Source organism: Nicotiana attenuata, unplaced genomic scaffold (assembly GCF_001879085.1).
Source record: "Nicotiana attenuata strain UT unplaced genomic scaffold, NIATTr2, whole genome shotgun sequence".
Taxonomy (NCBI): Eukaryota; Viridiplantae; Streptophyta; class Magnoliopsida; order Solanales; family Solanaceae; genus Nicotiana; species Nicotiana attenuata.
The window spans coordinates 157893-221631 of NW_017670460.1; the positions used below are offsets into that span (position 1 = coordinate 157893).

A 63739-nucleotide genomic window follows, 5' to 3' on the forward strand; every position below is an offset into this window, starting at 1 on the left:
GGCTATGAGGAGTCTGATTGCCTCTAGTCTTGCAACTGGAGCAAAAGTCTCATCATAATCTATGCCCTCCTCTTGGCTGTAACCTTGGACCACCAGTCTTGCCTTGTTTCTTGTAACTGTTCCATCTTCATCAAGTTTGTTTCTAAAGCCCATTTTGTACCAATAACTGATCTATCCTTGGGTCTTGGAACTAGATGCCAAACTTGACTTCTCTCAAACTGATTGAGTTCATCTTGCATTACTTTGACCCAGTCTGCATCTTGCAAAGCTTCAACAACATTTTAGGTTCAATAAAAGATAAAAAGGCATCAAAGGCACACAAATTCTTTAGTTGTGATCTAGTTTTTACTCTAGATGTTGGATCAGTGATAATGTTCTCAATAGATGAGAACTTTGATACTTATGAGGTTTCACAACCAGCTGGTTTCTACTAGATGTTTCTCCCATGTTCTGTTGCTCAGGAACAGGGTCATGAACAGGTTCTTTTAGGGAATTTATTTCAATTCCTCTTTGATAAGTTCCCCCTGTCAGGTTGCCCTGGATGGAAGAACCTGTTCCATCACCTGTTCCTTCTTTTGGTGCCACTTTGACTTGTGCTGAGGCTTCAGTCAAATCCTTTACCAATCCAATGGCTTCATCTTCATGTTCCTTTCTCTCAGAAAGAATGTTAGTTTCATCAAATACTACATGTACACTTTTTTCTACACACAAAGTTCTTTTATTAAACACTTTATATGCTTTGCTATGTGAAGAATATCCCAAGAATACTCCCTCATCACTTCTAGGATCAAACTTACCTAGGGAGTCTTTCCATTATTGTGCACAAAGCACTTACATCCAAATACCCTAAGATGGGATATATTTGGTTTCTCCTTAACTAACTCATAGGGAGTCTTCTCTACAAGAGGTCTAGTCATGCATCTATTGATAATGTAACATGCAGTGTTTACAGCCTCTGCCCAGAAGCTATGGGGCAGCTTACTAGAAAGAAGCATAGTCCTAGCCATGTCTTCAAGAGTCCTGTTCTTTCTTTCAACTACTCCATTTTTTTTAGGAGTCCTAGGGGCAGAGAAGTTATGATCTATACCATTTTCATTAACATAGTCCTAGCCATGTCTTCAAGAGTCCTGTTCTTTCTTTCAACTACTCCATTTTGGTTTAGGAGTCCTAGGGGAGAATTTAGCAAACTTAGCATTTTCAAATTCAGTTCCATGATCAGACCTAATGGATGCAAGTTGATTTCCTAATTGTTTCTGAGTTTTTCTAACAAAGGCAGTAAACATGTCAAATGCTTCATCTTTAGATGTTAGAAATAGTACCCAGGTAAATCTAGAATAATCATCAACAAGTACCATTACATATTTCTTTCCACCTCTGCTCATGGTTCTCATTGGACCACAGAGATCCATATGGACCAGTTCCAACGACTTGGTTGTGCTTACCATTTTCTTGCTTTTGAAGGATGATCTTACCTGCTTCCCCCTTGCACAGGCCTCACAAACTTTGTCTTCCTTGAACTTGATGTTAGGTAACCCTATCACCAAGTCCTTAGAGACTAATTTGTTTAGCTGATTCAGACTGGCATGACCAAGTCTTTTGTGCCACAGGAGGGGATCATTATCCAACACACTTAGGCATGTTAGTTCATTTTCTGAGAGAGTAGACAAATCTACAATGTAAATATTGTTAACTCTTCTTCCCTGCAAATTAATCTTGTCAGTGGTAAGGTTAATCACAAAGCATTTAGTAGAGGTGAATGCTACAAGGTTACCTCTGTGGCACAGTTGTGACACACTAATCAGGCTATATTTCAAGCCATCTATCAAGTAGACATTCTCAATGGAGTGAGAGTCTGTCTTACCTACCTTTCCAACCCCAATAATCTCACCTTTCTTCCCATTTCCAAAGGAGACATTACCTCCCTTTAAGTCCTCAAGTGAAAGGAACTGGTTCTTGCTTCCAGTCATATGTTTTGAGCAGCCACTATCCATGTACCATATTTGGCTACTTCCCTTCACTTGGACCTGCAAAAGGAATCAGGGGTTAGTCTTAGGAGCCCAAACTAGTTTGGCTCCCTTTCTATAGGCAAAGGGATAAATCAGATTCCTTCTAGCCCACCCAGACAACATATTTTTTTCTTGAACAGAAGCTTTGTTCTTTTGACTGGCCTTTTCTTTTGCATTGCATTCATTTTGTAATGGCCAGTCTTGCCATAGTGTGTGCAGATTTTGTTCTCAGGAAGAGTGAGGTACTTGCTTTTAGGATCCCACTTAGGTGCTTGAGTCCCCTAACCAAGTCCTCTTTTGTTGCTACTGTGATGTTCTTGTAGCCAGGAGAGTGCATCAGAAGCCTTGTTCCATTTGCAAGTTCTGTCTAGTTCATGTTTTACCTTCCCTAGATCTTCTTTTAATACTCTTATCTGCTCATCCTTCCTGTACAGCTCATCCTTCATTTTTCCTAAGTTTTCTTCCAGGGTGAGATGTGTGTGATCAGCTTTCTTCTTTCCTGTTCCTAATTTCAGTTTTAAGTTCTCAAACCTAAGTTCTAGGACACTAGTGTCAAGATCAAGAACCTGGTTGTTTAACTCAACATTGTTACTTTCACTCTCATTATCCCTAGAGTCTAGATTTTTGCACTTGGCTTTTAGGATCACACATTCCCTAGACAGTTCTTCCTTTTCATTGTTAACTATCTCAGACTCATCAATGAAGTCTAGCAGTAGCTCAGACAACCTTTCTTTAGACAGGAATTTAATCTTGTCTTTGAGATGAAGAATACTTACCTCTTGTTCATCGTCTGATTCTCCGATGGCCATAAGTGCTTGTTCATCTCCAGCTTCATCTTCTGAGTCCTCATCTGATGTTTCTCCCTAGGCAGCAACCATAGCCTTTGTTGATCCTTTGTTCCTTTTTGGTTGAACCTGTTCCTTCTTCCTGTTCCTCCGTTCAGCCCTTTCCTTCTTCCACTCAATTTCCCATTGAGGACAATTCTTGATCATGTGATCAGTCTTACCACATTTGTAGCAACCCTCATTGGTCTGTTTCTCAGGAGCCCTTGATTTGTTGAAGGTTGTACCTCTTGAAGAGCCCTTTCCTCTCATTAGGTACTTTTTTAAATCTCTTGTGATCATAGCCATTTCATCATCCTCCAGATCTGAACCTTAAGTAATTCCGAGAGCCAGACTCCTTTCCTTCTTGGGTACATCCATTTTCATGGTTTGTCTTCTCAGTTCATAGGCAGTAAGGTTTCCAATTAGTTCATCCATCTTAAGAGTAGCAATGTTCTTTGATTCCTGAATAGCAGTGATTTTGCTTTCCCAAGAGACTGGCAGAACCCTTGTTAAAATCTTCTCAACTTTGTCTTCTTCAAGGATAATCCTTCCAAGAGACTTAAGTTCATTTGTCAGTGTGGTGAACCTTGTATACATCTCTTGGATGGTTTCTCCTTCCTTCATGGTGAAATTCTCATATTTAGAATACAGCAGTGTTCCTATGGACCTCTTCACTTGAGGTGTTCCTTCATGAGCCACTTGCAAAGTGTCCCAGATTTCCTTAGCAGTGGTACATCTTTGAATTGTACTGTACTCATCTGGACCTAGTCCACACACAAGCCATTTCTTGGCCTTGGCATTTTTCTCCCATTTCTTCAAATCTTCAGCAGTGCAGTCAGCTCTTGTCTTTGGCACATCCACTCCTTCCTCATTCTTCTTTGTAGTTGCCAAAGGACCATCAGTGACTATGTCCCAGAGTTTATAGTCCTCTTCTATGATATGATCTCTCATCCTGTTCTTCCAGCAGGAATAGTACTGACCATTGAAGAGTGGAGGCCTACCAGTGGATTGCCCTTCCAGTTCCTAGGTGGTGCACTCATGTTGATCTTTTCCTAAGGTGTTAGCCTCTTCAAGGATAACCTGCTCTGATACCAATACACAAGGGGGGGGGGTGATTTGTGTGGTACCCAATTTTCGCTCTAGAAGAACTTGGTTCTTCTAGGTATACTAACTACTACTATTTGCGGAATAATAAGTACATAAAATAAAGAACACAGAGATTTTTACGTGGAAAACACCTGGCTCAGAAGGTGAAAAAACCACGACCTACTACTCAGTAGGATTTTCCCAAACTTCCACTAAAATCACTGAGCAAAAATAGCATTTACAAAACTCTTTGTAAACCTAAGGATTAACTCTAATCCCGTTGTAGCAACCAGCCTCTAACTGCTGCGACAACTTCAAGTTAACTCTAACTTGAATACTTAAATTACCTATTACAGTTGCTTCTAGATAAAGCTGAAAGGTACAATCTTAAACCACCTACTACAATTGAACTAGAATAAAAGAAAGACACAATGGAACTGATTCTTCTATCTCGTTCAAGTAGCTTCAGGAGTGCACACTCAAATCTCACATAAATTGCTTGCAAAATTGCCTTGCTCTTTTGCTCTCAATTTAGTTTAACTTCTGCGTATGTGCAATACCTGTAAAAGAGAACAATCACTATCTTTTAATAGGTTAGTAATCAGAGTTTGATTGGGACTCAATTGCTGATGTTCTATCGTAGTTGAGTCCTTGAAGATCTCAAACTCCAACACTATCTTTATCCGGATTATGTTCTCTTCATATAAGGAGACTTTCTCCCCTTATCCACTATGCAACCTTTTCGATCAGATCAGGAGATATTGCTGCTTGAGCAGTAGGACTTATCTCCTTCACGTGCATCTCATATGTATAGGTTGATATCATGACTGTGCTTCACACGATGGACCTGGTCCATGACTAAGTTCATTTGTCATTCTTCAAAACGTCACCTGTTCTTGGCCAACCCAAAGGCCGCTTCTGTAGCGGAAAGAGTAAAGGCCGATGCGGAGGCGGTCGTGGCCGTCTATCCAGACGATGTTGAAGCTGCTCATGCTCGGGCAAAAGAGATTTCTCATGCTGCTCATGCTCGAGTACTTCATGTTTCCGAGCACGCCAAATGCCAATCTCGGGGAGAGACTCTCGAGGACATCCATGCCCGCGGCTTAGACCTCGCTGCTGAGATCGAGAACGCGAAGGAGCTAGAGCCCGAAGCTGAAGCTTTGCTCTATGATGATGTTGGCTCCGGGAGTGCAAGTGGATCCGGGAGTGGATAAGATGAAGATGAAGCTCTCGGGGAAGATTAGGCACTTAGAACTTTTTTTCTTCTTTTTGGTTTTTTGTGTAAGACCCTGAGTGGTCTTTGTAAATACTCTCGTATATATGAAAGATCCTTTTTCTTTCTGATTTGTCTCTGATCTTTAATTTGAATACTTTGTTTTGTTTTCATTTTATGATAATTCCAATATACTTTAGGCTTTGTGAGGAATTTAACTCACTTTGTTGCCTCGTGAAGATTTCGTTGAAATCGGATTGTTTACAATTTCTATAATCGAGTGAGTACCTGCTCGAACTCGGAGTGGGAAAAACCCTTGGGTTTTGGTTAAGCGAGGGCGATCCCTCGAGCTTAATAATGTAGTGGCCCTTAGGCTCTTTAATCGGGCCAATACAGCCTCAAAATAGTGGCTTTTTCCCTTTTTCGGCTTAAAAGTTTAATTTCTTATGCCTTAGCACAAGTTCGCTCGAGAGTTCAAACAGTTTAGTACCCCTTAAGGTTTTCGAGGGTTAATGTTACCCTTTTATAATTTTGTCGAGGGTAGCCTTGTTTAACCGGTTTTGTAAAAATGTTTGAAGGCATGTTTAATTACGGAATTTGGACGTCTCCTAACCGTGATAGTTTGGTCGTAGCCTTTAACTTGATATTTTCCCGCTGGGCTTGTTTCTCGATTATACTTCAAACTTGTTCGAAGTATCAGTCCCCGAGTGGGGGTGGCCGTGGCCTATAAATCGAGGATTGCCTTTTTAAGATCTTAAGATTAACAGTTTGAGCATGTCGATTTTTGGACGACAGTCCCCAAGTACGGGGTTAATTGCTCGAGCTTTAGTTGCGATTGGCTCTTGAGCCGGTTTCTGTGAAATGTCGTAAGTACGAGATTGTAAAGTAGAATTTCACTAAGGCATGGAACATCTGATAAGGAAAAGTTCTTCTTTCAATATATCGTTCATGCGTACATGTTTTGTCATTAGGGCTCGGGAAATCTACATGGGCACGGTTCGTTTGACCGTTTGACCCTTTACAAAATTTTCCATCGAGACCCTGTTGATACGAAGCATCTTCTTTGAAAATATAACATCCGAGGGTGATGCCCCAAGTATTCGAGGTTGATTGTAAAGAAGCCTCGGTACTGTTGAATTGTCCCCAAGTAGCACATATTATTGTTGCCTCGTTACAAACCTCGCCGGAAAAACCCATTTGGTATAAAAACCTATCTAAGGGGAAAAAAGTGCAATGCGTGCTTTAAAACCTAAGGTCTTCGTGTTAAAGAGCTTCTCGATGTCTTCGATCGAAAACCTGCAATAAATTAGCAGCAGATAGAAATAAAAAGGGTGAAGGTCATACCTTAGCAATAATATCGTTTGAGCAGTGATATGTTCCAATTGTTGGCAATTGTTTGCCCTCCATTGTGCCAAGTTTGTAAGATCCCTTTCCGATGACACCGAGGACTTGATATGGCCCTTCCCAATTTGGACCGAGTTTCCCTTCATTCGGATCTTGAGTATTGAGGGTGACTTTCCTCAGAACTAAGTCCCCTATTTTGAAGTGTCGAAGATTGGTTCTTCGATTATAATATCTTTCGATTCGTTGTTTTTGGGCGGCCATGCGAACGATGACGGCTTCCCATTTTTCGTTTAACAACTCGAGGCTTGTGCTCTCAGCCTCGTGGCTTGATTCGTCCGTTGTGTATTGAAACCTGACGCTTGGTTCTCCAACTTTGACCAGGATCAGAGCTTCGGCGCCATATACTAAGGAGAACGGCATTGCCCCCGTACTGGATTTTGTCGTTGTCCGATGTGCCCAGGTTCAACCTCTTTTTTAGGTTTCGAATGATGGTCTTGTACGTCGATTCGGCCTGTCCGTTCACACTAGGATGATGCGGTGTTGATAATATTCTTTTTATTTTGTTATCCTCGAGGAGCTTTGTTACTTTGCTGCGGATAAATTATTTTCCATTATCGCACACTATCTCGGCGGGTATCCCGAATCGGCATACGATGTGATCCCAGATGAGGTCTATAACTTCTTTCTCTCTGACTTTCTCGAAGGCCTATGCCTCAACCCATTTAGAGAAATAGTCAGTCATAAATAAAATGAGCTTACCTTTACCTGGGGCCGATGACAGAGGTACGATGTCCACCCCCTATTTCATGAATGTCCACGTGGATAGGACAGAATGAAGTTGCTCTCCGGGTTGGTGGATCATCGGCGCATGCCTTTGGAATTTGTCACATTTTCGAACGAACTCCTAGTATCTTTTTCCATATTGTCCCAATAATATCCTGCTCTGATGAATTTGTGAACCAGTGATTCGGCACCGGAATGGTTCCCGCAGGTGCCTTCATAGACTTCTCGTAGAACATAATAGGTGTCCCTTGGTCCCAAACATACCACCAATGGTCTGTCGAACGTCCTTCTGTATAGTGTTCCATCTTCGGCCAATGTGAATCGAGCAACTTTTGTTCGTAGGGCCCTCGATTCTTTAGGGTCCGATGGGAGCTTTCCATTTTTCAAGTACTCGATATATTTTTTCCTCCAATCCCAAGTTAAGCTTGTGGAGTTTATCTCGGCGTGGCCTTCTTCGACCACCGACTTTGAAAGCTGTACGACAGTCCCCGAGCTAATTTCATCATCATCGACTGATGACCCTAAGTTTTCAAGGGCGTCGGCCTCACCATTCTATTATCGAGGTATATGTTGTGGGGTCCATTATTTGAACGGTGTAAGGTTACCAGCAATTTATCCAAGTACCTTTGCATTCGATCTTCTCGGACTTCGAAGGTTTTGTTGACCTGGTTAAACACGAGCTGGGAATCATACTTAGCCTCGATGACCTTAGCTCCCATACTTTTAGCCAGCTCGAGACCTGCAATCATGGCCTCATACTTGGCCTCATTGTTAGTCAACTTAGGGGTTTTGATAGATTGTCTAATCGTATTGCCTGTGGGTGGATTCAGAACGATGCCTAGCCCAGACCCCTTCACATCTGAAGCACCATCTGTGAAAAGGGTCCACACTCCCGAGTATGTGCTCGATTTTAGCAATAGCTCCTTTTCGACCTCGGGCATGAGGGCTGGTGTGAAGTCGGCCACGAAGTCTGCTAAAATTTGAGACTTGATGGCCGTTCGAGGTAGATATTCGATATTGTACCCACTGAGTTCGACGGCCCATTTGGCCAGTCGGCCCGACAGTTTGGGCTTATGCAAAATATTTTGAAGCGGGTAAGTGATTAATACACATATGCGGTGACATTGAAATATAATTTTAGCTTCCTAGAGGTGCTTATCAGTGCAAATGCCAATTTCTCTAAGTGTGGATATATAGTTTCTGCTTCTCCTAGAGTTCGACTTATATAATAAACGGGGAATTGCGTACCTTGTTCTTCTTGAACCAGGACACCACTTACCGCGATCTCTGAGACTGCCAAGTATAAGTAGAGTTTTTCATTTGCCTTTGGAGTATGAAGAAATGGTAGGCGCGAGAGGTATCGCTTCAATTCTTCTAATGCCTGTTGGCATTCCGGGGTCCAGGCGAAATCGTTCTTCTTTTTGACTAGAGAGAAGAATCTATGACTCCGATCCGACAATCTCGATATGAATCAGCCTAAAGCAGCTATCCGTCCTGTCAGCCTTTGCACGACTTTAACGATGTCCATGACGGTGATGTCTTCGATAGCCTTGATTTTATCGGGGTTGGTCTCGATTCCCCGATTCGACACCATGAAACCAAGTAACTTCCTAAATTGACTCCGAAAATGCATTTCTCGGGATTGAGCTTCATGTTATATTTTCTAAGTATCTCGAATGTTTCCTGCAAATGTGTCAAATGGTCCTCTGTACGCAGGGATTTAACTAGCATGTTATCAATATATACTTCCATTGTCTTACCTATCTTTTATTCGAACATTTTATTTACTAGGCGTTGGTAGGTAGCTCCTGCATTTTTTCACCCGAAGGGCATTACATTATAACAATATGTTCCATACTTGGTGATAAATGAAGTCTTTTCTTGGTCTTCCAGGTTCATTTGAATTTTGTTGTACCCGGAATAGGCATCGAGAAAACTAAGGATCTCGTAGCCGGCCGTGGCGTTGATCATGCGATCGATGTTAGGCAGTGGAAAAGAATATTTGGGACATGCCTTGTTTAGATCCTTATAATCTACACACATCCTAAGTTTGTTCCCTTTTTTAGGAACCACGACTACATTGGCTAACCATTCGGGATATTTCACTTCCCGAATGGACCCTATTTTGAGAAGTTTAGTTACCTCGTCCTTTACGAATGCGTGTTTTACCTCGGATTGTGGCCTTATCTTTTGCTTTTACGGTCTGAACTTTGGGTCCAAACTCAATCGATGAGTGGTGATCTCCAGTGGGATCCCTGTCATGTCAAGGTCGGACCAAGCAAAAAAATTAATATTTTTTATAAGGAATTTAATGAGTTTTTCCCTAAGCTCGGGAGTTAACCCTGTGCCCAGGTATACCTTTCGATCGAGTAGGTGCTCGATCAGTATGACTTGTTCCTGCTCTTCGACCGTTGACTTTGTGGCATCGGAGTCATCGGGAATTACGAAGGTTCGAGGTATCATACAATCATTGTCCTCGATAATTTCCTGTTGTTCCGATCTGGTCGAAGTCGGTGACTGTGGTTGCTATTTGACCTTTTGTTTTTCCTTTGATTCTGGTCCATTTGTTGATGTTAGAGTTGACACGGGTATCACCTCATCGATTGCAAACATCTATTTGGCTACTGGTTGCTTGCCGTACACTGTTTTAACTCCTTCTGATGTTGGAAATTTCAGGACTTGATGAAGCGTTGAAGGTACTTCCCTCATATTACGGATCCAAGGTCTTCCGAGCCGTGAATTATACCTCATATCTCCTTCGATCACGTGGAACTTTGTTTCTTGGATAGTTCCGGCCATATTTACTGGAAACATGATTTCCCCTTTGGTGGTTTCACTCGCCATGTTGAAACCGTTGAGCACTCGAGCTGCATGCACGATCTGATCCTGAAGGCGAGTTGTTCCAAGACCCTCGATCGAATAATATTCGCCGAGCTACCTCGATCAACCAACACACGTTTAACTTGAATTTTATTCATAAGGATAGAAATTACCAGTGCGTCGTTGTGAGGCTGTTCGATCCCTTCTGCATGGATACGGTATCTTCTGATAAGTAGTCCCGGGTACGTTTCTCTCTAGTCATTGTGACTTTGGTACGTTTAAATGTTGGACCCTGAGGGATATTGACCCCACCGATAATTATATGAATCACGTGTTGCGGCTCCTTCTATTCGTTCTTCCTATTCGCATCCCTATCTCTGAAATGATTTTTTGCTCGTTCACTCAAGAACTCTCGAAGATGGCCTTCGTTGTATAAACGAGCTACCTCCTCCTTTAGTTGTCTGCAGTCTTCGGTTCTGTGACCATGGGTTCCATGGTACTTGCATGTTTGATTTGGATTCCTTTGAGTTGGATCGGTCTGTAGGGGTCGGGGCCACCTGGTATCTTTGATTCGTCCAATAGCTGACATAATACCTGAAGCATCGACGCTGAAGTTGTACTCTAATAAATGTGGCGCTTCCTTAGGCTCGACATGTTTATCGAAGCTACTCTTACTCATAAGCCCTCACGAATTTTGACCTCGATCATTCCTTCGATCATTACGAACGGGATTACATCCTGATCTGTTGTTCCTACGATCTGCGCTATAAGGTTGGTATCGATCTTTGTTCGATCGGGGGTCTCTATCAATGTCTCTTCGAATCCTGCCTTTGGATCTATTTGGATAAACAGAATTGGACGGGGCTCCTAACTGATTATCCACGACTCTGATTTTGGACTGGTATCAATTATGCACATCGGCCCAGGTCACCGCTGGATATTCAATCAAATTTGCTTCAGTTGACGTGGCGCTACCGAACTTCGCTCGTTCAGAGCGTGAGTAAAGGCTTAGACAGCCCAATCATCGGTAACCAGGGGTAGGTCCATGCGTTCCATCTGAAATCGAGATACAAATTCCCTTAGCATTTCATTGTCCTTTTGTCTCACTTTTAAGAGGTCCGACTTCCTGGTCGCGACCTTTATTGCTCTGGCGTGTTCCTTTACGAACGAATCGGCCAGCATGGCGAAAGAATCGATGCAATTGGGTGGCAAATTGTGGTACCATATCATTGCCCCCTTCGACAAAGTTCAAATTTTTTCAGCAAAACAGATTCAATCTCATCATCTTCTAAGTCATTTCCCTTTATCCCGCATGTGTACGAGGTGATGTATTCATCAGGATCGGTGGTCACGTTGTACTTGGGGATGTCCGGTATACGGAACTTCATAGGAATGGGCTTTGGAGCTGTACTTTGAGGAAAAGGCTTTTGCACAATTTCCCCGAATCCAAATCCTTTAGGATCAGGGGTGCCCCCGGTATTTGGTCAACTCGTGAGTTGTACGTTTCTACCTTTTTGCCATTAGCCTTGATTTTCTTTTCACCTGATTCTGTTTGTTCCGTGAGCTCCTCGAGCATCTTCATAATAGTAGGATTAGACCTAGATCCATTATCGTTCAGTTTCTCATGTACTGGTTCGACCCTATGAACAACTTCCTACGGTGTATCGAGTTCGATTCTGCTTGGTGCCCGATTCTGGATTTGTGCTATTGCAGCCTGCTGATTTGTAGCATGTCAAATATCATTCAAAGGATAATTCCACCTTCTTCACCATTTTGTGCGTTCCGATCAGCCGCTCGAGTATCTTTGTGGATGCTGTTTTCAGGGTCGGTGCCTAAATCGCCATGAATGGCGACATGAGAAATGACATCAACCAGATCCATGGCCTGTGTTGCGTCGGGATTGATTGGAGGTACTCTGTTTCCCGGGGCGACTACGTGCTAGTTTTTGCCATGAAGAACAAGGCCGGTGTCAGTGTGAGTGGGCACTACTTGAGAGTTCGACATGTTGATTCCTGAAATCAAAAATACTCACAAGAACAAGCGTAAAAGCAGTGTGTGTTATGAAGGCTAGAATATTAAGCAATCACTATTATCCTTAGCCCCACGGTGGGCGCCAAACTGTTAACCCTAAAAATCGAGTAACAATTAAACTTGTAATGTGGTTTTAAGGATACGTGATTTCACTTAATACCAATTGATTAATTTAGAGATAAGTGATGAAATTGACAGGAATATAAAACAAACCAATGTTTGGACAGTATCCTCGAGCTGTTGAACCCTCGAGAGTAGTAAAGCAAGGACAGTTCAAGAACAACAATTGAAGAACAATAAATAAAGAGTAGTAAGCTGATGAGTAGATGAAAGAAATATTATATTTCATTGATCTGTATGAATGTTTGCCTTTACAAATGATAGGGACCCCTAATTATATACTATAGGAATCCTAATTGAGGTACAATTCTAGTTACGGAAGTAAATCCCATGATTGATACAAATAACTGTCCTTGATTTGATCCGTTTCGAGATCTTCGCTGTGATCTCCGACCGGTTACGAATATTTTGCCTTTCCGTTATTGTATTCCACTCGAAGTTGATCATATCCAGTTTCGATCGTCGGGGACCTTGATCTCGACGTGTACCTCGATCACCAAACGGCACCTTGTTTCCGTGTTCAGGTCTGATCGATGCAATTCTCTGATCTCGAAATAATGACAAAATCGTGAAAGTCTGATTTTACCCAAATACAATAATAGTAGTAAGTACTTTTGATGGCTGGGATGATTGGTGACGAGCACTTTCCGTTGTGTTAAACTCTAATTTCCTCCCTTCCACCCATCAAATTCCCTTCTTTTAACCTTTCTAGTTTTATGATCTTTTATTTTGGCAAGACTGAACTTTTAACCCTTGTCTTATATGGCTAGTGCATATGTTAGTCCGAGTCTTAGTTGTTGCGCATAAGTCATGTTTGGAAACACTTGAGATGCTGGGGTTTAGAAGGAAAAAACTAAGGCTCAAAGATAAGGGTGAACTTAGTTTTCACAACTGTGCATAATTAAATTGTGAAATTAATTATGTTGTCACCTACTATTTCAATTAAATTATCAGATATTTTTCTTTTTAGTGAACATTGCCAACTTATGGAACTTACCTGATAAAATTGGTAATAGTAGTGTGTGAGTCAAAATCCGACCGAGAAAATTCAGCATGAAGAGGTGATTATCGTGAGATTTGTAACTCTCATGGGCAGTTTGGCCGAGGTCGATCAGTGGTCAACAGAACAAGCCGCTGAGTGGCTCATCGGGGTCGAGGTCGAGCAGCATGGACAGACGTAACGGCTAGTATAGCTTTGGAACTCTCAAAGGGAATATTCTATTGAATATTCCTTATGTTGTACCTTTTAGGGTTCTTTGGGAATAACTCATATAAATAGTAGGAGAGACAAGGCAAAAGGCACGTAATATTCCATATGATAAGAACACTTTTGAAAAGTAAGCTCTCTAGAAAAATAAATAGAACTACTTTCTGAGAGAGATTCGATCTCTTTAGATTGTCTATTGTCACTTCCACCAAATCCGAGAAAGTGTCCCACATTCTCTTATATTCTTGTCATTCATTATTGTTAGAATAAGGAATCCTCCACCTCATTAAATATTGGGAATAGAATCTTCCTTCTTATTTACATTTAGTGCCATTTATTGTATTTATTGATTACCATTGTCCTTACTCTAGTAACAACCGCATCATTTAATGTGTATGGCACTAAATCCGTTTTAACACGGTCCCCGCATTATTCGCATAATCTTGTTTTAGATCTAAGGTTATTATCTTTAACTAGGATTAGCCCTTTATCTTTTATTTAATTAGTTTAACAAAAGGTTTTATAATTTTTGGTCAAACAATTTGGCGCCGTATGTGGGGATATTCCAGTTAAAATTTTAGTTTCCTCTAGATCTATAGCAAAAATAAAATAAAATACAACACTTCCTTGTGCATACAAATCTAACATGGCAGGTAATGGAGAGGAAAAAAAGGAAAGCAATAGCCGACCTCACCGCTTATCTCCTCAACACCATCAACGAAGTCGATGAAACGGATGGCGAGGACCTAACACCAAATACATCTCCGCGGTGAAACAGCTCACCGCCTCCTCCTGGCAGCATCACAACCTCACACGGTTAAGGAGCCTCTACATCCACAATGGAAGAGGCACCACCAGCAGTGAAAAAGCTGCTCGAGGCGTGGTTGACAAACACGCTGACCAGCATTCTCGATAAGCCCGCACAAAGGACGAACAGAGAAACTGCGAGAGTCTGCATCACACCAGTGATGGACGAGCAGCACGGCCCTCCTCTCGTTACAGGAAATACTCACAACGTTAGTGATGTAGGTAATGACACCCTCACAACCATTTTGAGGAAGATGGAGGAGAAGGAGAACGAGAACAAAATGCTCCGTGACCAAAGGAAAGAACATCAAGAAAGGATAGACAAGATACCAGGCGCCCCAAAACTCTTACCAAAAAGGGATGCCGGCCGGTTCGTTGAGCAACCGTACGGTGAAGAAGCTGCACCACACGCCATACCTAAAACTTTCAAAATGCCACCGTACTTGAAAATATACGATGGCACGACGGACCTTGAGGATCATGTGTGTTGATACCCAATTTTTCCCTATATATTTTCAATAGGCAAAATACCTTCAAAACAGCATATATACGCATGTCCAAGTGTCTTATTACTTTCCATAATTTTTAAAGGTTTAAATTGATTTATTTTCTCCCTTTCTATCCATAAAATCCCAATAATTATTTCCAAAATTATTATTTTGATAATTCATCTATTGGATTTTTACATTTATTCCAAAATATGGCTAAGATATTTTTTACATATTTTACAATTTTATTTAGTATTTTTAAAGCTAAATTGAATATAATTGCAGTATTAGCCATTTCTAAGGTTTAATTATGTTATATATTCATAAAATTGAGTCTTGTATTTTTATATTGTTAATTATGTATTATAAATCATTTTAGTATTTCAAATTCATTTTCAAAAAAACTATTTGCTATTTTTTATAAATTAAAAGGAAAATATGGCTATTTAACTTATAGCCAAAATTGGCTTTAAAATCTAGCCTAAATCGAATCCCCAATCCCTTGGCCCAATTTCTAATTTAAACCCGATCCTAACTCATTAAACCCAACCCAAGCCCGAATCCCTACCTACCCCATCTAATCTAGGCCGTTGATTATTCAGATCAACGGCCACCATTTCACCTAACTAAAATAAACCCAAACTACCCCCTTAACCTAATTCATTTCCACCAACCCGCCGCCCTTGAATCCCTTCCTCTCCAATTCTCTCTGCAATCTCACCTAAACCCTAGCCGCCGCCACCCAGATCAACCCTATTCCCCTTCGATTCTCACCCAATCCATGGACTCCCATGGCTGTTTGAGACATGTACCGACCTCCTGTGTCTCCTGTTTGTTTGTTTCTGTGATTTCATGGACAGATCTCAAAGAGATCTAGTCCAGTCTTGGCTCAACTTCTATCCATGGCCTCTTTCCGGCCATCCATGGCCTCTTTCCGGCCATCCATGGCTGTTCGAGTCAGATCCTTGACTTTTTCAGCTAGACCGGTAACTTTTCAATGCTTTTCTCATTTTTCTGGGTTCTCTCAAACCCTAGCTTTAAGAGCTTTCCGATTTTTTCTTTCAGATCTGTATTAGATCTGTGTATGTCATGAACTTTTTGATGTTCTTCTCCAAGGTTTTTCCGATTTCTTTCAAAATGACTCTTTGTTTTCAAAGTTTAGGGTTTTCTTAAACTTCTTTTAAAAGGCTTCTTCTCCGACCTTCAGTGTTATCTTATGATTTTACTATGTTTGAACGATTTTCTTAGGTTTTTCTTCTATCTGGTTCATCGTGTTAGAACCCTAGGTATTTTAGTTTTATCCGGGTCCTGAAATGTCTTTGTTTGTTTTGTATGTATACTTTTTTGATTAAGCTCTTTGTGTTTAGATCCCCTTATTTGTTGACTAATTCAAAGCTCTTACCATTTTTTTAACTCGACTATTGTTAAAATCCTAATTTCTTAAAACTTCCCTCATTTGTTACTGTGAGCTTTCGAAGACTACCTTTACTTATTTTAGTGTGTTGGTATGACCTCCTCTACAGGTTGCTATGTGTTAAACTGTTTCCTTCATTTTAGTTCTATGTGACTACTTGACTTTGTTGACTACTATGCTTTGAGTAGGTTCTTTTACTACTGAGCCCTAGCCTACCCCTGTTACTGCTGTATGTTTGTGTTCATCTAGTTGCTTTTTTTTGTCAATATGGTTGGCCTTGCATGTCTGATGTTGTTGTTCATTTTTCTCTATTTATATGGCAAAGTGCAAAATCATGATTCTTTCTTGATTGATCTTGATTCCCTCAAGTTACGACTGATTGCAAATATTTTCTTATAAACCCCTGGTTTCACTCGTTTTGTTCAAATTGATTGATTCCCTTCCTTTGCTGTGATGTTTTACCCCTGCTGAATCCTTTCCCAAAATTAAGTGTATTTTGTACTTAGACTCAATTGTATACTCTATATTCTTACTATCCCTTATATGGTCAGAAATCAATCTTCCTCAAATTGATTTTCTTTCCTTAATTATCCCTGTCAGTATCTGTTAAGCAGTAATTCCTTGATTAAAGGGAAGTACTTGTATTAATTGATTCTGATTGTGATTTATTTCCATATTTGTGTTAAACTCTTACTTGTTACCTTATTTTTCTTCTCGTTTTTAAAGCTATAAATACCATAATGCTTTCATTAACACAAAAACCACTTGAGTTCGGAACACACACTTCACTAAAAACTCACTCTCTTTTCTCTGTTATTACTTGTGTTGCTGCCTTGTCTAGCCGGCTGAAAGCCAAAGCTAGGCTGTGGAAATTTGCTAACGTTTCTTTCTGCATTTGCTTCTTTACTGGTATGTTCTAATTAATCTTCAATCATAAAAAACAACATGTTTTCTTTACTATTGCCTTCACTCTTGCCTGTTTCTCGCTTGTGTTTAATCAAGTTTCATTCCTAAAGCATGCTATAAATCAATGTGTTCCTTTGTGTATAAATACACTGTTAGTCATTTGATTATGTGATTATGCCTTATGAATTCCAAACCCCCATATCCCATATGTGTTTGTATTCTCTGGTTGGTTTGAGGGCATGTCAGCATTAGACATTGCTGTGCATGACCCAAACCTGACCCTCCCTGGGGTCATATGTTTCATATCTATGTGTTGAGTTCTCTGGCTGGTTTGAGGGCATGTCAGCATTAGATATTGCTGTGCATGACCCAAACCTGACCCCTTCCTAAGGTCATATGCTCCTTGCAATAAATTCTCAAACCCCTTACCCCTCTCTATTCTCCACTCAGTTTTATCTCTGTTTTTGCACTTCAATTATACTATTAGACTTAGGTTCTGTCCCTCCTTTGTGAGCCTTGCCTTGTGACACATGAGCTCCCTCTGAACTTGGACACATAAGGGCTGGCCCTTCCACACTGCACTCATCTCTATCTGGTTATGCAAACTGGGGTGTGAGCACTGCCCGGGGTCCCTTGAAACCCTTAGGGAACTTTGACATACTCAAGTCTGAGAAAGACTTTGAAACAAGTGGCATTTGAGGTGGTTCGTTCCATAACTCAGAGAGGAAGTCAGAATCAGGCTTCCTATGGTTGTAACTTCTTATTTTACACTTTGTAATGTAATTCATTATTTGGTCTGTAATAAGTTGTTATAAATATTGGGGTTAGGTAGTGGAAAGGACTGGGTAATTATGCATGCTTAACTATTAGAAGGGTAGAGAACATGCCTATAGGACCTGTTTTCTGCATGATTAATTCAGCATTTAGATAATATACATATAGGATTTTTTTAGTCTGTATGTTTGACTCTGCATTCAGAGAACCTGTCTATAGGACCTGTTTTAAATTCTGCACTTAGATAAAATGCATATAGGATTTGTCTTAAATTCTGCATGTCTATTACCATACTTAGACACCATGTTCTTAGGATCCAATTGGTTATAATCAGGCATCATGCCCAATAGATTAAAATCAGTATCTTTTCATAGAAATCATGCCAATAGGAATTTCAAGCAAGTCATGCCTGCTTCGTTTCACGTTTAACTAGATATCATGTCTATAGGAATTAAAATTAGCAATAATAGATATCAATGTCTATAGAATCTGAAACCAGTCTAGTCTAAAATTAGTTCAACTCATACTGTTCTAAACTAATTTTTTAAACAACTCTCTCTCTTCTTACTAATATGGTTTAGAAAGCATGCCTATAGGATCTCAAATCTTTCATTTTAGAATTGTTACTGCTTTGCCACGTTATTAATCAGTAATAGATATCATGTTTATAGGATCTCACCCAAACACTTAGGCAAGCCTTAGGTGACAATAAATAAAATTGAACCCGCCTTTGTTAATTAGTAACTGCTACAACCAGCAGGCAGGCCTGATTCGGACTTCTTATCTGAGTTATGTAATAAACTGGTCTGCCTCAACAATTAAAATTCCCCTTGACTTAGTATTTTAGATTCAGACCCTGACTGTGTTTAAGTCATGCTATTTATGTGCTTTGATTGAGGAGGCATAAATGAGCCTTTTAGTTGTTCACATGTTTCCCCTTTATGTGCAGTCCTATGTGTTTTTGTATGTCGCCTTAGCTTTTTCACCTTTTGAAACCTAAAGTCAGCCTAATATCCCTCCCCTTTAGGAATAGTAGTCCTAAGTTCTTCCGGGACTGATAGGAATGGGACGGGTAATAGCATGCAATAGTGGTTGAGACCAATCCGTGCTTTATACCTCGACGGGGTGGGAAGAGTAGATATGGATATGATGACCGGTGCGCTAATACCACGCGTAGCCCCTCTTTTGAGGAGTGATTACCGGGTATTGCATTGATGTGATCCATATTATAAATAAACCTAGGACCCCTTTTCTTTTCATTTGCCACTTTTTTTTTCAAAATCCATCTTTTAATAATTGCTCTTTCGAACTCTTTTGTCTTTAAACTTAAATTCCCTACTATTTGAGCCTATACTTGTCTATTTGCTAAATTGCACAAATTCACAAAAAAACTGTCTGGCCGGGAACCACACTAGTGGATCCTGAGGGGTGCCTAACACCTTCCCCTTAGGATAATTTCAAGCCCTTACCCTATCTCTGATTATCAAACAAACATAGAAGTGAACCTTATAGGTGTCCTAATGCACCTTAACTCATTAGGTGGCGACTCTTCAAATGCAAAACCCAGTTCCCAAAAGGAACGAGTTGTCCCATGCCCAAAATGTCATAAACCCGATTTTCCGATGCAAAGAGGGAAAAAGGGGGTGCGACAGCATGGCGACTCTGCTGGGGGTTTTATTAGACTTTTACCATTTTAGACTGCCGTGAGCACGTGATTTTTGCCGCGCTTAAATTACTCCTATAGAATTCATTAAAATTAGAATTTTTCTTTTAATATTTGAATTTTTAGGAATTAATTGCATAATTTTTTATTTTGTTTGCATTTTATGTGCATTTTTAGTTGTCATAAAAGTAAAAAAATTTACAAAATAGCATACCTGCATTTAGGACCTAATTCTAGATTTTATTTAATAATTAAACATCATTTAAAAATAAGAGAGAAAATAGCAAAAATAATCCTTTTACATTTTTTATTCTTTTAGTTTCACTTTTGTTTAATTCTCTTCCTAAAATTAGGATCTAGTTAATTCTAGGAATTTAATTAGTCTCATTTTAGAATTAAATTAGGTTTTTGGCTATTTCTAATTTTGCATTTAATAAAATCCAAAATTCAAAAATACAAAAGAAAAGGAAGAAAACAAATAAAAGGAAATTGATTAAGGAAGTAGGCCATCAATTTTGGGCCAAATCAGGTTGAAATGGCCCAAGACCCTTCTAAACCCACTTCAAAATCGGCCCAGATACCTTTTTACCCGGTCCAATCTCCCAGTTTCTCCAGACCATATAACGACGTAGTATCATGACAATACTACGTCGTTTTGAGATGTTTAGATTCAAATCAATCTCATCCATTTATCTTTTATCATCCAACGGCCCATAATTGATCTTGGTTTTACATAAAATTGTCCTAAAATCAGAAAACCCTAGAGACCAAACCCCCTTTACTCGTACCCCCCCTGCTTCTTCGCCGGCTCCGCCATAACCCCACCGTGTCTCCCCGCCTTCCACCGTCCGCCTCTGGCCGGAAATCGCCTCCTCCGGCGGCGATGCTCCAAATCCGCCCAAAATTACACCGCAGGATCTCCTCTTCCCCCTCATCTCAAATCCGGCTTTAGCTTCACTCAAATCATAACCAAACTTCTCGAATCTTGGATCGAAAATTCGGACCAAAATGCAAAGTCGTCCAAACCCCACAAATTTTACACCCTATACTCCTCTCACCTCCCTCTTCCCAAACCCCTAACTATTTTCCTTCAAATCATCCCTGAAGCTCTCGAATTTTAAATCAAAAAAAGCGGCAGAACCCTAGAATATCGAAGCACTCGAATTTTCCCCAATTCCTTGAGTCCAGAGCTCAAGTCAAGCTTCGAGATAATGTGTTCGTGTGTTTTTGTTGAAGAACACACGTTCACATCATTCCGGGGTTGAATCGAAGTCCAGTCGGATTAATTGCAAAATCAGTAAGTTTTCCTACTGCTTCTCTTTTCTTTTATTATTTGAATACTAAAATTAGTTTAAACCTTTGGTTAATTCGTTCGTGTATGCCTCTGTAGGTTTTGTTTAGTTTAGACATGATTTGGGTCTGCTCATATTAGGTTAGTTTAATTCTTAATAGGTCAGTTTTAATTTGTAAATTGGTCATTGATTAATGTTTGTTCATGATTAATCCTGCTTTGGTGATCTTTAATGTAATTTTTTTTTTGATTTAGTTCATGGTTAGTCCTGTTTCATGGATTCTGATTAGTTAATTCAGTGTTAGTTCTTGTTCTTTGATGATTCACTTTTATTGCTTAGTGTAATTAGTCTATTGTTAGTTGATAACTGGGTAGTAGTGTTATTTAGGATTGATTTTCAGTCTCAATTAGCATCAATTAGATTCAATATTAGAATTTTTGGAATTATTTTGGTTATAGCTACATAGTTTAGACCATTTTTTTGTTTTTTTAGTTAATCATGGTTAATAAAGAAGGGTTGGGGTCAACTAGTACAGGATTAGTAATTTCAAACAAATTCAGGGGTAGTTTGGGCACTTAGAATTGCACAAGAATGTTGTAGATAAAACTAGAATACTCTAGAAGCTTCTAAAAAAGGGCCTCAATTGTAGTTTCAGAAATTGAGTGGTATAACTTGGGTAACAAGTCAGTCCTTTAAGGACTTTAAGCTAAAAAGCTGAAAATTAAAAGGGGCTTAAGGTGTAAAGTAAAAATCTGAAGGCTGGCCTAAGTTTTGCCTATAAAAAGGCATGCCCATTGCCTTGTTTCACAAGTTTAAAAATCTGGAAAATATCCACACAAGTTTTGAGGGCTGAAATTTGAAATTCAAAAATTCAAAAAACAAAAGTTCAAAATTTTGCAGAGTTTAAGAGTTCATTTTAGATCTTAGATATTCGGAAAATCAGAAAAAATAGCAGAAAATCCCAAAAAAATACTGTTCTATTAGGTCTTCTAAGTGTTTCATCTTCAAAACAATTTCTGAGCATTCAAAGGTGTAAAAGTGAGTTGAATTTGGATTTGAAATCAAGCTTGAGCTCAATTTTCCTGCTGATAGTCAACTGTCTTCAATACTGAGATTTGAATCTCATTTTACTGGTCTCCAAAACCATTTCCGTTCCATTCCTGTTGATGCTGGTTGTCGTTTGCTGTTGCTAACTTCTCCTCCTTCTTATTGCGATTCAAATCCCAGGTACAAGTTCTGAATCCACGACAATGTATGCTTGATTTGAGATGTGAAATAGAAGCTTCAAATTGATCCCCTTCTGGCTGCTCTTATTATTTCTTTCCTGAATATTGTAATTAATTCGGACTGTTGGACCTTTTAACTGTATGAATGTTCTGCAAATAGCTTCAGCATAGTATAATTAGTTCATCCTTGAATTTTCATGTTAGTTGGAATTTAAGCTTAGAATAGTTTACTGGTTAGAGGTTGAACATGGAAGAAGCATGAACTTTCTTACTAAATGTAGAATCAGCATGCCCTGTAGACTAAAAAATGATTTGCTATTTTAATTTGTTCACCATATGCCTGTTGAAAATTGCAAGTCACAGGAGTTTATTCATATTCTGCAAACTGTAAAGCAGTAGGGCATTTTACATCCATACTATATGCCAGTTTGGGGTTCATAAGTCAATTTGGATAACAATAGTTAGAAGTGAGCATTATAATGAGTATCAGCAATTGCGTCCAACTCCCAGGTCATTAATGAGTTTTGATTAAGAGGTGTTATTTGAAATTAACTAACTGTTAGATTCTAAGTGGATCGAATTAGTTATCCATAGACAGAATAAGTTGAAACTGTGTGAAATATTTGCCTTAGAATTTGATTTGAATAAGAGAAGCATTTGTTTTTACAAAGCTGTTACCAGGCCTAGAAATTACCGTCAATATTGGTTTGGGCTCATTCATGAGCCAAGACAACAAGGCCCATATGTTTAAATAAGATCTAGGCCTAATTACATAATCGGAGGCCCAAATATGGTCAGTGCCCTCATTGTGCGATTCGATAAGCCCCATTGGATCATGGACTGACCAGGGTTTGATTTGACTCCCGAAATTGGGCCTGTGATTATGGCCCAAGCTTACATGATTCATATGAATAAAGCTGAAGTGACATGCCATTTCCATGGGCTGGTTTTGAATGCCCAAAATACTAGAGGCTTGGACTCCTGCTTGAAATCACTGGCTTAATTCTTGCAATATAATTTTGGGGCTCCCAAGTTAAGTAGCGAATTCGAATTAAGAGGTTTTCCTCTTGTTTAAGTTCGGACTTGAACATGAGGCTCGAATTTCTGAATAGTGGTTTACTAGTAATGTTAATTAATTAAGTTGCTTTAGAGACAATCTTTAATAGAAAATCATAGTTTCTTCAGGTTAGCCTTTAAAATAAAACTAGGGGCGCCGCGCCAAACAAAATTTACAAATTGCGTGGCCGTTTTTAATTACTTCATTAAAATATTTAGAACTCGGGACATGCCATTTAGCGAATTTTCATGGCCTCCCGCAAAGATAATAACACGTTAGTCGCTTTAGGCGCGCTTTTAATAATTTTACCTTCCTAAATACGGGTGTGCATTTCATGCAACCCAAATCCAAATCCCAAAACGTTGAATAAGAATGTGTCGAGGATCCCGGTGCATTTCATGTGACGTGACCCAAAAACACATTTTTAAACGACGTTCACTTTCTAAAATTTTTTTTAAAACTAAAAGCGGTTAAATAATTCTAAAATTGCACTATAGCTTTGAACATGTATAAAAATCAGATTTCAGCCATTTATAATAATTTAAGCAACCGTGCTAGAACCACGGGATCCGGGGGTGCCTAACACCTTCCCTCGGGTCAACAGAATTCCTTATTCAGAATCTCTGGTTCGCAGACTCCAACTGGGAAGTCGAACTTTTCCTCGATCTGGGATTCAAGTTAAACCGGTGACTTGGGACACCAAAAGCCAATCCTATCCCAAGTGGCGACTCTAAATAAATAAATGATCCCATTTCGAATAATGTCACTTTAAATGGAAAAACTCCCTTATACATTATCCTTCGGGGTAGGTGTGTAAAAAGGAGGTGTGACAGCTCTGGCGACTCTGCTGGGGGCACGAACCCAGAATTTCGATTCAGGGTTCAAGAATTCGAGCTTAGTGCAATTGTTATATTTGGCTTTATCTGATTTTTCTACATGTTCCATGCTATATGTGCTAAATGTTTTACCGCTTTGATATTTGTTGAAATGGTATATATAAACTGTCGCGAATCCCTTCCTCTTTCTGAGTCTTCTACATCATGGAGAAGGGTGCACTTCATGTAGCTTCTCTTCTGTTTAGAGTCTTTCCTATTTAGAACGAGGTTTGGATAAGTTGTAAAGGCGGCGGAGCTTCTGTATCCCCGGTATGCTGCCTCCCCCTCGGCTCGAGTTGTCCGCTCGGGTAAGCCAGGTCTAGACCAATAAACCTAGGGTTCAACCTAGAAGAACAAAGCCTCATGCCGGATCCCTAGTAGGACGTTTGTTTGCATCATGTGCATTTGACTTAGGGGACTCAACACAGGGGTTAGGTCCGTCTAGGACAGGTGACCTGAAATAAATTGACCATCCTGATGCATCTTACGTGCTACTTGCGCATTTATTTGCTCGGCTTTGCATGTTGACCGGTTTCTCCAAATGAGTTGAAAATTGAGAAAATAAGCAGTGTTAGGACTAAGTGAGGCTGACCATTTGTTGTGAAAAACCAAATGCCCAAATAGTACCGAAATGTTGCCGGATTTTTGAAAAAAAAAAAAAAAAAGAAAAAGGAAAATATTTGAAAACATAGAAAGAAAAATTGTTGGTCAAAATAGTTTTGATTTTGGCAAATCTGCCCGAACTACGCCTGTTTGATTCTCACCGGATGTGAGATACGTAGGCAACCCTCATCGGGTCCAACCACCCTTTTTGCAAAAAATAGCCAAATAATGTCAAAATTTTAATTTTTTGTCATGAATAAATCGGGTGATGCCATTCTTGTCTAAAATAAGCTGAATGTCCCCAAAAGGACGCCGGAAGGCTGTTTTTGCAAGAACAGCCATCCTGAGTCATTTTTAAATGGTTTGCGGGCATAGCCTTAAAATCTTCCTCCCAGAAGTGCTGAAAGGCCGTATTTGCAAATCCAAGTCCTGTTTTCTAAATAAAGAATTTTTGCACAAATAGCCATTTTTCAAAATAAATCATTAAAGTCCCCTAAATAAATGTGCAGGATGAATTCAAATAACATCGAAACCTTCTCAGTCCTGAGCGAGATCCCTTTGAAACTCCATATGTGGTGGCATGATTTGGGAAAAGGAAGCAGAGATACCGTGGTCAAAAGTTTGGGCGGTCTCGTAGATTTATTGAACATCAAACCAAGGAAGGATATCATTGAGGCACTAATACCATTTTGGGAGCCGACCCGTAATGTATTCCGGTTTTCAGATTTCGAACTCACACCTACATTAGAAGAGATTGCGGGATACGCAGGTCTCAACGGGAACCTCTGAGGTAGATACCCATTGGCTCCACGACCGGTAACCCTTCATAGGTTCTTGGATTTGTTGAACATCAGCCGGGATATTCAAGACCCGCACCTGGCGGAAGGGTGTTGTACATTGCATTTCTTATATCACCGGTATGGTAACCCTAAAGGTTTCGTAGGAACCCAACACTGGATTGACACATGCCGGAAATAAAGACAAATAGGAAGCCCGACGGGGATTAGCCTTCATGGTAGCCTTTTTGGGAGTGGTGATTTGTCCGAGAAAAGATGGTCACATAGACCTCGGCCTGGTAGGGATGCTAGATGTTGCCATGAAAAAACGTACTAGCACAGTGGTTCCCCTGATTGTAGCAGAAATGTACCGAGCTTTGACCAAATGTCGGGAAGGTGTGAAATTCTTTCAAGGTTGCAATTTGCTCTTACAGTTGTGGATACAGGAACACCTCTGTCACCGCACATGCTATATGAACTACGGTTTAACCGGGTTGAGTTGTATTGCAGAATTCGAGACCCGGGTGACAGGTATTGAGTTCCCTGAGGGTACTGAGGCCTGGTCGTCATGCTTAAGATCCCTGACCGCAGATAAAGTTGAATGGGCTTATGGATGGCTTCCTGCTACTGAAGCTGTATACACATCAGCAGAGGTCTCTTATATTCTTTTGATGGGTATTCGAATCATACAGCCTTATGCTCCTTATCGAGTTTTGCGACAACTTGGAAGATTCCAGACAGTGCACAATGATGAAGACCTGAGTGGGCAAGTCATCGAGTTAGGCCCGAAGGCTACATTCCCTGAAGGCAAAATCCGAAAGATATGGAATGAGTGCAGGTACCTTGAGCCTAAGACTATAGTGCAGGACCGAGCCAGAGGTGAGTTAGATCCCAAATACTTGGTCTGGTTTGGTAAAAGATTTCAAATTCCTGAGAGACCCGCCAAAAGGCCACATGTACAACAATTCACGTAACGAGGCCCAGGTGCAATGGGATTGTAGCCAAAGAAAGGAGTACAGGGCCCGAATAGGAGCATTGGAAAAACAGGTTCAGGAGCTCCGGTTTGAAAACACCTTGCAAGCCGCAGCTGATGAAGGTGATAAAAAGAAATTGGCCCAGGAGAATGAAGCTCTCAAGGCCCACATACAGCAAATGAAAATAGATGCCAGGAATCGAGAAAGAAGTCTATCCGACGAGAGATTGATAAAAGGGTTAAAGAAGCACGTCCTGGACTGTCAGGAAGAATTGGAAAAATCCGAGGGGAACATGGCAAGACTTCGGGCACAATGGACAAAGAACACTGAGGAAAGAGCCCAGTTCGTACAACAAATGAAGAGAAATTACGAGGGAACCATTGCTAACATGAAAAGAAAAATGAATACTCTTGAAGAAAAGGCAGCTCGGCGGGACAAAGAATTTCTGGACGAGAGGGAACAGTGCTATGGGTTAACCACTGAGATTGAAAAGGAAATAATATTGTTACAAGACCTTCACTTCCAGGATTCTCAGGTGCTAGAGGCTCGTACCCAACAGATAAGTCGACTACTCTAAGAAAAGGGCCAAATCAGGGAAAGAATCAGAAGCATTGCCAACTATATTGTCATGAAGTGTCAAGCTGGTGAGCGGATGGGTCGTACCACGTTCTTTGCCTCCGTGATGATATTTGTTCGCCAGGTCATGAATGATCTGGATCAGTTGCAAAAGGGTCTTGCACACAGGCCCGCGGCGATGCCGAGTGATGCCCCGCGGGCCCCAGGATTTGAAGCTTTGATGTATTCTTAGATAATCGAGTCTATATTTTTGCTTTTGAGTCTGGTTTTTGTACTTTCCTTAGAGCTTTGTAATCGCAGTTGTTATTTGAAAATTTGAAAATTCCCAAAAATTGTTTCTTTATTTCTTGCATTTATGTTTGCATATATTTTCAAGAACTACGCTTGGTCTGATTCATGCGGGGTCATGATACGTAGGCAATCTCTATAGGATTCGACCGTAACCCTAAGAAAAAAAAGAGAGAACAAAAAAAAAGGGAAAGTACGAAGGGAGGAAAGAAAAGAAAAACAAGAGAGAAAGAAACACAGAAAGAGAAAATAAGGAATCGAGAGAAAGACCATGGAGAAGAAAAGGGAAAAGCAGAAAATGAAAACAGAGAGAAAAGAAAAATGAGAGAACAACAAAAAGAGAAAGAAAAGAAACAAGAGAAAAGCCGGGATGACGCATGCAACCGAATCAAACATGTAGATATTCATTTAACTGTATAGGTGCATCACACTCCAATATGCGGTTACCTATCTGTTATTTGTTTCAAAACTAACCGTTGTTGCTGTCCATTTCCAGCTGAGCTTTTTAGAAACAGTGGTTGGTTTGTGGTAAGCTGGCCTCACATCGCTATTTCACCAGATCCAAAGGAAATACAGAGATGTCGTCTGAAATGACTCTGCCTGCAATCCCCATACCCGAAGACAGCCGCATCTCGGGGGTCCCAGCCTCTGAGTCTTTTACAGCTGAAGAAAATCGGATCTTGCGCCTGCGATTGATGGAAATGTGGGATGCTTGGAACAACGGAAAGGAACCTCCAAGCACCATTCCCGGATTCCCAGTGTTATTCCCTAGGTTTGGAGGTACTACTACTGTTCCCATCAGCCACCCAAACACTCCTTTAGGGCAACCTACCATAACTGCTCACTTCCTAGGAACACCTTCTGAGGTTCGCCCCTAGGTGTTCCCATCTGGAGCTGCTCCCAACATCTTTACGGCTCCACCCTACTCCGCAACCACACAACCATCACTACCCAAGCATGTTGTTGACTCTTCAGTCTTCACTTTCCAAAATCCCGTCTTTCAGGCTGTTCCTCCTCATTATACTCAATATACCTACTCTCAGCAGCCACAGTACGAGCTTACACCGGGGCAGGACAAAACCCCCAAAGCGCCAGAGCAGGATGAGATGGCAAAGAGAATGAGAAGCCTCGAGCAGAGCTTAAAAAATATGCAAGGCTTGAGTGGGCAAAAAAGCGTCTCCTATACAGACCTATGTATGTTCCCGCATGTACACTTGCCGTCAGGGTTCAAAACACCAAAATTTGAGAAGTATGACAGACACGGTGACCCCATTGCTCACATGAAGAAGTATTGCAATCAGTTACGGGGAGCCGGTGCCAAAGAAGAATTGTTGATGGCATATTTCGGGGAAAGCTTAATTGGCATCGCTTCAGAGTGGTATATGGACCAAGATGTCTCGCGTTGGCATATTTGGGACGACCTGGCCCGAGACTTTGTTTGACAATTTCAGTACAACATAGACATCGCGCCAGATAGGAACTCCTTGGCGAATCTAAAGAAAAAGCCTTCAGAAAGTTTTCGTGAATATGCAATTAAGTGGCGCGAACAGGCGTCAAGAGTGAAGCCTTCGATGGACGAGGTAGAGATGGTCACTATTTTTCTTCAAGCCCAGGAAGCAGACTATTTTCAGAATATGATATCCGCCATGGCAAAGCCCTTCGCAGAGGCAATAAATCGGCGAGATGGTAGAGAATGGGCTAAAAACGGGTAGAATTTTGAGCCAGTCAGCCATAAGAGCAACCTCCCAAGCCATCCAAGGCGGGTCTGGAGGAATGGCCAAAGGCAAAAAGAAAGAAGAAGCAGTGATGGCAAAATCGGGAGGAAGAAGATACCGGGCCCCTAGACCGGTATTCTCTGAAAGAACCCCTCAACACTACTATCCTCACACTGATATGGCTTACGCTCCTCCACCTTATGCGGTCATGAATGCTCAACCTTTCGGCCGACCGCAACCACAAGCTAACCGAAATCCACCTCCATTCCAAAGAAATCAACCTCCTCACCAGAACCAATATAATCCCCGACCACCGCAAAATAATTTCCGCCCTCGGGAACCACCCAGACGTCCAAATTTTACACCGATTGGTGAACCCTACTCCAGTCTATTCCCGAAGCTCGTTCAGATGAATCTGCTGCAGCCTATCCCCCAAAACAGGCAGAACCCGGAATCTCCAGCTTATCAACGAGGTGTCCGCTGTGCCTATCATTCAGGAGCTGAAGGGCATAGTACTGATAACTGTTGGACATTGAAGAAAGCTGTGGAAGATTTGATCGAACAAGGGAAAATAGTGTTGAGGGATGAAGAAGCCCCGAATGTGACCAATAATCCGTTGCCCGCTCACAATAACGGGCCGGTAATTGGGATGATATGTGAAGACAAATAATTTGATCCAGCATTAAAAGCTATAATTGCTATTGCCGGCGCCGAAAAGAAACCCAAGGTAGCCCCAAAGCAAGAGAAAGGGGAGAAGAAGAATAAAAGTGTCAAAACTGAGCCTGAGAAGAAACCTGAGATAAAAGCAGAGACAGAACCTCCTAAGAATGGAATCCTCTATGTTCCGCGAGGACGCCAAGAAAAACAATTAGTTGTCAGTGCTCCAAGGAAGTTTGAAGTAAAAAGGGAAACGCAAATATATGTGCCAAAAGGAGCTTATGTGGTACGGGGGACAATTAAACCGCCTCAGCTGAATGAGCCAGTGGTTATTGGACGCGTACCACAGAAGCCAATGACAGACCCTTCTATAGTGCCATGGAATTATCAGCAGACAGTGGTTACATACAAGGGCAAAGAAATTTCGGGGGAACTTCCAAGGAAAACCTCTGTTGAGAAATATTCAAATGTACAGGAGGTAAACAATGCCGCTTGAAAGCGCTTTCCCTCCAAGAAGCCAGTGAGTGCTGAGGAAGCAGAAGCCTTCTTCCAGAAAATGAAGATGCCTGATTATGAAACAGTGGATCAATTAAGGAAATATCCTGAACAGGTGTCCCTGCTATCATTGGTGACGAAATCCTCCGAACATCAGAAGATCTTAATGAAAACTCTGAATGAGGCGTATGTGCCAATTGAAACTTCAGTCGAACAGCTCGAAAGGATGGCAGAAAGGTTCTTCGCCATCAATCAACTCTCTTTTAGTAAAAATGACTTGCCTCCGGAAGGCGCAGCTCACAACAAAGCCTTGCATCTGACTGTCAAGTGTGAAGGTTATTATGTCAAGCGAGTCATGGTGGATGGAGGCTCGGGGGTTGACATCTGCCCACTCTCCACATTGCAAAGGATGGAAATCGGGACAGGAAGGATTCGTCCGAATAATGTTTGTGTGAGAGCTTTTGATGGTGTTAAGAGGGATACCATCGGTGAAATTGATTTGATATTGACCATAGGTCCGGTGGAGTTCGAGGGAAACTTCCAGGTGTTGGACATGGATACATCTTACAATTTTCTTCTGGGAAGGCCTTGGATACGTGCTGCGGGAGCCGTGCCCTCTACCTTCTACCAAATGGTATAATTCGAGTATGAAGATCAAGAAATCGTTGTCCACGGAGAAGACGAGCATTCCATTTATCGTGACCCATCTATCCCATGTTTGGAGGCGAGGGAAGGAAGTGAGCATATTGTTTATCAAGCCTTTGAAATTGTGGTGGCAGATCAGCACGAGGAGGGAAATCCTTGTCCTCAGCCTTTCCTGTCTAATGCTTCAATCATGGTGGCCAAAGAAATGATTAGACACGGTTTCAAACCAGGAAAAGGGTTAGGAAAAGCTTTACAAGGAATATCCGAGCCGGTAACTCTACCCACAGCAGAAAAGTTTTTCGGGATAGGCTTCCACCCTACCCCAGATGATGAGAAATGGGCCGAGGAAAGAAAGAAAGAAGGATGGGTTCTGCCACTACCCTTGCCACATCTCTATGATACTTTTGTCAAGCCCAAGTATGGCAAAAAAGAGGATGATGAGGTGTTCACAGCCGAGGAAATCGAAGATATATGTGGAGCTATGAGACAAATGCTTTATGAAATCAACATGGTTCAACCAGGCGAAGGGACTAGCACCGCTGAGGTGCTCTATATGGGACCAGATGCTAAACTCCAAAACTGGAAGGCTACGCCATTCCCGATCAGGCGGGAGTCTCGGTAGACTAGCCCTGTCACCTTTTCTGCATCCCGAGTTATTTCAGGGTGTAACTCGGATGTTTCCTTAGTTTCTTGTCTTTAAATTCCTGAATGTAAACCCTGTTATCTTTCCAATTCCAAGAAATGAAATCAATATTTCATCGTCCATTTTTCTTTTTATTCTTTCTAATTTTGTTATTTTTCTCTTTTCATCTTCTCTTTTCAGTCCTAATAATGCGGCTTTAAATAACATGACATGCTTGCGGACTTCATGACCCAGACTCAAACACGACTGTCTAATTGTGAAATAACGAATCAAGAACCGGAATATGATGAGGAAGAGGCTTTTAGGGAAATAAACCGAGAATTGGAACAATTTGAGAACAAACCTAAGCCAAACCTGAATGACACTGAACCGGTTAATTTGGGAACTGCCGAAGAAATAAGGGAAACCAAAATAAGCATTCACACAGATGAGCAAACTCGAGATGCAGTAATCCAACTCCTATTCGAATTTAAAGATGTGTTTGCTTGGTCGTATGACAACATGCCAGGACTGAGTGTGGACCTAGTGGTGCACAAATTGCCAATTTACCCCGATTGTCCTCCAGTACAGCAAAAGCAAAGGAAGTTTCAAACTGATATCAGTGATAAGATCAAAGAAGAGATCACAAAACAGTTGAAGGCGGGGGTAATCCGAGTGGTCCGACATACTACATGGCTAGCCAATATGGTTCCAGTGCCAAAGAAAGACGGGAAAACCCGGGTGTGTGTTGACTACCGAGATTTGAATAGGGCAAGTCCCAAAGACAATTTTCCGTTGCCTAACATTCACATCCTTGTTGATAACTGCGCCAAACATGAAATACAGTCCTTCGTGGATTGTTACGCAGGATATCACCAGGTGTTGATTGATGAAGAAGATGCCGAGAAGACAGCTTTCACTACACCCTAGGGTACCTACTGTTATCGGGTCATGCCATTTGGGCTGAAGAATGCAACCTACATGAGAGCCATGACCACCATCTTCCACGATATGATGCATCAAGAAATAGAGGTGTATGTGGATTATGTAATCATTAAGTCCCGAACTCAGAGTGACCACGTGCGAGATTTGAGAAAGTTTTTCGAACGGCTGCGCAAGTATGATCTGAAGTTGAATCTAGCTAAATGTGCCTTCGGAGTCCCATCAGGCAAGCTCCTGGGTTTCATAGTCAGCAGGAGAGGTATTGAGTTAGATCCAACAAAGATAAAGGACATTCGAGATTTACCCCCTCCAAGAACTAAGAAGGACGTGATGAGCTTGTTGGGCAGGTTAAACTATATTAGTCGGTTCATCGCTCAACTGACTACCACCTGTGAGCCCATATTCAAACTGTTAAAGAAAGATGCAGTAATCAAATGGACATCCGAATGTCAAGAGGCTTTCGACAAAATCAAGGGATATTTGTCAAATCCTCCAGTATTGGTCCCATCGGAGCCTGGGCGACCTCTCTTCTTGTATCTGACAGTGTTGGAAAATTCTTTTGGCTGTGTTCTTGGGCAGCATGATATAACCGGCAGGAAAGAGCAGGCAATTTACTATCTGAGCAAGAAGTTCACCAGCTACGAGGCCAAATACACTTTGTTGGAGAGAACATGCTATGCTCTAACGTGGGTCGCTCAAAAGTTGAGACACTATCTTCAAGCCCACACCACCTATCTAATAACCAGGTTGGATCCTTTGAAGTACATATTCCAGAAACCGATGCCCACTGGCAGACTAGCAAAATGGCAAATCTTGCTCACTGAATTTGACATAGTCTACGTTACTCGCACGGCAATGAAGGCCCAGGCGTTGGCAGATCATTTGGCTGAAAACCCGATTGACGAGGAATACCAACCATTGAGCACATATTTCCCAGATGAGGAGGTAAATTCAGTAGAAGCCATCTCTGAGGACACTCGTGCTTGGAAAATGTTCTTTGACGGTGCAGTAAATACAAGAGGTGTAGGCATTGGGGAAATCTTGATATCACCCAATGGTCAGCACTACCCAGCTACAGCTAGGCTCCGATTCTTCTGCACAAACAATACGGCTAAGTACAAAGCTTGCATCATGGGCATGAATATGGCAATTGACCAAGATGTTGAAGATTTATTAATCATGGGGGACTCTGATTTGATTATCCGGCAAGCACAGGGGGAGTGGGAGACTCGAGATGTTAAGCTCATTACCTATCGACAGCATGTGGAAGATCTCACCAAACGCTTCAAGTCGATAGAGTTCAGGTATATCCCTCGGTGTCACAATGAACTAGCCGATGCACTCGCCACTCTAACTTCAATGCTGCCTTACCCAGGCAATGCCCATATTGACCCTCTAGAGATTCAAATCAAAGAAAAGCACGGGTATTGTAATGCGGTCGAGGCGGAACCCAGCATTCAGCCCTGGTATCATGATATCAAGAGATTTCTGAAAACACAAGAATACCCCGAGCAAGCCACTGGAGATCAGAAGAGAACCATTAGACGGCATGCGAGCGGTTTCTTCTTAAGCGGTGATGTTTTGTATAAAAGGACCCCGGACCTCAACCTGCTAAGATGTGTTGATGCCGAGGAAGCTGGAAGAATTATTCATGAAGTGCACGCAGGAGTATGCGGACCTCATATGAATGGTTATGTGCTGGCAAAGAAAATTCTGCGAGCAGGGTATTACTGGATAACTATGGAAAAGGGCTGTTTCAGCTTTGTTCAAAAATGCCATCAATGTCAGGTGCACGGTGATTTGATTCATGCACCTCCAACAGAACTCCATCCGATGTCAGCACCTTGGCCATTTGTTGCTTGGGGTATGGATGTCATTGGGCCGATCGAGCCAAAAGCTTCGAATGGGCATAGATTTATATTGGTGGTAATTGACTATTTCACAAAATGGGTTGAGGCCATCACTCTCAAGTCGGTCACCAAGAAAGCTGTGGTAGACTTTGTGCACTCCAATCTCATTTGCCGCTTTGGCATTCCTGCAACTATCATTACCGACAATGCTGCAAATTTGAACAGTCGTCTGATGGGAGAGGTATGTGAACAATTCAAGATAACGCATAGAAACTCTACTCCTTATCGGCCAAAAGCCAACGGTGCTGTTGAAGCAGCAAATAAGAACATCAAGAAGATTTTGAGAAAGATGATTCAAAGCTCCAGGCAATGGCATGAAAAGGTACCTTTCGCATTACTCGAGTATCGTACCACAGTGCGTACATCAATTGGAGAAACACCGTACTTGTTGGTTTACGGTACTGAAGCTGTCATACCTGCAGAACTAGAAATTCCTTCACTCCGGATAATTGTTGAAGCGGAGATTAAGGACAGTGAGTGGGATAAGACCCGGCTAGAGCAATTGTCCTTAATTGATGAAAAACGGATGGCCGCAGTTTGTCACGGGCAGTTATACCAACAAAGAATGGCCCGCGCTTATAACAAGAAAGTGCGCCCCAGGAATTTTGAAGTGGGACAGCTTGTACTCAGACACATTCTCCCTCATCACCAGGAAGCAAAAGGAAAGTTTGCCCCTAATTGGAAAGGTCCATACATAATCCGAAAGATATTGCCAAGAGGAGCACTGTATCTGGGAGACATCGAAGGAAATGACCCTAAAACAACAGTCAATGCAGATGCAGTCAAAAGGTACTATGTCTAGGCCTCCTGCGATGATGTCTTTTGTGCAATTGAGATGACGAAGGCTTTTCTTCTCGCTATCCAAACACTATTAACCCTTCGTAAACCCATTTGAGCCGGTTACCCTTCTTTGGCTACCCTCTTTGGAACCCAAAAGTATTATTGAAAAAAAAAAGAAAAAGACAAAGAAAAAAAAAACATATGAAAAGGAAAAAAAAAAGAAAATATGATGAAAAGAAAAAGGAAAAGAAAAGAAAAAACAAAAACAAACAAAAACAAAAACAAACAAAACCAAATGTTTTGCCTGAACTACGTTTGACTTGATTCCGAAAGGATAAGTAGGCAGCCTCTCGCTGAGGTTCAGTCACACCAAAACAAAAATCCCAATTTCCCCAAAAATGAAACTGGGGCAGATGATATAATGGTTCGGCCATGAATCCGCCGAAATGGTTCCAAAGTTATAGTTCCGCCCAAAATCCTTTTTACCTCAATACCTTGTCCAAGTCCTTCCGATCAATTGGCAAAGGCAGGGAAGTGGAAAACGTTATTGTTGGAATCTGACACAATGCAAATTGAGAGAAAACAAAATGAGAGAGTCTTATCGGTGAAAACCTTCGGGCACCATATGGCGATGATGAGTAGAGAAACTGAAAATGAGAGAGTCCGCTTAGTGAAAACTCGCAAAGATCACTATCGGGCGACGGTGAGAAGAGAAATGAGAGAGGTCGATTAGCGAAAACCCGCAAAGGGCGCTGTCGGCCAAAAAGAAGACATCTCATCACTAAAAGAGTCCTGGCAAGGTTTCCTGGTTTTGAAATACGGATCTATGGGTTCACGAGAAGCTGGAAAGTTTGTGTGGGTTGGGCGTCCAGTCCAAGAAGCATGTCATGTTCATTTGAAGCCAGCATGCACCCCAGATAAGTCCTTCTTTTCCCCCGAAAGGGACGCTTCTCTTCAAACTCATATGCTTGCCTTTTTACATACTTCTTTTTGAGTCCCTTTTGGTTTAACATTGATTCCGAATTACTACAAAGAAAAGGTGGCAGGACCGGCTTCACAGGGCTCCGCCTGGTCAGAATCGAAGAAAATACCCAGCCTCAGCGAGTGCGTCAGGCCAATCCCGACTGACCATGGAGGTTGATGCTTTCAAAGCAAAAACATTGGAAAAGAAAGGAAGACAAAGGAAAAGGTCCCCAAGGGCAGAATAAAGTGGAAAGGTTAGACCCCACACGGGCGAGTCATCACGAAATCTTAAGGCTGAACCCGGTCGGTTTGAAAAGAGATTCACCCTCAAGGCAAACGAGCAGCAAAGTTCTCAACGGAAATGGGGCCGGGATCAAGCAATTGAGATGATCAAGGCCACAAAACCAACCACCGTTTCAAACTAACAAATTGTTTTTTGTTGAAAACAGGTCTAATTCAAAGCAACCGTGCAAGAAGCAGGTGCAATCCAAAAGGAAATTAAAGGCGCAAGCGCTGAAACAGCTTTGCAGCAGGAAAATGACCAAAAAGGAAGTTTCCCCCCAAATTCTTTCATCCGTCTTGCTAAATAAAAAGGAAAACATATAAAGAGGAAAACAAAAGAAGAAAAAAAAAGAAAGAAGAAATGAAATAAAAATGAAAATCCCAAAAGAAAAACAAATCATGGTAGCATAGGATCCCATTCCTTAAATGTCCCGGCCAAAAAACCGAGGAACTTTTCCTTCTAAATCCCGACCAAAAAACCGAGGATCTCCCGGCCAAAAAACCGAGGAGCCTTTTCTTTCCAAATCCCGGCCAAAAAACCGAGGATTTCCCGGCCAAAAGACCGAGGAGCCTTTTCTTTCCAAATCCCGGCCAAAAACCGAGGATCTCCCTACACAATCCTGATTTGATCGCTCAGATATGTGTCACAACTAACTCAAAAAAATTTCCTAGTGAAAACTGGGGCAGAAAAATTTCGTTTGTTTGTTTGTTTTGGTGTCTTAAGCAGGTCTAACACCGAGGCATAGGGTGCGAGACGACCAATGGAACGAGTCTCAATCCAGAATCAAGAAAAGAAGAAAAGAACAAAAAAGTAATGAACTCAAATGTGAAGCAAGCAAGGGTGCGGATTGCTCAAAATCTGATTGAAGCCACAAGCTCTGCCGATCCCGCTTTGACCCAATGCTGCAGACAGAAACAACACCTACAACTTGCGAGCATCAAGATTCAGATCGGAGTCCACAGCAAAATCAGCTAAGAGTCAATATCAAGCTTCAAAAGATTTATAGATAGGAATCTTGTAACTCATAGTTGTTAGGCATAGCTAGCTTAGCTTTGATTTTCCTTTTTGGTGTAATAAGGAGGTCATCAAGCAGTAGCAGCAGCAACAGCAGTGGCAATCACAGCTCCCGGTAGTCCCAGCTACCAGACCTTCCAGAACTACACTGACCTGATTCCTTTATAGCCAAGGATATGTAGGCAACCTTTGAAGCAGGGTTCGGTCAGACGGTTTTTAAATGCTTCTCATGGAGTGTTGAGCAGGCAAAAATCCTTCATGGTGCTCATTTATCTTTGCTCGAAAACCCTACGTGTCGTCGAGCAAAGAGGGGCAGCTGTGAGCACGTGATTTTTGCCGCGCTTAAATTACTCCTATAGAATTCATTAAAATTAGAATTTTTCTTTTAATATTTGAATTTTTAGGAATTAGTTGCATAATTTTGTGTTTTTTTTGCATTTTATGTGCATTTTTAGTTGTCATAAAAGTAAAAAAAATTACAAAATAGCATACCTTCATTTAGGACCTAATTCTAGATTTTTTTTAATAATTAAACATCATTTAAAAATAAGAGAGAAAATAACAAAAACAATCCTTTTACATTTTTTATTCTTTTAATTTCACTTTTTTTTAATTCTCTTCCTAAAATTAGGATCTAGTTAATTCTAGGAATTTAATTAGGCTCATTTTAGAATTAAATTAGGTTTTTGGCTATTTCTAATTTTGCATTTAATAAAATCCAAAATTCAAAAATACAAAAGAAAAGGAAGAAAACAAATAAAAGGAAATTGAGATAAGGAAGTAGGCCATCAATTTTGGGCCAAATCAGGTTGAAATGGCCTAAGACCCCTTCTAAACCCACTTCAAAATCGGCCCAGATGCCTTTTTACCCGGTCCAATCTCCCAGTTTCTCCATACCATTAAACGACGTAGTATCATGACAATACTATGTCGTTTTGAGATGTTTAGATTCAAATCAATCTCATCTGTTTATCTTTTATCATCCAACGGCCCATAATTGATATAAAATTGTCCTAATCAGAAAACCCTAGAGACCAAACCCCCTTTCCTTGTACCCCCCCTGCTTCTTCGTCGGCTTCGCCATAACCCCATCGTGTCTCTGCCGCCTTCCACCGTCCGCCGCCGGCCGGAAATTGCCTCCGCCGGCGGCGATGCTCCAAATCCGCCCAAAATTACTCTGTAGGATCTCCTCTTCCCCCTCATCTCTAATCCGTCTTAGCTTCACTCAAATCATAACCAAACTTCTCGAATCTTGGATCGAAAATTCGGACCAAAATGCAAAGTCGTCCAAACCCCACAAATTTTACACCCTATACTCCCCTCACCTCCCTCTTCCCAAACCCCTAACTATTTTCCTTCAAATCATCCCTGAAGCTCTCGAATTTTAAATCAAAAAAGCGGCAGAACCCTAGAATATCGAAGCACTCGAATTTTCCCCAATTCCCTGAGTCCAGAGCTCGAGTCAAGCTTCGAGATAATGTGTTCGTGTGTTTTTGTTGAAGAACACACGTTCACATCATTCCGGGGTTGAATCGAAGTCTAGTCGAATTAATTGCAAAATCAGTAAGCTTTCCTACTGCTTCTCTTTTCTTTTATTATTTGAATACTAAAATTAGTTTAAACCTTTGGTTAATTCGTTCATGTATGCCTCTGTAGGTTTTGTTTAGTTTAGACATGATTTGGGTCTGCTCATATTAGGTTAGTTTAATTCGTAATAGGTCAGTTTTAATTCGTAAATTGGTCATTGATTAATGTTTGTTCAAGATTAATCCTGCTTTGGTGATCGTTAGTGTAATTTTTTTTGATTTAGTTCATGGTTACTCCTGTTTCATGGATTCTGATTAGTTAATTCAGTGTTAGTTCTTGTTCTTTGATGATTCACTTTTATTGCTTAGTGTAATTAGTCTATTGTTAGTTGATAACTGGGTAGTAGTGTTATTTAGGATTGATTTTCAGTCTCAATTAGCATCAATTGGATTCAATCTTAGAATTTTTGGAATTATTTTGGTTATAGTTGCATAGTTTAGACCATTTTTTTTGTTTTTTTGGTTAATCATGGTTAATAAAAAAGGGTTGGGGTCAACTAGTACAGGATTAGTAATTTCAAACAAATTCAGGGGTAGTTTGGGCACTTAGAATTGCACAAGAATGTTGTAGATAAAACTAGAATACTCTAGAAGCTTCTAAAATAGGGCCTCAATTGTATTTTCAGAAATTGAGTGGTATAACTTGGGTAACAAGTCAGTCCGTTAAGGACTTTAAGCTAAAAAGCTGAAAATTAAGAGGGGCCTAAGGTGTAAAGTAAAAATCTGAAGGTTGCCCTAAGTTTTGCCTATAAAAAGGCATGCCCATTGCCTTGTTTCACAAGTTGAAAAATCTGGAAAAAATCCACACAAGTTTTGAGGGCTGAAATTTGAAATTCAAAAATTCAAAAAACAAAAGTTCAAAATTCTGCAGAGTTTAAGAGTTCATTTTAGATCTTAGATATTCGGAAAATCAGAAAAAATAGCAGAAAATCCCAAAAAAATATTGTTCTATTAGGTCTTCTAAGTGTTTCATCTTCAAAACAATTTCTGAGCATTCAAAGGTGTAAAAGTGAGTTGAATTTGGATTTGAAATCAAGTTTGAGGTCAATTTTCCTGCTGATAGTCAACTGGCTTCAATACTGAGATTTGAATCTCATTTTACTGGTCTCCAAAACCATTTCTGTTCCATTCCTGTTGATGCTGGTTGTCGTTTGCTGTTGCTAACTTCTCCTCCTTCTTATTGTGATTCAAATCCCAGGTACAAGTTCTGAATCCACGACAATGTATGCTTGATTTGAGATGTGAAATAGAAGCTTCAAATTGATCCCTTGCTGGCTGCTCTTATTATTTCTTTCCTGAATATGCTCATAGATTAGTTTAGTTAAAATTTGAGTAATTGAATGTTGTAATTAATTCGGACTGTTGGACCTTTTAACTGTATGAATGTTCTGCAAATAGCTTCAGCATAGTATAGTTAGTTCATCCTTGAATTTTCATGTTAGTTGGTAAGCTTAGAATAGTTTTCTGGTTAGAGGTTGAACACGGAAGAAGCATGAACTTTCTTACTAAATGTAGAATCAGCCTGCTCTGTAGACTAAAAAATGATTTGCTATTTTAATTTGTTCACTGTATGCCTGTTGAAAATTGCAACTCACAGGAATTTATTCATATTCTGCAAACTATAAAGCAGTAGGGCATTTTACATCCATACTATATGCCAGTTTGGGGTTCATAAGTCAATTTGGATAACAATAGTTAGAAGTGAGCATGATAATGAGTATCAGCAATTGTGTCCAACTCCCAGGTCATTAATGAGTTTTGATTAAGAGGTGTTATTTGAAATTAACTAACTGTTAGATTCTAGGTGGATCAAATTAGTTATCAATAGACAGAATAAGTTAAAACTATGTGAAATATTTGCCTTAGAATTTGATTTGAATAAGAGAAGCATTTGTTTTTACAAAGCTGTTACCAGGCCTAGAAATTACAGTCAATATTGGTTTGGGCTCATTCATGAGCCAAGACAACAAGGCCCATATGTTTAAATAAGATCTAGGCCTAATTACATAATCGGATGCCCAAATATGGTTAGTGCCCTCATTGTGCGATTAGATTAGCCCCATTGGATCATGGACTGACCAGGGTTTGATTTGACTCCCGAAATTGGGCCTGTGATTATGGCCCAAGCTTACATGATTCATATGAATAAAGCTGAAGTGACATGCCATTTCCATGGGCTGGTTTTGAATGCCCAAAATACTAGAGGCTTGGATTCCTACTTGAAATCACTGGCTTAATTCTTGCAATATAATTTTGGGGCTCCCAAGTTAAGTAGCGAATTTGAATTAAGAAGTTTTCCTCTTTTTTAAGTTCGGACTTGAACTTGAGGCTCGAATTTCTGAATAGTGGTTTACTAGTAATGTTAATTAATTAAGTTGCTTTAGAGACAATCTTTAATAGAAAATCATAGTTCCTTCAGGTTAGCCTTTAAAATAAAACTAGGGGCGCCGCGCCAAACAAAATTTACAAATTGCGTGGCCCTTTTTAATTACTTCATTAAAATATTTAGAACTCGGGACATGCCATTTAGCAAATTTTCATGGCCTCCCGCAAAGATAATAACACGTTAGTCGCTTTATGCGTGCTTTTAATAATTTTACCTTCCTAAATACGGGTGTGCATTTCATGCAACCCAAATCCAAATCCCAAAACGTTGAATAAGAATGTGTCGAGGATCCGGGTGCATTTCATGTGACGTGACCTAAAAACACGTTTTTAAACGACGTTCACTTTCTAAATTTTTTTTAAAACTAAAAGCGGTTAAATAATTCTAAAATTGCAGTATAGGTTTGAACATGTATAAAAATTAGATTTCAGCCATTTATAATAATTTAAGCGACCGTGCTAGAACCACTGGATCCGGGGGTGCCTAACACCTTCCCTCGGGTCAACAGAATTCCTTATTCAGAATTTCTGGTTCGCAGACTCCAACTGGGAAGTCGAACTTTTCCTCGATCTGGGATTCAAGTTAAACCGGTGACTTGGGACACCAAAAGCCAATCCTATCCCAAGTGGCGACTCTAAATAAATAAATGATCCCATTTCAAATAATGTCACTTTAAATGGAAAAACTCCCTTATACATTATCCTTCGGGGTAGGTGTGTAAAAAAGAGGTGTGACAACTGTTCTTGTGAATTTGTACCTCTCCCTATGTGCAATTATTTGTTTAATTCCTATAAGCATTTAATTTCTTCTCTAAAAGCAAAACTGACATATCTCTCTTGTTTCTTTCCTTTATTGCTTTAAATTATGAAACTGTTGTATTTATCGCTTTCTTAATGTGCAAATAAATGTCAACATGCTTTTGATTATTGCATAATCATGCTCTATATCATACTCCACTCGTGCCAAACAAATATCATAGCAACACTTATAATGAGTGGTTGCGCTATTCCTACATTATTTCCCCCTAAATCCGGAAAGGCATATTTGCGGTAAAACCAGTCGATCAGCGGTGCAGTCGACAGTTCCTTGCCTTCCCCCTTGAGTTGTCCGCTCAAGGGTACCAGTCTAAAACCCCATAGAAACTTTACTCTGTTCAACTGTGCATGCATCATGGTCAACCTAGTCGGGTCAATTATGTTGTCCACATAATGATCCTTTAAGATAGCCTTGTCCAAAGTCCATTGGGTTTCCTAAACCCAAACGGACATCACCACGTTCTGTGCATTTATTTGGTGAACTAAATGCTTCATGCTAATTGTTGATATTAAATAGTCGAGTCTTGGTAGGGGAAGGGTCTAACCTTATTTGCCTTGCAGAAATATGAGGCACGAAGTCCCTAGATTCGGCACGGTCACCAACATCCACCCAAGACTACTAAGCTGGTGGAATGATCTTCACTCTAGTGATCAGACTCTCGTCAGAAAGTATCTGGGAAACCTACCTTCTCTCCTAGAAATCCAACCCAACAACAAGATCATAGAAGGGTCTTCGTATTCATGTTTTGTTTCCTGGGTTTGATTGTGTTTCCGATGAAGAAAGCAAGAATTCACACCAGGCTCGCTGTGGTAACAAAAACCCTAATGGAAGGGATCGGTGGGCAGCCATTCAGCATCGTGCCCATGATCATTGCTAACATATATCGAGCCTTGGAGAAGTGTCAACAGGGAGTGAAACACTTCGAAGGCTGCAATTTATTACTCCAACTCTGGCTCATGGAGCATCTCCAAAGGGGTGAATACCGACAAGAGATTCAGCGAAGGGACTGGGATGATCACATCACTTTCCATCACCCAAAGCGAATGAATTACAGCCCTAATATGTTCGCTCAACCAGAAGATGCCAAAGGATGGGTCGAGCTATTTGATAATCTAACTGAAGAATAGGTCCAATGGATGTTCGAGTGGTTTCCAACTGAGGAATTCATCGCCCGATCCAGAGATGCACCTTTTCTGATACTGATCGGTCTGAGGGGAACATATCCTTACGTCCCTCTTCGAGTCATGAGACAAGCGGGTAGGAAGCAGGTTATACCTAGGGTCGACAAGATGAGTCATTTCCGGGCTGACTTCCAGAATGATGATAGTCTTTACAAATGCCAAGCTCAGCATATGTGGCACTGCAAGGTCATAATGGGGAGAGATAACATCGAGCCAGACATGTATCATGCTGATTGCACTCCTTTCTACTCATGATGGTTGGAAGACAATCATGATGATCTGGGCCAGCCAGGGTTTGCTCGAGGTCACAGGATTATAGATGAAAGGGCCGAGGCACAAGTCAAATACAACCAACTGCGCAAAAGAATCCAGGAGTACGAAAACGAGCACCACGAGATACAAGAGTCTGATCAGAAGCTGATTGAGGAATTGAAGGACATGGCTGTCGGTGCCAACAAGCGACTGGGATACTTGGAGCGAGGCACAGTGGAGTTAGAGAAAAAGTTTCTCAAAAGGGTCGAAGACTGCCAAAATGCTGAAGGAACCGAAGGTGGACATCTAGCCAGGGCCTGCCTATTGCTGGGACTTCCCGAGTTGGGAAAGCTGTTCGACGGAGCCAAGGATGCCGAATCTGGGGAAGGTCCTTCTGGGACCAAGTAGATAGGAGTTTTTCTCTTCGCTTTATAAAATGAAATAAGGCCAATGCCCATTAGTGATTTTCATTTCCTGTTAATTTGTGGTTCGTCTATTTTTATCAATAAAATGAGGCATTTAGTATCCTAAAGTTCTCCAAATCAATTTGTCGCTAGGACCACCTCAGGCATAAAGAGGTCCCCAAATCAGGACACGATTTACATTCCCGCACTATGTGTTTAAATACTGCATCACTCTTTATGATCTTCAATGACTTGGTTACCTTTTGTTTTTGTTTTTGTTTTTATTATTCGCCTCCCCAAAGGTTAGTTCATGCACTCTGGAAACATCATCCTATTCCATGAGATTCAGGGGCCCTCCACCCACTCCTCCTCTTAGTCCGGTCAAAACCAAGAACAAATGTAAGACGGAAGATTTGAACAACATCAGAAAGGAGAATTCAACTGAATGGGTAGAGGCCACTAATGGTCATGGTACTTAGGTTCCTAAGGAAAATGTATCCCAACTTGAACAGAAATTACTAAAATTCCAGGAAGAGCTCGATCAAGTCCGGAATCTGGCAGGCCTATCATTTTCCCTCAGCACCCCAGATATCACCTTTCCCAATACTCAGAACCCTACACCACCTCAAAACATCCCGAAGCAACAGAATCACCCCGCTCCGCACACTATTCCACCAAAGACCCAATACAACACCTGCCACCTCTCAAATAACACTCCGCTACTCATCCCAGAACTGCAAAACTCCACAAATGACCACTTTTACACCCCCATCTACCTGGAGACCATGTCACACTCCACCCAACACATCTCAAGCACACCCGAGTCTGATGATAAAGACTTGCTCATCAGGAACCTGGCTGAGGAACTTAAGAAATTGACTAGCCGGATTCAAGATGTTGAAGGGAACAAAGGAATTGAGGGGCTGAACTATGAAGATATTTGCATACAGCCCGATGCCGAACTGCCCGAGGGGTACAAACCTCCGAAGTTCGAGATGTTTGACGGTACAGGCGAGCCAAGGGTCTATTTGAGAATATTGCGATAAGCTGGTTCGACTAGGGAAAGACGAGAGAATCCACATGAAGCTGTTCACAAAGAGCCTGAAAGGAGATGCGCTGTCTTGGTACATCAGCCAAGATCCAAAGAAGTGGTCAAGCTGGGTAGGCATGGCGTCCGACTTTATGGACATGTTCAGGTTTAACACAGAGAACGCGCCGGATGTGTTCTATATTCAGAATCTAAAGAGAAGCCTACATAAACATTTCGCGAGTATGCTACTCGCTGTAGGACCGAAGCTGCTAAGGTCAGACCTGCCTTAGAGGAGGAACAGATGAACAAATTCTTTGTCCGGGCCCAAGACCCGCAATACTATGAACGACTAATGATGATCGAGAGCCATAAATTTTCCGACATTATCAAACTGGGTGAAAGGATTGAAGAGGGTATCAAAAGCGGTATGGTTACAAACTTCGAGGCCTTGCAAGCTACAAATAAGGCCTTGCAGTCCGGTAGTGTGTCCAAGGAAAGGGACGTAGGAGCCGTGATGGTTGCACAAAGGATCAAATCTCCTATCAAATACAAAACTTACCCAACACCTCCACTCATATATCAGCCCACTCCGAACTACAAAGCACCCTCACCCTCCTATCAAACTCCACCACCCACTTACCAATCACCTCCACCTCCCACATATCAGCCTACTTCGCCCAGATATTCCCAACCCGCACATGTCTACCAAACCTACAATGCTCAACCATCCCACTGTCAATCACCTCCTGCACGTCAGAACTTCCCTAGACCCCGACCAAATTTTGATCACAGACCTCCAAAACAATATACAACCATTGCAGAACCTATTGACCAATTGTACGAAAGACTCAAAGCGGCTGGTTATGTCACCCCCATCCCTGCTGCAACCCCTGAGAACCCTTCTAAGTGGGTTAACCCAAACAAATCCTGTGCATACCACTCCGACATGAAAGGGCACACCATCGATGAATGTCGTTCCTTGAAAGACAAGATCCAGACTATAATTGATATCAAGATTATTGTGGCGAAGGAACCCGCTCCAAACGTCCACAATAACCCTCTACCAGACCATAAGGGTGCAGGCATTCACATGATTGAAATAGAGGATGATTGGGACCCCGAGTGATCAATCGGGTTGATCGCAGAAGGTGATGACCCAAAGAAGCCAATAGTTACTCTTAATCCAATCATAGTCCAGATTCAGCCATCCGGGGACGCTGAGGTAAATATGTCTGTGCCACTTGAGTTTGAAGCAACGTCATCTGCAAAGACACCAGCAACAATTGAGGTCGAGTTCATGTCTCCAGCAAATGCACCCGCACCGTTTTAAGTTACAGTTTTACCATCCAAGTCACATGCTCCATTCGGAGTAAGGATAGCCACATCGATCCCAGTGGAGATGTCGACCATGACACCATTCCATACAAAGGCTGTACCTTGGGACTATACAGCCGAGGCAAGAAGGAAAGGCAAGGTTAGGTTCGAAGAGACTGTCGCCGCAGAGGGTATGACGAGAACTGGTAGAGTTTATACCCCGGAACATGTAGTCGAGTCAAGCAAGCAGGCCTCCAACCGGCCACCATCATTGAGACAGGTCCAGACGATCTTTGGAGAAAGATACAGGCCAAGGAATACTTGGTCATCGACCAGTTGAACAAAACACCGGCGCAAATCTCCAGTCTTGCTTTGCTACAAAATTCTGAGGCACACAAGAATGCTCTGTAGGAGGTGCTGAGTGAAGAATATGTGCCAAGTAACATCACTGGCGGAGAAATGCTAACATGGTAGGACAAGTGTTGGAGAGCCATAAGATCACATTTCATGAGGACGAGCTGCCGCCTGAAGGGTTGGGACACAACAAGGCACTGCACATCACTGTGCAATGCGAGGACTATTTTATCACCAGAATCCTGATCGATGGAGGATCCAGCCTCGACATTGGAGTGGGTACGAACCTGGCAAGGGGCTCGGAAAGAACCTCCCAGGAATCGCTAAACCCATAAAACTCAAGAAACACGGCACTACTTTCGGTCTGGGATATGAGTACACCTGGGAAGAATTCAACAACTGGTCGCCACTATGGAGCGGTCCTTACTATTCACTGAAGCAGCCAATACCGCATTTGGAGCAGACTTTCCAACAAGCCAACGTTGTTTATGGGTCAGATGAAGAAGAAGCACTGGCAGCAGTGAAGAACTTGTTCCTAGAAGACAATGACATGGACTGATGTGTTATTCTCGAGGAGGAGGGGGAGGAAAGCCCTTCCATACAGGCCGTATGCAAAGGAGCATGCCTCAATAACTGGACCATCAGGACAACCAGAGCCCGACGAGCCTCAGGGTAGCAAGGCTAAAACAAGCATCATGCACTGTTTTTATTTACTAAATGATTTTCCTTTCGCATTTTAATTCCCGCAATAAGATCTTCAATGTTCAAAACAGTTATGAAATTTATCAAAGCATTTCGACTTTTCTTATGAATCAACACTCATTATTATTTTTCTCTCATTACTTTACTTATACAGCATTACTATTACTTATCTTGATGAACCAATGATTGTGATATACCATGAGACAACGCAACAAATGGACATTAATTCAGAGGAAGATGAGATTGTCAAAGAAGTTGAAAACATTGAGAACAGACCTAAGTCCAACCTGGAAGAGACCGAAATTGTTAACCTGGGAGATGCAGAAAACGTCAAGGAAACACGAATCAGCGTTCACTTATCGCCATTATAAAAGAAGGAATTCACAGAATTTCTAAGGGAATATGAGGACATATTCGCCTGGTCATATGATGACATGACTGGTTTGAGTACATCTATTGTGGCTCACAAGCTGCCAACCGATCCAGCATGCCCGCCAGTAAAGCAAAAGCTCAGAAAATTCAAGCCTGATATGAGTTTGAAAATCAAGGAAGAAGTCACTAAGCAAGTCAAAGGTAAGGTTCTCAGGGTAGTAGAATACCCGACATGGTTAGCTAACATCGTGCCAGTGCCAAAGAAGGACGGGAAGGTCAGAGTCTGTGTCGACTACCGGGATCTCAACCGGGCTAGTCCGAAAGACGACTTTCCTTTGCCGAACATACACATCCTGATTGACAATTGCGCTAAGCATGAGTTGCAATCATTTGTAGATTGCTTCGCGGGTTATCACCAGATCTGGATGGATGAAGAAGATGCTGAGAAAACGGCTTTCATTACACCATGGGGAATGTATTGTTACAAGATGATGCCATTCGGCCTGAAGAATGCAGGGGCCACCTATATGAGGGCCATGACTACCATTTTCCATGATATGACACACAAGGAGATTGAGGTATATGTAGACGATGTCATCGTCAAGTCCAAGAAGGCCACTGATCACATGGAAGATTTGAGGAAGTTCTTCAATAGATTGCGAAGGTACAACCTGAAACTGAACCCTGCGAAGTGCGCATTTGGGGTTCCTGCTGGGAAATTGCTTGGGTTCATTGTGAGTCACCGAGGAATAGAACTGGATCCATCAAAAGTCAAAGCTATTCAAGAATTGCCACCGCCGAGGAACAAGAAGGACGTGATGAGTTTCTTGGGAAGGCTCAATTACATCAGCCGATTCATAGCACAGTCTACGGTTATTTGTGAGCCAATCTTTAAGATGTTGAAGAAGGACGCCGCCACCAATTGGACCGATGACTGCCAAAAGGCCTTCGACAGAATCAAGGAGTACTTGTCAACACCACCAGTCCTGGTCCCGCCTGAGCCAGGTAGACCCCTATTACTCTACCCCGCAGTATTGGATGGAGCTTTTGGTTGCGTTCTGGGGCAGCAAGATGAAGCCAAGGGGAAGTTCTCTCCCAATTGGCAGGGTCCATACATATTCCATCGAATTCTGACGGGAGGAGCCCTCATACTTGCAGAAATGGATGGAGAAGTCCGGCTAAAGCCGATCAATTCAGATGCAGTCAAATGTTACTATGTGTGATCTTTATGTTTTCCCTATATGATGTAATTGAACTACGCCTGACCTGATTCCCGTTTAAGAGGGGATACGTAGGCAGCCCTATGGGTTCGGTCACAATTCAATAAAATTTTCATTTTCCCCGCAATTGGAAACTAGGGCAGAATTTTGAGCAGGACCCTCAAAATTCCGAAGTAATTTCAGTCGATCGTCGCAAGCAATAGCCTGAAGCATCAACCCATTAAACTAGGGCAGAATTTTGAGCAGGACCCTCAAAATTCCGTAGCAAAGAAGGTTGCAATGTCACGAACCACATCACAGTCATCGGTTCATCTAAAAACTATTATTATCGTATTTTTTACAAAATCATGCATATTACTGAAATTGCGTTGTTTAGCAACGCTACCCCAATGATACATACAGTATCACCAGATCAGAGTCGAGCAGGTCAAGCAAAGCCAGCAGGGACACGAACTAACCTCCCCCTTTACAAAACTCACGATTTTTTTGGATGCAAGTGCAAAATCATCAAACATATTATACACCCATGGGACGAACATTATTCATGAATACAACTCTCAGAACTGTTGCACTTACCAACATTTGTTATCCGCACACACCAGCTATATTCTTTGTCACAATGTCCCCAGTAATCACAATGTCGCAATATGCTATCAGCTAAGAAAAACTCTACTATCATTGGCCATTTTATTTCTTGCATAAGGCTACTATTCTGCCTTCCGAGACTAAACGCTGTCTCCATCTGCATTTTGCATTGCATAAGGCTACTATTCTGCCTTTCGAGACTAAACGCTGTCTCCATCTGCATTTTGCATTGCATAAGGCTACTATTCTGCCTTTCGAGACTAAGCGTTGTCTCCATCTGCATTTGGCATTGCATAAGGCTACTATTCTGCCTTCCGAGACTAAACGCTGTCTCCATCTGCTTTTTGCATTGCATAAGGCTACTATTCTGCCTTCCGAGACTAAACACTGTCTCCATCTGCATTTCGCATTGCATAAGGCTACCATTCTGCCTTCCGAGACTAAACGTTGTCTCCATCTGCATTTCGCATTGCATAAGCTACCATCCCGCCTTCCAAGGTTAAGCTCTACCCTCATACTGCATCTGCATGGCTGAAAGATCGCCTCATACTATATCTGCATGGCTGAAAGATCGCCTCATACTGCATCTACATGGCTGAAAGATCGCCTCATACTGCATCTGCATGGCTGAAAGATCGCCTCATACTATATCTGCATGGCTGAAAGATCGCCTCATACTGCATTTGCATGGCTGAAAGATCTCCTCATACTGCATTTGTATGGCTGAAAGATCGCCTCATACTGCATCTGCATGGCTGAAAGATCGCCTCATACTGCATCTGCATGGCTGATAGATCGCCTCATACTGCATTTGCATGGCTGAAAGATCGCCTCTTACTATATCTGCATGGCTGAAAGATCCCCTCATACTGCATCTGCATGGCTGAAAGATCGCCTCATACTGCATCTGCATGGCTGAAAGATCGCCTCATACTATATCTGCATGGCTGAAAGATCGCCTCATACTATATCTGCATGGCTGAAAGATCGCCTCATACTGCATCTGCATGGCTGAAAGATTGCCTCATACTGCCTCTGCATGGCTGAAAGATTGCCTCATACTATATCTGCATGGGCTGAAAGATCGCCTCATNAAGAATAACAAGTTTTTCATTACCCAAAATTGAATACCCGCTTAGAATAATAAAACAGATGATATTTGTCGAGAAGTGCAAAATCGTATGGATACGATTCTCGTTTTGTATCTTGATTAATTGGATCGTTTCTTTATGGATTCCTATCCCAAACTCTTCGAGATGTGTTTCCGAGTATTCCTTGATCATTTCGTCCAAGAAGAGGAGTTCCTCTAATTCTATAAATTTTTCTAGAAGACTCTTTTCTTGAATATTATTCAAAAAAATTTCGGATTGCCCAGTATTCCACCAATTAGTAACCCAAGATTCCAGACATTTATTAACTGAGAAAGAAATCCACCAGGGCAAAAATACTATAGATGCAAGATAGAAAAGAGGAGTGAATGCTTTCTTTTTTGCCATTTTTTCATCTGTGAATTGTTAATCAACCCATTCGTACACTCTATGCGATCGAATATTTCTTACACACATGAGTTTTATACAAGGTATCGGACTAATGAATCTATTTTCTTTGTGATTTTGTGGTTAGTCTTTGAATCTAGAAAGAATCCAGAAAAAAGCTAAGAATTCACTTCGAATGAAGAAATTCAGAATATTGTTTCCTGATACTGATATCTCAATTTCTCAAAATACTTCAATTGGTACACGCAAGAAATAGGCTAATTCAGCAGCCTTTTGTTCAATTTCTCGTGGAGTCAAATTCTCATCAGTACGAGTCAAGGGAATGGACCCCTGGCCTCGGATGTCCATATAAAGAACACGACGAGCATAAATACCCTCTTTAACTTCTATTCTAACGGACTGAATATCTTTTATAAGGAATCGGAGGAATATGCGACGATTTTTTCCCGGAAATCCCCAACGAAAAATACAGACTATTCCTTCCTTTCTATCGAATCGATCATAACCACTACCTACATTCCAGGAAATTGTGCACCACAAATAAGAGCTAATAAAGAGACCCGCAATTCCGTAGAAAGACATCACGATTCCTTGTGGAAAAAAAACTGATTTGCTGAGGCGGAAAAAAGATATCAAATTTCTATTAGTATTTTTAAAGCTAAATTGCATATAATTGCAATATTAGCCATTTCTAAGGTTTAATTATGTTATATATTCATAAAATTGAGTCTTGTATTTTTATATTGTTAATTATGTATTATAAATCATTTTAGTATTTCAAATTCATTTTCAAAAAAACTATTTGCTATTTTTTATAAATTAAAAGGAAAATATGGCTATTTAACTTATAGCCAAAATTGGCTTTAAAATCTAGCCTAAATCGAATCCCCAATCCCTTGGCCCAATTTCTAATTTAAACCCGACCCTAACCCTTTAAACCCAACCCAAGCCCGGATCCCTACCTACCCCATCTAATCTAGGCTGTTGATCATTCAGATCAACGCCACCATTTCACCTACCTAAAATAAACCCAAACTACCCCCTTAACCTAATTCATTTCCACCAACCCGCCGCCCTTGAATCCCTTCCTCTCCAATTCTCTCTACAATCTCACCTAAACCCTAGCCGCCGCCACCCAGATCAACCCTAATCCCCTTCGATTCTCACCCAATCCATGGACTCTCATGGCTGTTTGAGACATGTACCGACCTCCTGTGTCTCCTATTTGTTTGTTTCCGTGATTTCATGGACAGATCTCAAAGAGATCTAGTCCAGTCTTGGCTCAACTTCTATCCATGGACTCTTTCCGACCACCCATGGCTGTTCGAGTCAGATCCTTGACTTTTCCGGCTAGATCGGTAACTTTTCAAAGCTCTTCTCATTCTTCTGGGTTCGCTGAAACCCTAGCTTTAAGAGCTTTCCGATTTTTTCTTTCAGATCTGTGTATGTCATGAACTTTTTGATGTTCTTCTCCAAGGTTTTTCCGATTTCTTTCAAAATGACTCTTCGTTTTCAAAGATTAGGGTTTTCTTAAACTTCTTTTAAAAGGCTTCTTCTCCGACCTTCAGTGTTATCTTATGATTTTACTGTTTGAACGATTTGCTTAGGTTTTTCTTCTATCTGGTTCATCGTGTTAGAACCCTAGGTATTTTAGTTTTATCCGGGTCCTGAAATGTCTTTGTTTGTTTTGTAAGTATACTTGTTACGATTAAGCTCTTTGTGTTTAGATCCCCTTTTTTGTTGACTAATTCAAAGCTCATACCATTTTTTTTAACTCGACTATTGTTAAAACCCTAATTTCTTGAAACTTCCCTCATTTGTTACTGTGAGCTTTCGAAGACTACCTTTATTTATTTTAGTGTGTTGGTCTGACCTCCTCTAAATGTTGCTATGCGTTAGACTGTTTCCTTCATTTTAGTTCTATGTGACTACTTGACTTTGTTGACTACTATGCTTTGAGTAGGTTCTTTTACTACTGAGCCCCAGCCTACCCCTGTTACTGCTGTATGTTTGTGTTCATCTAGTTGCTTCTTTTGCCAATATGGTTGGCCTTGCATGTCTGATGTTCGTGTTCATTCTTCTCTATTTATATGGCAAAGTGCAAAAGCATGATTCTTTCTTGATTGATCTTGATTCCCTCAAGTTACGGCTGATTGCAAATATTTTCTTATAAACCCCTGGTTTCACTCGTTTTGTTCAAATTGATTGATTCCCTTCCTTTGCTGTGATGTTTTACCCCTGCTGAATACTTTTCCAAAATTAAGTATATTTTGTACTTAGACTCAATTGTATACTCTATATTCTTACTATCCCTTATATGGTCAGAAATCAATCATCCTCAAATTTATTTTCTTTCCTTAATTATCCCTGCCAGTATCCGTTAAGCAGTAATTCCTTGATTAAAGGGAAGTACTTGTATTAATTGATTCTGATTGTGATCTATTTCCATATTTGTGTGAAACTCTTACTTGTTACCTTATTTTTCTACTCATTTTTAAAGCTATAAATACCATAATGCTTTTATTAACACAAAAACCACTTGAGTTCGGAACACACACTTAACTAAAAGCTCTCTCTCTTTTCTCTGTTATTACTTGTGTTGCTGCCTTGTCTAGCCGGCTGAAAGCCAAGGCCAGGCTGTGGAAATTTGCTTACGTTTCTTTCTGCATTTGCTTCTTTACTGGTATGTTCTAATTAATCTTCAAGCACCAAAAACAACAGGTTTTCTTTACTATTGCCTTCACTCTTGCCTGTTTCTTGCTTGTGTTTAATCAAGTTTCATTCCTAAAGCATGCTGTAAATCAATGTGTTCCTTTGTGTATAAATACTCTGTCAGTCATTTGATTATGTGATAATGCCTTATGAATCCCAAACCCCCATATCCCATATGTGTTTGTATTCTCTGGTTGGTTTGAGGGCATGTCAGCATAAGACATTGCTGTGCATGACCCAAACCTGACCCCTTCCTAAGGTCGTATGCTCCTTGCAATAAATTCCCAAACCCCTTACCCCTCTCTATTCTCCACTCAGTTTTAAATTTCTGTTTCTGCACTTCAATTATACTCTTAGACTTAGGTTCTGCCCCTCTTGTGTGAGCCTTGCCTTGGGACCCATGAGCTCCCTCTGAACTTGGACACATAAGGGCTGGCCCTTCCACACTGCACCCATCTCTATCTGGTTATGCAAACTGGGGTGTGAGCACTGCCCGGGGTCCCTTGAAACCCTTAGGGAACTTTGACACACTCAAGTCTGAGAAAGGCTTTGAAACAAGTGGCATTTGAGGTGGTTTGTTCCATAACTCAGAGAGGAAGTCAGAATCAGGCTTCCTATGGTTGTAACTTCTTATTATACACTTTCTAATGTAATTCATTATTTGGTTGGTAATAAGTTGTAATAAACATTGGGGTTGGATAGTGGAAAGGGCTGGGTAATTATGCATGCTTAACTATTAGAAAGGTAGAGAACATGCCTATAGGACCTGTTTTCTGCATGATTAATTCAGCATTTAGATAATATACATATAGGATTTTTTTTAGTCTGTATGTTTGACTCTGCATTTAGAGTACCTGTCTATAGGACCTGTTTGAAATTCTGCACTTAGATAACATGCCTATAGGATTTGTCTTAAATTCTGCATGTCTATTACCACACTTAGACACCATGTTCTTAGGATCCAATTGGTTATAATCCGACATCATGCCCAATAGATTCAAATCAGTATCTTTTCATAGAAATCATGCCTATAGGAATTTCAAGCAAGTCCTGCCTGCTTCGTTTCACGTTTAACTAGATATCATGTCTATAGGAATTAAAATTAGCAATAATAGATATCAATGTCTATAGAATCTGAAACCAGTCTAGTCTAAAATCAGTTGAACTCATGCTGTTCTAAACTAATTTTTTAAACAACTCTCTCTCTTCTTACTAAAATAGTTTAGAAAGCATGCCTATAGGATCTCAAATCGTTCATTTTTGAATTGTTACTATTTTGCCACGTTCTGAATCAGTAATAGATATCATGTTTATAGGATCTCACCCAAACACTTAGGCAAGCCTTAGGTGACAATAAATAAAACTGAACCCGCCTTTGTTAATTAGTAACTGCTACAACCAGCAGGCAGGCCTGATTCGAACTTCTTATCTGAGTTATGTTATAAACTGGTCTGCCTCAACAATTAAAATTCCCCTTGCCTTAGTATTTTAGATTCAGACCCTGACTGTGTTTAAGTCATGCTATTTATGTGCTTTGATTGAGGAGGTATACATGAGCCTTTTAGTTGTTTACATGTTTCCCCTTTATGTGCAGTCTTTTGTGTTTTTGTATGTCGCCTTAGCTTTTTCACCTTTTGAAACCTAAAAGTCAGCCTAATATCCCTCCCCTTTAGGAATAGTAGTCCTAAGTTCCTCCGGGACTGATAGGAATGGGACGGGTAATAGCATGCAATAGTTGTCGAGACCAATCCGCGCTTTAATACCTCGATGGGGTGGGAAGGGTAGATATGGATATGATGACCGGTGCGCTAATACCACGCGTAGCCCCTCTTTTGAGGAGTGATTACCGGGTATTGCATTGATGTGATCCATATTATAAATAAACCTAGGACCCCTTTTCTTTTCATTTGCCACTTCTTTTTTTAATTTTATTATGTCTTTTAATAATTGCTCTTTCGAACTCTTATGTGTTTAAACTTAAATACCCTACTATTTGAGCCTATACTTGTCTATTTGCTAAATTGCACAAATTCACAAAAAAACTGTCTGGCCGGGAACCACATTAGTGGATCCTGAGGGGTGCCTAACACCTTCCCCTTAGGATAATTTCAAGCCCTTACCCTATCTCTGGTTATCACACAAACTTAGAAGTGACCCTTATAGGTGTCCTAATGCACCTTAACTCATTTGGTGGCGACTCTTTAAATGCAAAACCCAGTTCCCAAAAGGAACGAGTTGTCCCATGCCCAAAATGTCATAAACCCGATTTCCGATGCAAAGAGGTAAAAAGGGGCGCGACAATGTGACCAACTATGTCACCGCAGTAAAAGGCAACGACCTCGCCAAAGATCAAGTGTCTTCCATATTACTGAAGAAGTTTGGCAAAACCCTCACCGGGGGAGCACTAACTTGGTATTCATAGCTGCCTGCACGCTCAATTGAAATATTTGATGAAATGGCCGACAAGTTTGTGACTGCCCATGCTGGGGCTAAGAAAGCAAAGGCAAGAGTCAATGACATATTTGCCATGAAACAATCACCCGGTGAAGGACTAAGAGATTTCCTCGCCCGATTCAACCGCGTGAGGATGACCTTACCAAATGTATCAAAGGGAATGGCAGTAGCAGCTTTCTAGAACTGGTTGACCAGGAACGGTTCAAGGGCGACTAGAAAATTGTTAAGCCGACTCATGAAATATCTCCCAACCACTTCGGACAAGATACACAACGCTTACTGCGCTGAAGTGCGAGCTGACGAGGACGACCTCAACGGGCCAACTCAATAGCTAACCTCAGTCCAAATGGAATCTAGGAAAGGTCGAAGAAATGGCAACATAAAGGACCATGTAGGCCCGCTACTCAACCGCGAAAGACATCAACCATATGTCAGAGCCGCCGTCATACCACCTCCCCGTCATGGTGACGCCCCATCTAGGCCGCCAATAGGACTCACCAAAGCGAAAGAGGTATGCCTCCACTTCTATCTACTCACAATTTCTGTGTTTCGCCCTCAAAAATAGTCTACGCCTTGGAGAAGCTCGGCCCAAAAGTGAAATGGCCGCAGAAGATGAAGTCTGACCCAAACAGCAGAAAGTCAAACTCCCTCTGCGAGTTCCATCAGGAACGGGACCACAAAACCGAGGACTCCATCACTCTCAAGCAAGAGGTCGTGACATGTTTCACCAAGGACATCTTAAGGAACTTTTGAGTGATCGAGGAAGGACAAACTTTGCTCGAAGACGCGAACAGCATCAGGGTCCACCAAAACCACCCTCCACAACTCGAACTATCCAAATATCATCGGAGGAGGCGACGACGTGTCAATCAATAGCGTAAAATTCACGACCACCCACAAACTGAAATGGTCAATTAATCATGAACGGTATGACGAACTCGAAGAGAGTATTATCTTTGATAAGTCAGATACCCACGGTTTGGTATTTCCTCATTATTACTTTACGCATCTTAGATACTGACGTAAAATGTATAATGGTCGACTATGGGAGCGGCGCGTTCATTGTCCACCCTCGAGTCCTCGCACAAATGAAGCTCGAGGATAGGATAGTGCCATGCTGCATCACACTAACGAGTTATAACAATGCGGTCGAGCGGACATCTGGAGAAATCACGCTACCCATCCTGGCCGGTGGCGTCACCTTGGAGACCACGTTCCACATCATGTACCAGGATACAACGTACAACGCCATCATAGATCGTCCCTAGATACACGCCATGAAAGTCGTCCCCTCCAGCTTATATCCAGTCATTAAATTTCCTACCCCTTGGGGGGTATTCAGCATCCGAGGAGAGAAACGCACTGCCCGAGAATGCTACCGCGTCTCCCAAGACTCCACATACACCCAACAATTAAAAGGCAAAGCAGAGACCGCATAGCAATTAACAGGGTCGGGGTCAGGTGATGATGAAGAAAAAGACATCATCAGGGATCCCGAAATCGTAGAAGCCACAGGGTTGGCCGTAGAAGGTCTTGACCCCGTACAACTTGACAAAAATGACAATAGCAAAAAAGCCTACATTGGCCACAAACTTCACGAATCAGGTAAATTTCATCAATTCTTAACTAACAACGCAGACCTGTTTGCCTTTTCCCATGCAGATATGTCGGGCATCCCGAAAGAGATAGAAACACACAAGTTGAACGTCGACCCATTTTACCCCCAGTGTGGCAAGTTAGGCGGAAATTCAACTCTGCAATAAATGACGCGATCATCAATGAGGTTGAAAAACTATTGCAAAATGGCTCAATTAGAGAATCGAAGTACCCTCAATGGGTCGCCAACATGGTCACGGTGAAAAAGAAGAATGGGAAGTGAATGTGCGTAGACTTCACAGATCTGAACAAAGCCTGCCCGAAAGACTCATTCCCACTACCCCATATTGACCAACTCATTAACGCAACAGCCGTGCACGAGCTATTAATCTTCTTGGACGCCTACTCGGGCTACAACCAAATCCTCATAGAGGAGAAAGACCAAGAAAAAACCACTTTCATACTCACCAGGGACGTACTGCTACAGAGTGATGCCTTTCGAACTGAAAAATGTAGGGGCAACGTATCAGAGGTTGGTGACAAAAATGTTCAAAGACCAGCTCGGCAAAACCATGGAAGTCTACATTGACGACATGTTGGTCAAGTCAAAAAGGAAAGAGGATCACATCAACCACTTGAAGGAGGTCTTCGACATACTCAGGCGATACGGTATGAAATTGAACCCCGAAAAATGCGCCTTCGATGAAACCTCGGGAAAGTTCCTCGTTTTCTTGGTATCACAATGAGGCATCGAAGTCAACCCCAACCAAATCAAAGCTATAGAAGGAATACCGGAGAACCTAACCAGTAAGAAACAAGTACAGAAGCTGACCGGCAGTATAACCGCCCTATCAAGATTCATCTCACGGTCCTCTGACAGATGCCATAAATATTTCGGCGTACTCAAGAAAGACAATGTACTCCAATGGAACTCCGAGTGCGTCAAAGCCTTGAAAGAGTTGAAGGCATACCTATCGTCACCCCCACTGCTCGCTAAAGCGGAACCTGGGGAACACCTCCTCATCTACCTGGCTGTGTCCGATGTGGCCGTGAGTGCGGTTCTGGTTCGAGAAAAAAAGGTACGCAATCTCCCATTTACTGTATTAGCAAAACTCTAGTTGATGCCCAGACGAGGTATCACACCTCGAGAAGCTAGCCCTGGCTTTGGTCATAGCTTCGCGAAAGCTTAGACCCTATTTCAAGTGCCATCCCATCTCGGTAGTCATGACCTTTCCCCTGAGGAGTATTCTGCATAAACTCGAGTTGTCGGGTAGATTAGCCAAATGGGCCATAGAATTGAGAGAGCACGATATAACCTATCAGCCACGATCGGTGATAAAGTCGCAAGTGATCGCCGACTTCAGCACAAAAATAATGCCTAAAGTCGAAAAGGAAGTCGCCCGTACTTCCCCCAAAATACACGACCTATGGGTTTTGTATACCGATGGCACCTCTAACGCGTCAGGATCGGGACTGGGACTCGTACTCGAGGTTCGAGCAGGCGAAGTAATTCGCCAGTCCATAAGATGCCTAGATATGACTAAGAACAAGGCCGAGTACGAGGTCATGATTGTAGGGCTAAAGTTAGCACTCAAGTACGGAGCAAAGCGAGTCATCCTACGGTGCGACTCTCAGCTCGTCCCCAATCAAGTCACAGGGACTTTCCAAATCAAGGAACAAAGACTGCAAAAATACTAAGCCGAGATGTGCAAGCTGTTACCCGAATTCAATGAATGCCAGCTCAACCAAATCCCTCGAGCACAGATGATCGAAGCTGACTGCCTTGCCAAACTGGCAGCGACCACTAAAAGCATAACCGAAGAAGGGAACGTGGTCAATCTCCTCCACTCGTCGATCGATCAAATTGAGGTACGAACTATAAACTTAACTTGGGACTGGCGCAATCGCATTATCAAATATTTGCAGGACGGAAGTGCTCCCAGACAACAAAAAAGAAGCCAAGAAGCTTCCAATGCAAGCGGCCAGGTACAGCGTCATCAATAACGACTTGTATAAAAGAACGTATGGCGGCCCCCTAGAAAAATTCTTAGGCCCAAACCAGACATGACATGTTCTGGAAGAAGTCCACGAAGATCACTGCGCAGCTCACCCCGGCAATTGAGCCCTAGTTATATGCCTCATACGAGCAGGCTACTACTGGCCTACAATGAAAAAAATGGCCGCCGACTTCATGAGAAAATGCGAACAATGCCAAAAATACGCCCCCATGATCCACCAAGCAGGCGAGCACCTTTACTCAGTCACCTCGCTATGGCCTTTTATCAAATGGGGGATGGACATCGTCGGCCCCCTCCCAGCAGGGCGAGGTAACGTACGATTCCTTTGGTTTTAACTTACTATTTCTCTAAATTGGTTGAAGCAGGAGCGTTCCGCTAGATACGCGAGCAAGAAGTTATCGACTTCATATGGAAGAATATTGTATGCCTCTTCGACCTCCCTAAAGAAATCAGTTGTGATAACAGACATCAATTCACTGGGAAAAAGATCGTAGGGTTCATCGAGAAATGGCATATAGAAAGAATACTCTCCACGCCATATCACCCCGTGGGCAATGGGCAAGTAGAGTCCTCCAACAAGTCAATATTGAATATCATCAAGAAGAAGCTCAACAACGCCAAGGAACTGTGGTCGGAGTTGTTGCCGGAAGGGCTATGGGCATACTGCGCAACGCCAAAAACAAGCACACGAGAAACACCGTACTCACTAGTCTATGGGACTGATGCAGTAATACTGGTCGAGGTCGGTAAACCCAAGTCTAAGGTACCACACGAGAGCGGGCTGAGAAATGACGAAAGCAGGAGGCAAGACCTCCACGAGGCTGAAGAACGAAGATACATGGCATACATAAGGATGGTCGCCCAAAAACAATAAGCAGAGTAATACTACAACCAAAAAGCCAAGATCAGACCGCTCAAAGTCGGAGACTACGTACTCAAAGCCAAAACACAAGCAAGCAAGGATCCACGAGAAGGAAATCTAGGGACTAACTGGGACGGCCCATAGAAAGTTACGGCGGCAGCAAGCAAAGGGTCGTTACAACTAGAAACGATGGAAGGAAAACTACTACCAAACAACTGGAACATCGCCCACCTCAAGTACTTCAACTTATATAGAAAATTGCTCTCCGAGGCGTACTATTTTCCCCTCACCTGAGTTTTGTCCAAATTGGGTTTTCTCGGGGAGGTATTAACGAGGCGACGAGGAGGATATTTCGAAGTTAAGCACGAGCATGTGAGATTACGAGTTAGCAAGTTCATTGCTCGAGCCCTCGAATACTTCTTCGGGTCAAACAATAAATGGACTAGGTAAACTGGGATTGGTATACCAGCCTAAAAAATGTGTAAACTTCTCCAATGTATATATGTAAGCAAAGCATACAAGCGCATGATATTCACCTGTCTCCACCAAGCTTAAACTCCGCACCAATCAAGATACTCACATTCGACCTCGTTCGAATTTACTAAGAGTAACATTCGACCTCGTTCGAATGAACTAAGAGTAACATTCGACCTCGCTCGAATCAACTCACATTCGACCTCGTTCGAATTAACTGAGTAACACTCAACCTCGCTCGAATCAACTCACATTCAACCTTGTTCGAATTAACCGAGTAACATTCGACCTCCTTTGATGTTCTAAACGTCAATACGACACAAGAGGGGGGGTGATTTGTGTGGTACCTAATTTTCGCGTTAGAAGAACCTGGTTCTTCTAAGTGTTCTAACTACAGCAGTTTGCGGAATAATAAATACTGAAAGTAAAGTGCACAGAGATTTTTACGTGGAAAACACCTGGCTCAAAAGGTGAAAAAACCACGACCTACTACTCAGTAGGATTTTCCAAAACTCCACTAAAATCACTGAGCCAAAAACTGCATTTACAAAACTCTTTGTAAACCTAAGGATTAACTCTAATCCCAGTGTAGCACACAGCCTCAACTGTTGCGACACTTTCAAGTTAACTCTAACTTGAATACTCGGAGTACCTAATACAATTGCTTCTAAGAAAGTTGAAAGGTACAATATGAAAACCTACTACAATTGAACTAGACTTAGAATAAACACAATGATGAAACTGGTTCTTCTATCTTAGTTCATGTAGCTTCAGACGTGCACACTTGTATCTCCCATATGTAGCTTGCAAATCAGACTTGATCTTTTTGCTCTCAAATATGCTTAACTTCTGCTTATGTGCATTACCTGTAAAAGATAACAATCGTTATATTTATAGAGTTAGTAATCAGAGTTTGATAAGAACTCGAATTGTGGATCCTTTGACAATTCGAGTCCAAGAACAACTCTAACTCCTAATCCATATTCTTGATCCGGATGTAATTCTCTTTTCATAAGGAGACTTCAACTCCTTATCCTATATGCAATCTTTTCGATCAGTTCAGAAGATATTCATCAAAATATTGCTGCTTGATCTCAAGGACTTATCTTCTTCACGTGCATCTCATGTGTATGGGCCATAACAACTGTGTCTCCTTAGATGAACCTGGTCCTTCACTGAGTTCGTTTGTCATTCTTCAAAACTTCAACTGATCTTGGGCCAACAAATTCCCCCTTTTTGATGATGACAAACTCTGTGCTTGTACTAATTATAGAACCTGTGGAACTCTGCTAAAATATCATCACTCGAAAATTTTTACTTATCATTAAGGGCCAGATTTAATTAGGTCATAAACATCACTGTTCAGAAAATAGGCACAATTTCTTTTAAAGAACAATATCTTCCCCCTTTTGGCATCATCGAAAAGTTGCTTAAATATGTGAATCCCAGAATATTAATCATTACTCATGGCCACNGATTTCCAATCAGTTCATCCAACTTTAAAGTAGCAATGTTCTTGGATTCCTGAATGGCAGTGATTTTGCTTTCCCAGGAGATTGGCAGAACTCTAGTTAGAATCTTCTCCACCTTGTCTTCTTCCAGGATAATCCTTCCAAGAGACTCAAGTTCATTTGTCAGTGTAGTGAACCTGGTATACATTTCTTGGATAGTTTCTCCATCCTTCATAGTAAAATTCTCATATTGAGAGTACAGCAGTGTTCCTCTTGACCTCTTCACCTGAGGTGTTCCTTCATGAGCCACTTGTAAAGTGTCCCAAATCTCCTTGGCAGTAGTACAGCCTTGAATCCTGCTATACTCATCAGGACCAAGTCCACACACTAACCATTTCTTGGCTTTTGCATTTTTCTCCCATTTCCTTAGATCTTCAGCAGTACAATCTACTCTTGTCTTTGGAACATCCACTCCTTCAGCATTCTTCTTGGTTGTGGCTAAAGGACCATCAGTGATGATATCCCAAAGCTCATAGTCTTCGCCCATTATATGGTCCCTCATTATGTTTTTCCACCAGGAGTAGTAGAGGCCATTGAAGAGAGGAGGCCTGGCAGTGGATTGCCCTTCCCAGTTCCCAGGTGGTGCACTCATGTTGATCTTTTCCTAAGGTGTTAACCTCTTCAAGGATAACCTGCTCTGATACCATGATGTTATAAACGTCAATACCACACAAGAGGGGGGGTGATTTGTGTGGTACCTAATTTTCGCGTTAGAAGAACCTGGTTCTTCTAAGTGTTCTAACTACAGCAGTTTGCGGAATAATAAATACTGAAAGTAAAGTGCACAGAGATTTTTACGTGGAAAACACCTGGCTCAAAAGGTGAAAAAACCACGACCTACTACTCAGTAGGATTTTCCAAAACTCCACTAAAATCACTGAGCCAAAAACTGCATTTACAAAACTCTTTGTAAACCTAAGGATTAACTCTAATCCCAGTGTAGCACACAGCCTCAACTGTTGCGACACTTTCAAGTTAACTCTAACTTGAATACTCAGAGTACCTAATACAATTGCTTCTAAGAAAGCTGAAAGGTACAATATGAAAACCTACTACAATTGAACTAGACTTAGAATAAACACAATGATGAAACTGGTTCTTCTATCTTAGTTCATGTAGCTTCAGACGTGCACACTTGTATCTCGCATATGTTGCTTGCAAATCAGACTTGATCTTTTTGCTCTCAAATATGCTTAACTTCTGCTTCTGTGCATTCACCTGTAAAAAGAGAACAA

General features: G+C 41.4%; 1 protein-coding gene across 1 annotated transcript; it reads right to left on the reverse strand.

Annotated features, from left to right (window-relative positions):
- Nucleotides 1–51099: 51099 nt before the first annotated feature.
- Nucleotides 51100–56109, reverse strand: LOC109239742 (photosystem I assembly protein Ycf4-like). Its single transcript, XM_019406327.1, has 2 exons — nucleotides 55959–56109; nucleotides 51100–51389 (listed from the first exon to the last, which is right to left on the reverse strand). The coding sequence occupies exons 1-2, from the start codon at nucleotides 56107–56109 to the stop codon at nucleotides 51100–51102; spliced, it is 441 nt and encodes a 146-aa protein (XP_019261872.1).
- Nucleotides 56110–63739: the final 7630 nt, after the last annotated feature.

What these genes read in the sequence shown, in the direction of transcription:
- LOC109239742 (XM_019406327.1), bottom strand. Translation starts at nt 56,109, where the DNA reads ATGTCATTGACTCTTGCCTTTGCTTTCTTAGCCCCAGCATGGGCAGTC. An exon ending in GGTTTTGCCAAACTTCTTCA is followed by an intron (nt 51,390 to 55,958) that starts GTAATATGGAAG and finishes CCTGGAATGTAG; the next exon opens with GTAGTGGTTATGATCGATTC.